Source organism: Nyctibius grandis, chromosome 2, assembly GCF_013368605.1.
Source record: "Nyctibius grandis isolate bNycGra1 chromosome 2, bNycGra1.pri, whole genome shotgun sequence".
Lineage (NCBI taxonomy): Eukaryota > Metazoa > Chordata > Aves > Nyctibiiformes > Nyctibiidae > Nyctibius > Nyctibius grandis.
Genome location: NC_090659.1, coordinates 103,397,848 through 103,466,409, shown reverse-complemented (window position 1 = coordinate 103,466,409; position 68,562 = coordinate 103,397,848). Strand labels below are relative to the sequence as shown.

Here is a 68,562-nt window from a genome sequence, read left to right as displayed (position 1 = left end):
TGGTTACTGGGATTATCACAGACAGTCTGGAGGCTTTACGTCCTTTTCATAGATTAAGAACCGTGAGGCCTAGAAGTCAGCATAGCCATCAGAACAAACAGGCATAAACTGGCTGTAAATGATTCCTGCCCAGACATGAAGTTGCATCATGACCAGAGCATGATGTTCCAGCACAACCGCCCAGAATAAGAACAGTCAAGGAAGAAGGAAGAGGAATGGGATCAAGTTAACTTAATATGCAAGTTTACTAAGATGTTATGAAAATAATTATATAGCATGGCTCTTTGTAACAGCAGTGGACAGGACTCGGTGAGCCCAGAGGAGCCCTTCAATCCAAATGTGATCCTGTGTCGACCTCCCTTCCCCCTCCTCGTCTCCCTTGAGCCCGTATATTGCTTTGATCTGCCCACTCTGATCCTCCACCACAAAGGTATTCACACAAATTTACTCTCAGAGGAGGATATGACAGTCTCTCTTGAAATGTCCACTGTATATATTTCCCAAACCCTTTCAGGACTGTTTGCTCCTTTGAATAAACGGCTTGGGGTTTGTTTTTCCGGTAATCTTTTACAACTTAAAAAGTCCTTCTGAAGAAGAAACCACACAAGTTTCCACAGTTCATTTGCATTTTATTTGTTCCAGCCTAAATTTAATTCTTTAAAATATTTGCCCGTTTTTTTATTTTTTTTTTTAACCTGGAAGGTCACTCTGTATCCAATTCACAATCTTCCTTTACAAAAATGGAGTTCATAATTTCTTCTGAAACTCAAAATAGAGAGTTTGCCTGATGGTATTAACTTAATTTGTTTCCTTTCTCTTTAGTTTTAGTTCAATATGTTAAATAACAATATGTTAAATAACCTGTACAACACTGTGGTGGCATGTGCTTCAATAACTTTGTGCAAATAAACTTGTATCGGCTATCTGCTGCAACATTCTTTACTTAATAAGTATAGGGCTGCCACTGTTTGAATTCATTGACAGTTTCTGTCACAAGCATTTCCTAACAATGCTATATAAACTGAATAGGAAATCTCATTGCAAAACAGAGTTCTAGCAGCACCCTTGCAGCATCTTTCAACAATAAATCTCAGCATTGGAACATGATTTAAGCTGTTAGTATAACACATATAACAAAAAAGTAATTCATGTCAGAAAACAGGTAGCTGTAGAGACTAGGAATTAAGAGATGCAATACAAAGAGCAAAAAAAGTGAAGCCCATTGTGTGGAAAACCTGCAGTAAGGAAGTATGAATAAAATCATCCATGGAAAATGTATAATCATAGTTTCCAGAAAAATGAACAAAAGTAAAATTCATAATACATTATTTTCTCCATAGAAACAATTAGTTAACTGCCAACACCCTCTACAATATAATAGCATTGAATTTCATGAAAGCTTTTCCTGAAGAAACACTGTAATAGTTCTCCTGCACAAAAACAACCTTGCTGTTTTGCTCCAGCCTTGACTCGGTGAAGTACACTCCGTGGGATCATTGCACCCATGTGGAACCCTCTGAAATGCAAGCAAGCTCTCTACAAGTGTCAGGGTCCGTATACAAGCTGCTTACTGTAAGCTACGACTTCTGTTTACCTACATGCGAGCAGTTTTCTATCAGAAATGAGTCATCAGATGCAAACCTAAGCCCAAGCTTGGCCAAAATTCAGGAGGCTCTAGACCCAATTCTGATTTTGCTGGCTAAACCTAGGCAGGCTGGCTCACATCCTGAGGAGTTCAACGCATAATTGCCTTTGAAGATCTGAGCCTTAGCTATTTCTAAGCCAGCCATCACCATGCCTTCTGTGTGACTAATGACAGCATTCTTAAGCAGTACATTGTGGTTAGATCAGAAAGTTTATCACGCTTTTGTTTTTAAAATGACAGAAAAAGTACATGGAGAAAATTTTCTGTTGGAGTTTCTTATGGTGAAAATAAACATTATTTTTAGTGATACATATCTTTTTGCTGAAAATGTCAGTTTTCTGTGTGAAATGCCAACTTTTCAGTTTGGTGATTACTGGCTCATTTATTGTCCTCTGCTGTAAGAGGAAATTAAGGTGACTTCTGATTATCTTGCTGCTTAGTGGATATGGTTATGAGTCAGAGCAGTCCCAAGCTCCTCTCTTGCTGCTAAGCATTTTGGCAAGCTCTTGGGTGATTTTTTTTTTTCCTGCACAGTATCAGGAATGGGAAGTAATGCTCTATTCAATTCTTTCAGCTGTGACTACTATTAATTATTTTCAAGGTTTCCCTTAGGAAGACACTCTCACAGGAAACGTGCTCTTAGTCTCACCTATATGTGTAGAGGGGCTATGCTTCTGGGAGGCAAATCACTCTGGGCTAAGGGGGAAGATAAAAATGTGGGGTTTTTTCTGCAAATTCTCATGAGGGACTTGGTTTCAGTGCCAAAAAAAGGTTTATGGAGCAGTGAGATCCTGACTACATGAACACTGGATAGGTTAAACATTGGACTCAGGCTGAAGGATTAGTTTAAGAATTATATGGTCACAAGGAGGTAAGCGTTTACTGAAAATAGCTATTTAGCCATTAATAGGGAAATACTCCTACTGGCATTCCCCCAGGTACTGCCCAGGTAGCTTCAGCTGTTGCATATACATTGCTTTTTATCTTTCGATCCTGTTTTTTCATAATTCTCATAGCATTGCGAGTGAAGAAGAAAAAAATACTCAAAATAAGGCACAAGCACCTAGCTCCCAGCTAGACCCATCAGAGGCAGCTGGCGAGCGTTGGGGAGGAAGGCAGGCTCCGGGTGCTTGGCTGGTGAGCAGCCCCTAGTGACCAGCTCTCCCGTTATAGCCTCCTGCTTTTCTCACTCCACAAAAGGAGCACGGAGAAGAAAAGCCCAGGTTTCTCAGAGTCTGAACAAGGGATTACTACCAATAAAGAAAGAGTACAGATGCGAATCCGAGCTTTACAAAAGCACTGACACGGTACAAGATATGTCATCCCTTCAAAACAACGAGGACCTCTTTTTAATCCAAGTACATAACCTATGTAACCTGATTAAAAACCAACTGGCATCCCTTGTTTGATCTACTAAAACAGGAACTGAAGACACTTCTACAGATATACTATCTTTTCACTTAAAATTAACGAATTACTTATAAATGAAATAATGAAAGAAGGGTCTCCCACAGCATCCTCGCAGCTAAACTGAGGAAGTGTGGTCTGGATGATCGGGTAGTGAGGTGGATTGTGAACTGGCTGAAGGAAAGAAGCCAGAGAGTGGTGATCAATGGGACAGAGTCCAGTTGGAGGTCTGTGTCTAGCGGAGTCCCTCAAGGGTCGGTACTGGGACCAGTTCTATTCAATATATTCATTAATGACTTGGATGAGGGATTAGAGTGCACTGTCAGCAAGTTCGCTGATGACACAAAACTGGGAGGAGTGGCTGACACAACGGAAGGCTGCGCAGCCATTCAGAGAGACCTGGACAGGCTGGAGAGTTGAGCGGGGAGAAATTTAATGAAATATAACAAGGGCAAGTGTAGAGTCCTGCATCTGGGCAAGAACAACCCCATGTACCAGTACAAGTTGGGGGCAGACCTGTTGGAGAGCAGCGGAGGGGAAAGGGACCTGGGGGTCCTAGTGGACAACAGGATGACCATGAGCCAGCAGTGTGCCCTTGTGGCCAAGAAGGCCAATGGCATCCTGGGCTGTATTAGAAGGGGTGTGGTCAGCAGGTCGAGAGAGGTTCTCCTCCCCCTCTACTCTGCCTTGGTGAGGCCGCATCTGGAGTATTGTGTCCAGTTCTGGGCCCCTCAGTTCAAGAAGGACAGGGAACTGCTAGAGAGAGTCCAGCGCAGAGCCACGAAGATGATTAAGGGAGTGGAACATCTCCCTTATGAGGAGAGGCTGAGGGAGCTGGGTCTCTTTAGCTTGGAGAAGAGGAGACTGAGGGATGACCTCATTAATGTTTATAAATATGTAAAGGGCAAGTGTCATGAGGATGGAGCCAGGCTCTTCTCAGTGACATCCCTTGACAGGACAAGGGGCAATGGGTGCAAGCTGCAACACAGGAGGTTCCACATAAATATGAGGAAAAACTTCTTTACGGTGAGGGTGACCGAACACTGGAACAGGCTGCCCAGAGAGGTTGTGGAGTCTCCTTCTCTGGAGACATTCAAAACCCACCTGGACACGTTCCTGTGTGATATGGTCTAGGCAATCCTGCCCCGGCAGGGGGATTGGACTAGATGATCTTTCGAGGTCCCTTCCAATCCCTAACATTCTGTGATTCTGTGATTCTGTGAAGGGATTGTTAGTATTATTTCCCCACTGGATGCTACAGCATGTTAGTAAAGTTTACATTTCACAGAACGATTACAATGTACTTTTTTTTTGGTCATCTGTTGGACTGCTTGCTGCAGTTGAATGATGAGGACGGGCAAGTTCTGACTCAAGAAAATCCTGCAAGCTGTAGAATTTGCTGGTAAACAAATAGGAAAAAATCATCTGCTTTGGCAATATGTGGGATTCTTTTTTCTTTTTTTTCTTCTCCCTGCAACAGTAACTTTTTTTCTAAATACTTTCACCAGCTTCAGGAAAGGGTGGGTTAGAGTCAGGGGTTTCCTGAGCCTTTTCAGAACATGGCTTTAACGTAGCCGTGTGTTCAGAAGAGCCCCTAGAGAGTCTTGTTTTGGAACACTCTGACGCCTACACATTATTATCTTTGCTACGTTTTGCAGTTTTGTGTGAAATTTATTTTTAATCTTTAACAAAACATGCTCATGTTTATCTTAAATTCAGAAAAGGTTTAATAATTTAAAACAAAATAACTTTTAAAATAATTAGATTTACAATGAATGTCAAAACATAAAAGTATAAAGCGAGTTAACAAGAAAGGACTTCTTAAAGATCAAAGAAAATGTGTTTATTTGATTTGATTAAAAACAAATAAAAAGTACTTTCACTTTAACAGGTTATAAGTGGCTGTTGACAGAAACCAGTGAAAGAGTTTCCCAGTCCCACGGATAAAGGTTTTCTTCTGATAGAGGTTCACGTACTCAGAACAGATTGCCCACTGATATGTCAAAGGAATTATATTTTGGTAAGTGACAAAGCTGCATCAATATTAAAAAACGTAGGTAGAAAGGCAAGTTTTCTTGGACAACAAACTCCTTCGGCTATTATTAAGTAGGACTGATGGTGTAAATCGATGGGCATTTCTATATCTTCCATCCTTCCATGCATAAAAAAGCTCTGGAAATGGGAGAAGCAAAAAGTACCATTTAACTTAGTGGAAAGGCAGGATATATTAGATCAAAAACTGCTTTAACATAGCAGCAGAGTTCCCAGAAGAGAGCTGGCTTCCACAGAACTCCTCTTCCATGGGCAGAGGAGGCTGGGATGTGGCAGCCTTTGCCTCGCCAGCCATGTTATGCCTCTGTCACGACAAGTTTCCAGTCCCCCGGGGAAGTATCTCACTGAGGCTTCAATGGGAAATTTACAGACCTCTCATGAAAAGATGCCATGCTGGGGTCCAGGCAAGAAAAAGCTAAGTAATGGACACAGGAATTTGCTTTAAGTCAGGCTGCCTAAAATTTTGTTTAATGAGGTTTTATGTTTGTTAATAACAATATAACTGCTAAAAGAGGATTTCAAACAGTATGTTGTTTTTTTTTAAAGAGTAAACACTTTCCTCATTTCAAAAAAATAAAAGCACCCATGGTCTAAAGATTGCTTGAAACATCAGTGAAGTCCCTCAGCTAAACCTAAGAGACCAGATTTGACATTCCAAAAATACTGAGGTAAAAATGGTCCAGAAAATATTTAAAGCATTCATACATTACGACCTTCTCTACACAAAATGATGAAAAAATCATTCTTAAAAAAATAATAATTCGCAGGTTATCTTTAAAAGCAATATGTGAAATTCACCATCCTAACTTTACAGAAGTAATCATTTTAGAGGAGCAGTAGTTATTTTCACACTAATTTTAGAGTGTCCACATACGCTAAAGAGCATGTCCACATACTCTTAAAAGAGTGTCCACATACAAGAATGGCCTCTTTAGCAACCACAGTCACTGCATCCCACTTTCCACCGGCCTGGAAGATGCCTTCAGACAGACTATCCAGACCTGCACGCCAGCAATGCTCCCCAGCAGGCAGGGTTCAGCACACAGGGCCCTGCGTGCTGGGGCTGCCGCGTCTGGGGCAGTGTGCGCACACTGGTGAGCCCAGTGCTGGGGCTTGAAATCATCTGCACACAGAGGGCAGCCATACCTACTGCTTCTGACTGGTTGAAGCACTCTTCGCTCACCACATGCCCTCATTTCTGAGGTTTGGTCAGCCTGACATTTGCTCATGTAACTCCTATTAACTTGCAGCGGTGCCACAGAGAGGAATGAGATACTACTCCAATCATCCGCTGTTGAGATGCTCACTGTAAGATCATTAAAACAAAGCTCATTGTGAAAGAAATCAAGCCTTGCTCCAATTCAAAATACTTGGTAATTTGATGAGAAAATGTGTGTGTGATTTGTGTTTATGTCTGGAAGTTTTCCCTAGTGTGAAAGCCTGTCTTTAAAGGAAAACCAGATCTTTCTCGCAATGTATGTTCTTTTATGTTATGCAGCCTAGACTGTGGATTGCAGTGATGTCAAAAATGTACATGGAGTGATTGCATCCTGTCTGCATCCTGAAAGAATTACTTTGAAAGTTAGATGTTTCATCTGTACAGTCATATCCTGATCAACAAACTCAGTCAATAAATAAATACATTTAGTGACAAACCTACCTTTTTCTGCAAGCTGCAGTTAAACAGGAACTTGATTTGTTTTTTGTATTCACATCTATTCTATAATAATGAATCCAGCACCACAATACCCGAGTACCCATTATAAGATCAGAGAAACCTTTGTGGTACCCGTTTTCCTAAAATGATTTAAAAAACCCAGTCCTCCATTCTCATTCTTTTGAAGTCTTTGCTTTAAGCCTAAGACTTTAATACAAAGGGCCAGAACTTTGGTTGAGAGTGGTTTTTTTTAAAGTGGTGAACTGATTTTGCCCAAGAAAGAGGAAAACAGAGTATAAAGTGCATGAATTTTTCCGTAGTTTTTTCCAAAGCTGAGTGTGCCACTAAGACATGTATAAAATCTCTATTTAAATATTGCTTTTTGTGCAAGATGTGGTGTTTAATTGTCATGTATGAAATTTGTAGCACCAGGGCAATTTAAGACAAAATCTTAAAGGGTTGAATGAGCTACAGGTGTCAGAAGAAATAGGAAAATCGATACGCCAGGCGCACATCTGGAGCTATGCATCGAAATCTGTGGAAAACTTTCTCATGATTGTCGGAGAGTCGTTCAAAGTTCTTTAAGTGCAAGCTAATGTTAATTCTGTTGCCATACTACTATTGTGGTTATTAATACGTGCCTACTAACACAGCAGCTTTTATCCACCATTCTCGAAACTCATTTCCAAAGATTAACCTTCTGCAGGCCCATCCCTGCTGGTCACAGACAGAAGATCAGGGCCCCGAGGGCTGTCCGAGATCCCTGGTAGAGCAGCGCACCCTGACACCTCTTGCTCGCATAGTGCTGCCCAGGGAGGCTCCATGGCTGGCCCAGTGCCCGAGGCCGTGTTTACCTCAGGAAGCATCGCTACCTCAGGCTGTCAGTGCTGTGACACTGTTGGGGTCATCCGAGGTCTCTGATTTTGCTGCCTGTGGCCCACTTGGGAGAGGATGTGTTTAACCAAAAAAAGCACCCGACACCACAACATGGCTGCCCCGGCCTGCTGCGGGAAGCCATTGGTCAGGTCCAGCTCCTGCTTGGGGCCATGGTGATACCAAAAGCTCAACATGAGCCGGCAAAGTGCACTTGCAGCCCAGAAGGTCAGACGTATCCTGGGCTGCATCAAAAGCAGTGTGGCCAGCAGATCGAGGGAGGTGATTCTGCCCCTCTACTCTGCTCTCGTGAGACACCACCTGGAGTACTGCATCCAGCTCCGGGGCCCCCAACATAAGAAGGACATGGAGCTGCTGGAGCAAGTCCAGAGGAGGGCCGCGAAGATGATCAGAGGGCCGGAACACCTCTCATGTGCAGACGGGGGGAGAGAGTTGGGGCTGTTCAGGCTGGAGAAGAGAAGGCTCCTGAGAGACCTCATAGCAGCCTTCTAGTACCTGAAGGGGACCTACAGGAAAGCGGGAGAGGGGCTTTTTACAAGGGCATGTAGTAACAGGACGAGTGGGATGGTTTTAAACTGAAAGAGGGTAGATTTAGATGAGATATTAGGAAGAAATTCTTTACAGTGAGGGTGGTGAGACACTGGCACAGGTTGCCCGGAGAAGTTGTGGCTGCCCTCTTCCTGGCAGTGTTCAAGGCCAGGTTGGATGGGGCTTTGAGCAACCTGGTCTAGTGGAAGGTGTCCCTGCCTGTGGCAGGGGGGTTGGAACTAGCCTTAAGGTCCCTTCCAACCAAATTATTCTATGATTCTGTGATTCTAAAACAGCTGGGTTTTGCCGGCATGTGGGAACAGCGCGGTCAGTGTACGAGCCACAGCCCTGGAAGCGGGCAAGTCATGGCCAAGGAGGGCACAGGGCCGCAGAGGTAGCCCTGGCCCCTCACTCCACCTCAGGGGAGGGCTCCCGCCACCCGCCACCAGCCCCTCGGGGCAGCCGCGGCCCCGCCCCCTGCGCGGCCCCGCCCCTCCCCGCGCGTCCCGTCCCGGCGGGGGGGCAGCCGCGGTTCCTCCTTCCTTGCGTCTGACGCAGCACGCCGGGGGCGGGGCGGAAGTGAGGAGGCGGAGGAGGCGGAAGTGGCTGCGCGTGCGGGGCCAAGATGGTGAGTGCGGGCTGGCGGCGGCGCCGGGTTTGGGTCGTCTTTGTGCTGAAGCTGAGCGGAGCGGGGCGGGCCGGGCCGGAGTGCGTGTGCTTGTCTACCCCGTCTCCCGCTCAGCCGTTGGGGTCCCCGGGGGTGGTGGCCGTTGGGCGGGGGGCGCTGGGGCCGTGCTGAGTCATGGGGGTCCGGCGCAGTCATGGCGGGCGTTCGTGCTGCCAGGTCGGGGGCCTTCACCGGGTCGGAGGCGTCCCTCGTCCCTCCCTGCGCGGGCCGGTCTGCGCTCGGCAGCCTCAGGGGCGGGAAGGCGCGGAGGGTGCGTGGCTGCGGTGAAAGCCCTTCTCCGGGGAGCGGGGTGGGACGGGGAGGCCGGGAGCCCCGGTAATCCCCAGCCTCCCGGAGCCCGGGCAGCTCTCGCGGGGGGAGGCCGTGCCTCGGTCCTCTGTGGTGGATGGCGGTGGTGTGACTGCCTAAGACGGTCTGGGCACTGGCGTGACTCGAGGGTGTTATTTTTTGGGAGTGTTTCATGGTTTTCTCCTTACGTTTGATTTTGATCTTGCCTCTTGTCACATCTTCCAGGTAATGTGTCTCTCTAATGCTTTCACCCACAGCAATCTCAGGTCTGGTCAGTGTTGAGTATGTTCATTGGTAGATGCTTTATATGCATGTGATAACAAGTATTTTAGTTTTCTAATAGCTGTTAGGTTATTGACAGTTAACATGTTAGTACAAAAGACCTTAACTATAAGCATGAATTTTCTGTTGGATCTGACAGTGCTGCTGGAGGAAACTCCTGCACTGAACAGCTCATCCCTGTCACCTTCCAGAGTTTATTGCTGTCACCATCCAGAGTTTATTATACATTGGCCTATTGGTGGAGCAATTTGTATGAACAATCCTAAAATCACTTCAATAAAATTGGGCAGGTTAGCATGATATTAGTGGTCTGGGATAAGATGACTTGACTTAGTAAGTCTGTGGGGGTGTGTTGTTCTGGTCTTCTGCTATAAGTTACTGTTTTTTCTTTGGTCTTTCAGACCATATGAGACTACTTGAATACACCTTGTCCTCTTTACAGCAGCCTTAAACCATGGATAAAATCAATTTGATCTTACTTGATTATGTCTGTATCGAAATGAACGAAGGAATGCTCACACATGTTCCTTTCTGTCCTGCCAGCTGAGCGTGACCTGCCTTCCCATCTGTAGCTCAGGATGGGAATGAACACGGTGTAATTGCCAGTTTAACTCTTTCAGACATATAAAAAAAAGTATTATCAGTACCTTTAACTGTTACCAGACTCTCTGAAAGAATTCTAATTTAGTGTGGGGTTTGTGTATTGGTGTTTGTTTGTTTTTTTTCCAAAGAGACTTTAAAGTCTAGGGCTTGGGTATGAGTAGTTTGAGGAGACTTTGAGCACTTTGTTTAATTTTCCTGGCCTAATGGCCCATACAAAAGGGGTCTGGTTCTGTTAAAGTAATCCTCACTTTTTTTGTTCCAGAATTCCAGAGGTGCTTCTTCTCTGCTGAAGGATAGTATCCCAATTACTGAATTTTCAGCTTCAGGACCATTTGAAGGTCATGATCTTTTGCGTAGAGGGTATGCTTTACTCTTTCTTGTTTGAATTGTGCCATAGCTGATGTTCAACTTCAGATATAGGAAGAAAGCGTGTATTAAATGTTGACTTTTTAAAGAAGGTTCTTGGCAGATGTATCTCAAAAGCCGTAGTCTAAAGCGCAAGTGTTTAGTCAGATTGTCTTTCAAGCTTTAATTTACTGTGAAAATTTTCACTTCAAGAAGTAGGTAATATTCATATAATTTTACCTGTTTGATACACCTTTTTATACAAGTTCTGGCAAAGTATTAGTAGTTATGAAAGATATGCTAGTTGTAATATATATGTATATAAGCATGCCATAGCACCATGGGAAATGGTTAATTTCAGCATTGGTACAAAAAGTAAAGTTAATATAGTAAAAATAGCGTCTTTGTTTTTTGACATTTTACATTAGTGCAAAACTATATGTATGTCTTGGATAATGCATCTAAAATCAGTTCATGGAGTTTAAAATGGGGGTAATAAAACTATGAGAGGGGGGAAAAAAGGTACGTACAATATTCAGTTCCAAAAGCTTGGAGACTTCTAAAATCAGATACCGTGTACCTTGAACATAATTAAACCTCTGGCATTTTCATTTGTTAATATTTCTGAAGGGGGTCAAGGAATAAAAGCTGTTATTTTGTTTTGTCAAACGTAAAGAAAAAAGGATACCTGAAATTCAAACTTTTTTTCTGGTAGTGCTGTTGTTAGAAGTCTTATTTGCTCTTTCACCATTAAGCATTTTTTTTTTCTGTAGTTCAAAGTGTGCTAATCGAGTGTCTCTCTAGGTTGATGTTTTTATCTGAGATTAGTTTTGGAATGCAACTTTAAAAGCAATGTCCTGATTAGTTTTTTGAAGTTCATTTTTTTTCCTTGTATTTCTAGCTTTACAAGTGTGAAAAGTGAATTGTTGCCCAGCCACCCGCTGGAGTTGTCAGAAAAAAATGTAAGTATAACATCAAATGTAGCCATCTTCACTCTTAACTAATTACAAAGTTTAAATTAACAATGTGGTTTGTTACCTGGACTGCTTTGTGAGGTAACAAGTAATGAGCAGGGTCTTGCCTTTAATAGAATAAGGATGTTCAACAATAGTAACATTTTGTTTATACAAATAACATTGTTGGCAAATCTGTTTAATGTTAACCTCCCATTTGTGACTTTCTCCACTTCAAGTATCTAAGCAGGCTTCCAGGTAGGGATTTACTTTGTAAGGTTTAGTCATCTAAAAGTTATTAAGCTAGTTGTGTATGCAGCATCTGTAGTTAGAACCTGTCATTTCTGGCAGGCTGATCTTCCCATTTTGTCTGTAGGTTTAGCATATGTCTTCATTTTCAGGCTTTCAGTCTGTGAACACATAAATATTTTTCATTGAATTACTTGATCCCATCTAGAAATTTTACACATACAGATTGTTGTAAATGTATGCAATCTTGTCCGGCTTAGTAATCGCTTGTGGACCACTTAAGAGTTGTCTGTGGACCGTAGGTTGAAGGTAAAGGGAGACTAGACTGACAGCCTTGGCTAAGTAGCTGGTTGAACTGAATCTCCTCTCTGGTGCCTGTTTTGTCAGCACAGAAGATTTGATGTAATAAAATGTCCTGAAGCAAAGGCAGTACTTGGATAGAACGTTCCAAATTGCAAAGCTAATCAGCATGACGAGGGCTGAATGTAATGTCTAATATATCCTAATTCTAACAAGTGGTAGTGCTGTCTTGAGCTAGTGTTGCCTTGAGTCAAAAGGATAATGTTAATGTGACACCAACTTCACAAGCTTATTTATAAATACTGTAAATATTTCAGAGCTATTTGTCGATTGATTTTTTTTTTTTTTTTACAACTGATTGCTGTAACTTAGTTTTTAACTCTGTTCTTGCTGTATAAAACCTTCATAATTAAAAGATTACATGCTAGAGAGAAAAAAATGCACAGAAATAATTAAAACAGACAATCTGATCCCCTAATAAGTATGTGAAACTTTTAAATTGTTTTTTTCTGCATGTTGTTTGGTTAGTTTTTCTGTAAGTTTGTGGCCAATGTATCTAAGAATTATTTTCATGTACATTTGCATGGGAAAAGACTTATCTTAGCCTGAGGAAGTTACGGTTATTTTTACTGCCGTAAATGGTAGGTTATTCAGGTAGCACTAGTAGAAACCAAATCTTTCTGCTATCAGGTAAGGACCTCTGCCTTTGTAAAGTAAAAGAAATGGAAAAATAATGTGACCAGAATTGTAAGTTTGGGATGAAGCATATAAATAGCATTTTCTGCTAACTTTTGAAGAGCATTCAATATAGGTTGTTATGAAGAAAATGCATGTTATGCCTTTGATTTGTGTTTTCATATTGGTTTTTGAGATCCCTTCGCATAAATGGGATGATATTCTTGTACTAGTAGGCTTTTCTCATGATGACTGAGTACAGGTTTTAAAATAAGAAATTAGTATTTTTTGTTTTACTTTAGAATGTTGTATTGTGTCAACATTACAGGCATGTAGTCACTACTGTAGAAGACAAATTTGAGACTGAATTACTCAAGCTTAAGTTTAACATTAAGCATAAGTTACTTTTGTGTACTTCAGTATTCATGAGCCAGCACTTTTTCATTGCAAGAACCCTCTACTAAATAGATTTTCTTTGTCTTACTGGATCAGTTGTACAGCAGTTGGTAAAATTATGAGCTTTTTTTTACTTTTCAGAGTCATACAGAGTATATGTGCTGTTCTATCTTCCTACTTGATCAGAAAAGAAGTATTTCAAGTGTTCTCAAGTAGAGTCTTTGATGGCTAACAATAACATCAATTGTGGCTTTCAAGTTTATGTTCTTACCTTGAACCAGACTTAGCTTCCAATTCATGTTGACAATATTGTAGTAAAGTAGTGCAAAACTACACCACTTGGTGGTGTTACATGTCCTGATTGTCAAAAATAACAAAATAAAATTGCTACTATTGGTTTGTAATAAAATCCAGCACAAAGCAGTTTCACTTTCATAAAACACATATTACTGCCTCACTGTCTTTTGTGTACATTTGAGACAGATGACAGAATCACTGAATTTTTACATAAAATTTAATAAGCATGTTCATTTAAGTAGGGTGTCACAAATCTCTTCTGTGGCTGTACTTGAGAGTAACTTTTTCTAAAATAAAAATCAATGTTGTTTGTGATAGTTCCAGTTAACTCAAGATAAAACAAACTTTGCCACGCTGAGAAATATTCAAGGAATCCACGCACCTTTAAAGCTGCAGATGGAATTCAGAGCAGTGAAACAGGTAGGTGTTTTTATCCAACTGGTATAACTTAAACCACTTCAGTTTTTTTTTTATTGCAGAACATGCTTTCAGAGACACATCTTTCTCTGTTGAAATACCTTATGTTTCCAAAAGAAATTCTTTCACTGGACTGCTTTTATTAAAACCGACCAGCCAAACACTTCAATTAATAGTTTCCAGAACAGTCAGTATGTTAAAGCCTGTCAGTTGCTGTTCTTTCATTGGTTACTTGGTGAAGTGGTAGCCTGTACACCAATGCACGCAGCATGGGGAATAAACAGGAGGAGTTAGAAATCCGTGTTCGGTCGGGGGGCTATGATTTAGTGGCAATCACAGAGACTTGGTGGGACACCTCGCATGACTGGAATGTGGTCATGGATGGCTATGTCCTGTTCAAGAAAGACAGGCCACTAAGGAGAGGTGGTGGAGTTGCTCTTTATGTGAGTGAGCAGCTAGAATGTATTGAGTTCTGTCCAGGGGCGGATCAGGAGCGAGTTGAGAGTTTGTGGGTGCGAATTAAGGGGCAGGCTGGCAGGGGTGATACTGTTGTGGGTGTCTATTACAGGCCACCGGATCAGGATGAGGAGGGTGATGAGGCCTTCTACAGGCAGCTGAGAGCAGTCTCACAGTTACAGGGTCTGGTTGTCGTGGGGGATTTCAACTACCCTGATATTTCCTGGGAGGCCTACTCAGCCAGCCATCGTCAGTCCAGGAGGTTCCTCCAGTGCATTGATGATAACTTTCTGATGCAAATGGTGGACGAGCCAACTAGGAGAGGGGCGCTGCTGGATCTTATCCTCACTAACAAGGAGGGTCTGGTTGAAGAGGTGAAGGTTGAGGGCAGCCTTGGTTGTAGTGACCATGAGATGGTAGAGTTCAGGATCTCATGTGACAGGACGTGAATAGCTAGCAGAATCACAACCCTGGACTTCAGGAGGGCCAACCTTGGCCTTTTCAAGCAATTGCTAGGGGAAATCCCATGGGACAGGGTACTAGAAGGTAAGGGGGCCCAAGATAGTTGGTTAGCATTCAAGGACTGCTTCTTCCGAGCTCAAGATCAGAGCATCCCAACAGGTAGGAAGTCAAGGAAGGGTACCAGGAGACCTGCATGGTTGAACAGGGAACTGCTGGGCAAACTCAAGTGGAAGAAGAGGGTGTACAGATCGTGGAAGGAGGGGCTGGCCACTTGGGAGGAATATAAGTCTGTTATCAGAGGATGTAGGGAGGCAACTAGGAAAGCTAAGGCCTCCTTGGAATTAAACCTTGCAAGAGAGGTCAAGGGCAACAGAAAGGGCTTCTTCAAATACATTGCAGGTAAAGCCAACACTAGAGGCAATGTAGGCCCACTGATGAATGAGGTGGGGGCCCTGGAGCCAGAGGATAAAAAGAAGGCGGAGTTACTGAATGCCTTCTTTGCCTCTGTCTATACTGCTGGAGGCTGTCCTGAGGAGCCCCAGACCCCTGCGGCCCCAGAAGAAGTCAGGATAGAGGAGGAATCTGTCTTGGTAGATGAGGGCTGGGTCAGGGACCAATTAAGCAATCTGGACATCCATAAATCCATGGGCCCTGATGGGATGCACCCGTGGGTGCTGAGGGAGCTGGCGGAAGTCATTGCTAGGCCACTCTCCATCATCTTTACTAAGTCGTGGGCAACGGGAGAGGTGCCTGAGGACTGGAGGAAAGCGAATGTCACTCCAGTCTTCAAAAAGGGCAAGAAGGAGGACCCGGGTAACTATAGACCGGTCAGCCTCACCTCCATCCCCGGAAAGGTGATGGAACAACTTGTCCTTGGTGCTGTCTCTAGGCACATCAAGGATAGGGGGATCATTAGGGGCACTCAGCATGGCTTCACCAAGGGAAAGTCATGCTTAACCAACTCGATAGCCTTTTATGAGGACATAACCCGGTGGATAGATGATGGTAAAGCTGTGGATGTGGTCTATCTCGATTTCAGTAAAGCGTTTGACACGGTCTCCCACAGCATCCTCGCAGCTAAACTGGGGAAGTGTGGTCTGGATGATCGGGTAGTGAGGTGGATTGTGAACTGGCTGAAGGAAAGAAGCCAGAGAGTGGTGGTCAATGGGACAGAGTCCAGTTGGAGGCCTGTGTCTAGCGGAGTCCCTCGAGGGTCGGTACTGGGACCAGTACTATTCAATATATTTATTAATGACTTGGATGAGGGAATAGAGTGCACTGTCAGCAAGTTCGCTGATGACACCAAACTGGGAGGAGTGGCTGACACACCGGAAGGCTGCGCAGCCATTCAGAGAGACCTGGACAGGCTGGAGAGTTGAGCGGGGAGAAATTTAATGAAATATAACAAGGGCAAGTGTAGAGTCCTGCATCTGGGCAAGAACAACCCCATGTACCAGTACAAGTTGGGGGCAGACCTGTTGGAGAGCAGCGGAGGGGAAAGGGACCTGGGGGTCCTAGTGGACAACAGGATGACCATGAGCCAGCAGTGTGCCCTTGTGGCCAAGAAGGCCAATGGCATCCTGGGCTGTATTAGAAGGGGTGTGGTTAGCAGGTCGAGAGAGGTTCTCCTCCCCCTCTACTCTGCCCTGGTGAGGCCGCATCTGGAATAGTGTGTCCAGTTCTGGGCCCCTCAGTTCAAGAAGGACAGGGAACTGCTAGAGAGAGTCCAGCGCAGAGCCACGAAGATGATTAAGGGAGTGGAACATCTCCCTTATGAGGAGAGGTTGAGGGAGCTGGGTCTCTTTAGCTTGGAGAAGAGGAGACTGAGGGATGACCTCATTAATGTTTATAAATATGTAAAGGGCAAGTGTCATGAGGATGGAGCCAGGCTCTTCTCAGTGACATCCCTTGACAGGACAAGGGGCAATGGCTGCAAGCTGGAACACAGGAGGTTCCGCTTAAATATGAGGAAAAACTTCTTTACGGTGAGGGTGACCGAACACTGGAACAGGCTGCCCAGAGAGGTTGTGGAGTCTCCTTCTCTGGAGACATTCAAAACCCGCCTGGACGCGTTCCTGTGTGATATGGTCTAGGCAATCCTGCTCCGGCAGGGGGATTGGACTAGATGATCTTTCGAGGTCCCTTCCAATCCCTAACATTCTGTGATTCTGTGATTCTGTGCTCTAGGTTTTCTGTGGACTAGCTTCCTGTAAGCCTTCAGAGAAAAGCAGGAGGAATTGAGTATTAATTCCTAAAATTAATACTCTTCTCTGTAGAATGTATGACCTTCATGGGAAGCTATCTCTGCATCTGTAGGGCAAAGAGACATAGGGATCTGAAGCAGGTAGTTGTTTGGGAGTGGGTATAGAGGTAACATGAAACCTGAAACAAAGAATTGCTATGTGCTTATTATTGTCCCGTAGCCCTTCTTGTAAGATCAGGGGATGTCTACAGGGAGCTAAGTTCAAAGGTTTTAACTCGTAGTTGGGAAGCTGAGTCTGTCTCCTTTTCCCTCTTATCTCCTAGGATGGAGAGTAACTGGAGGGAGGCTGACTTTGTCCCTTAGGAAACATAGAAAGCTCATTGGTCCTAACAAACTTTTTTTGGCTTGTTGAAGGTTGTTGTGCTATTAAGAGTTGTTTTTCGAAGTGACTTGGAGAATTTTATACTCCCTTCCAGTGGATCAGGTCCTACTGAACCACAGTGAGCTGCATTAAACTTGGCAGAAATTATGGGTCCTTAAGATGTGAAGGTCAGACAGGATGTATGAAAACAACCCTTGATCTCAGCTGTGCTGTCTTATGAGGAAAAATCTTTTTCCTAAGTGATGTTAGCATATGGCAGAAAATGAGGCAGGTGAGGATATCCTCCTACTGTGTCCCCACAGGTATTCTTGGGGAATGGGTGGGGGAAATACAGTAATTAGAAGGTTTTTCACTCCCAGCTTCATGTTAGATATCCAAGTTATCTTGGTGATGGAACAGATCATCCTGAGTGCCATTACACGGCACATGCAGGACAATCGGGGCATCGGGGCCAGCCAACATGGATTCATGAAAGGCAGGTCCTGCTCGACCAGCCTGGTCTCCTTCTATGACCAAGTGACCCGCTTAGTAGATGAGGGCAGGGCTGTGGATGTAGTCTTATCTAGACTTCAGTAAGGCATTCGACACTGTCTCCCACAGCATCCTCCTAGACAAACTGGCTGCCCGGGGCTTGGATGGGTGGACTCTTCGATGGGTTAAAAACTGTCTGGATGGCCGAGCCCAGAGAGTGGTGGTGAATGGGGCAAAGTCCACCTGGCAGCCGGTCACTAGTGGTGTTCCCCAGGGCTCAGTTCTGGGGCCGGTGCTGTTCAATATCTTTCTAGATGATCTAGACGTAGGGATTGAGTGCATCCTCAGCAAATTTGCAGATGACACCAAGCTGGGTGGGAGTGTCGATCTGCTGGAGGGTAGGAAGGCCCTACAGAGGGATCTGGACAGGTTAGATAGATGGGCTGAGACCAACAGCATGAGGTTCAACAAGAACAAGTGCCGGGTCTTACACTTTGGCCACAACAACCCCATGCAGCGCTACAGGCTGGGGGAAGAGTGGTTAGAAAGCGGCCCGGAGGAAAGAGACCTGGGGGTGCTGATCGACAGCCGGCTAAACATGAGCCAGCAGTGTGCCCAGGTGGCCAAGAAGGCCAATGGCATCCTGGCCTCTATTAGGAATGGTGTAGCCAGCCGGTCTAGGGAAGTGATCGTCCCTCTCTACTTGGCACTGGTGAGGCCGCATCTTGAGTACTGTGTTCAGTTCTGGGCCCCGCACTTCAAGAAAGATGTTGAGGTGTTGGAGCGAGTCCAGAGGAGGGCGACCAAGCTGGTGAAGGGTCTGGAGGGTCTGACCTATGAGGAACGGCTGAGGGAGCTGGGGTTGTTTAGCCTGGAGAAGAGGAGGCTCCGAGGTGACCTTATTGCAGTCTACAACTACCTGAAGGGAGGTTGTAGTGAAGTGGGAGTCGGCCTCTTCTCCTGGGCAACTAGCGATAGGACAAGAGGACACAGCCTCAAGCTTCGCCAGGGGAGGTTCAGGTTGGACATTAGGAAGAATTTCTTCTCAGAAAGGGTCATTAGACATTGGAACGGGCTGCCCAGGGAGGTGATGGAGTCGCCATCTCTGGATGTGTTTAAGAAAAGACTGGCCATGGCACTTAGTGCCATGGTCTAGTCGACAGGGTGGTATTAGGTCAAAGGTTGGACTCAATGATCCCAGAGGTCTCTTCCAACCTGGTTGATTCTGTGATTCTGTTTAATTTCACTTCTCTAAAATATTTACTGGAATAGCATATGTGAACTTCTGACAATTGGACCAGTAGTGATTATGGAAATCTTTGACATGTTTTGTGTGTAAAGAGATAGCTACATGGTAATTTTATGGTTGTAAAATATATTCATAGTATAACTGAGGTATCACTACTAGTAGTGAATGCAATTGTAAGTACAGACATGCTATTTTCAGAATATTTAGGATCTGAATTCTCTGTGTACTGCTTAAATTTTTTTGTAATGCTGTGGGTGAAGGGTACAGAAGTGAGTGTTGAAAGTAACTGGGAGTGGACTTGAAGCTTAAGAATTGGTGGGAATCAGAGAAATAATTATGATTTAGATTAATTGCAAGGATGATTATGTTTAGATGTGAAAATCAATATAGCTCTTTCACTTACATTCCTGACTTGTGTCAGAGATGTAGGAAACTTAGAATGTGGGTTCCAAACACTGCAGTGTGTGTCAGTTGCCCAGTACTGACCTCAGAGTGTCTGTGTGTTTGTTGTAGTGAGTCTCCCCAGCTTTATGTGGGAACAGAGGAGTTAAAAAACACCTACTTGTTTTTTTTAACTAGACTATTTGCTGCGGTAGCTGCACTGCAGTGAAAGCTACAAATCTAGTGAAAGGCTGTTCTTTTCAGAACAGAGATAAACAATAGCAGATGGTGGTATTAGGTAGGTTTTGCTATCTATGAATGCCAGCAGTTCTCTTATTTCATCGTTGTTGAAGGAAGCCATGACTTTGCCTGTCACTTTTCTCAGTCACTTCAGGCTGAGAAATCCAAATATAAACCCCCTCAATTTCAGACTTGAAGAAACTCAGACTCTTGTCTTTTTACAGGTCCAGCGTCTCCCATTTCTTCACAGCTCAAACATGGCGCTGGATATTCTGAGGGGAAATGATGAATGCATCAGTTTTGAGGATATCCTTAATGGTAAATACATTCTGTTTTGAATCTTACAGAAACATTTAAAGGTAGAATTTGGGAACTATGAAGTTCTTTGCCTTTATGGAATAAGACAATTAAATACACAAAATACAAATTAAAAATTGAATTCCTAAAGGCAAAGAAGCAGTGGGGGAAGGAAAAATAAATGTGGTTCAGTTGCTACTTGTGTGGAAATTACTCTGAAATATTGAGTAAGCCAGTACTTGCTTGTAGGCTGGGTTTCTAAAGGAGTAGAAGATGTGCACTTACATTGTATGTCTGTTTGCCCAGAAACTTTTGAACTACTCATGCAGATTTTGACAGGTTGAGGTTACAAAGATGTAAAGTTTTTATAGTACAAAATATATACAAAGTATATACAAATTATATTATTATATTATATATAATATATTATAATAATATATATAATATATTATAATAATATATATTATTATTTTGTATATACAAAGTATATACAAATTTATATACAAAGATGTAAAGTTCTATAATTAAAAAGAAAGAAAGGCTAGAGGAGAGGTAATGAACTAGTGAACCAGAGATGTGGCAGGGGGAAGTCTCCCTCAAATTAACTCAACAGTTTGCAGTTGTGTGGTGGGCTATTGACTGACAGTGAGTGTGTGTGTAATAGAATAAATCTGCAAAAATAGTTTTAGAAAAAAATTACTACTTTCTAGCTGGTAGTTAAGGACATGGAAGGAGGCAGAGGGTATTTTGAGGTGGGACTGGAGAATGGAAAGAGCCAGGGAGATAAGTAACTGGAAATAATGGGGGGGTAAGTGGGAATCTAGAGACACGAGGTAAATCTGGGATTATTTTCTGGGATGGATTTACAGGGAGCAAGGGAAGGAATCTTAGGTTATTGTGGTTTAGGGGGTAGAGCAATGTCAAACATAATCTATAGGAATTTGGTTATTTACCATTGCTTACAGCAAGCTGTTACGTATTTATAGAGTGCTAAGTACATCCATCTGAAGGGCAGGTACAACCTTCTTCTGGCCTTGATTTTTTTTTTTTTTTTTAATTTTATTTTTTGTATGGAAATGAAGTTCATACTGTCAGTATGGGTATCTCTTGTGTCCTCTGCATGTTCCTTGATAACCTTTGAGTACAGTGGCTAATGTCAACCATACCTTACAGAACAGAGGAAATCTCAGAGATGGAAACATAGAATCGTTTAGGTTGGAAAACACCCTTAAGATCATCAAATCCAACCGTTAACCCAGCACTGCCATGTCCACCACTAAACCATGTCCCTAAACGCCATGTCTACATGTCTTTTAAATACCTCCAGGGATGGTGACTCCACCACTTCCCTGGGCAGCCTGTTCCAATGTTTGATAACCCTTTCAGTGAAGAAATTTTTCCTGATATCCAATCTAAACCTCCCCTGGCACAACTTAAGGCCATTTCCTCTTGTCCTATCACCTGTTACTTGGGGGAAGAGACCAACACCCACCTCACTACAACCTCCTTTCAGGTAGTTGTAGAGTGTGATAAGGTTTCCCCTCAGCCTCCTTTTCTCCAGGCTAAACAAGCCCAGTTCCCTCAGCTGCTTCTCATGAGACTTGTGCTCCAGACCCTTTACCAGCTTCGTTGCTCTTCTTTGGACTCGCTCCAGCACCTCAATGTCTTTCTTGCAGTGAGGGGCCCAGAACTGAACACAGTATTCAAGATGTGGCCTCACCAGTGCCAAGTACAGGGGGACGATCACTTCCCTAGTCCTGCTGGCCACACTATTTCTAATACAAGCCCAGGATTCTTGGCCACCTGGGCACACTGCTGGCTCATATTCAGCTGGCTATTGACCAACACCCCCAGGTCCTTTTCCACCAGGCAGCTTTCCAGCCACTCTTCCCCAAGCCTGTAGCAGTGCATGGGGTTGTTGTGCCCCAAGTGCACGACGTGTCACTTGGCCTTGTTGAACCTCATACAGTTGGCCTCAGCCCATCGATCCAGCCTGTCGAGATCCCTCTGCAGAGCCTTCCTAACCTCAAGCAGATCCCACTCAACTTGGTGTGATCTGCGAACTTACTGAGGCTGCACTCGATCCCCTCGTCCAGATCATTGATAAAAGTATTAAAGAGAACTGGCCCCAACACTGAGCCCTGGGGAACACCACTTGTGACTGGCCACCAACTGGATTTAACTCCATTCATGACAACTCTTTGGGCCTGGCCATCCAGCCAGCTTTTTACCCAGCAAAGCGTATGCCTGTCCAAGCCATGAGCAGCCAGTTTCTCCAGGAGAATGCTGTGGGAGACTGTCAAAGGCTTTACTAAAGTCCAGGTAGACAACATCCACAGCCTTTCCCTCATCCAGTAAGCGGGTCACTTTGTCACAGAAGGAGATCAGGTTAGTCAAGCAGGACCTGCCTTTCATAAACCCATGCTGACTGGGCCTGATCGCCTGGTTGTCCTGTATGTGCTGCGTGATGATCTGCCCCATAACCTTCCCCAGCACCGAGGTCAGACTGACAGGCCTGTAGTTTCCCAGCCCTTCTTGTAGATGGGCATCACATTTGCTAATTTCCAGTCACCTGGGTCCTCCCCGGTTAGCCAGGACTGCTCGTAAATGATGGAAAGTGGCTTGGTGAGCACTTCTGCCAGCTCTCTCAGTACCATTGGATGGATCCTATCCGGACCTATAGACATGTGTATCTAAGTGGTGCAGCAGGTCGCTAACCATTTCCTCATGGATTATGGGGGCTTCATTCTGCTCCCCGTCACTGTCTTCCAGCTCACGAGGCTGGGTACCCAGAGAACAACTGGTCTTACTACTAAAGACTGAGGCGAAGGCGGCATTAAGCACCTCAGCTTTCTCCTCAGCGTTTGTCACTATGTTTCCCCCTGCATCCAATAAAGGATGGAGATACTCCTTGGCCCTCCTTTTGTTGCTAATGTGTTTATAGAAACATTTTTTATTGTTGTTTATACAGCAGTAGCCAGATTGAGTCCTAGTTGGGCTTTGGCCCTTCTAATTTTCTCCCTGCATAACCTCATGACATCTTTGTAGTCCTCCTGAGTTGCCTGCCCCTTCTTCCAGAGGTCATTCCTGAGTTCCAGCCAAAGGTATTTAAGGGCGTAGAATTTCTGTGAAACTAGGTGGTTAGGTGAGGAAGAGAAACCACGGGTATGTCCCAACTAACAGAAGGGCTGGAGTGTGAGCTCCTCTTGTGGAGAGAAGTTGCACTGGAAAGAGATGTGGGGCACCTGTGAGGAAAAGCTTCAGTCAGACTTGAATTTTCTTAAACACAAAACTCAGTCAGCCTTGAGATTCAGGCTATAGGAGACGGTGTTTATGTAGAACTGGTTGGTTTTACTTTAAGTGTGTGTGCATGCGGGGAATCCTTATGAAACACTGTTCCACTATAGATCTATTTGTTAGCTGATCATTGCTTTGGTTAGAGACTTAGGAGTTACAGATCTGTGTTGTGCAGGTCATGTTCATAGTTACTGTTGGTCTTTGTAGCTTGGTAAAAGCCTCATGCTGTTGACTTTTTTTTTTCCAGATCCTTCACAGAGTGAGGTTATGGGAGAACCACACATGATGATGGAATACAAGCTTGGTTTATTGTAACAAAATGTACTCCACGAAAATGTTTTGTGCGTGTCTTTATACTGCAGATCTAAATACATGATACTAATTGACACTCACAGTGTTAAGCAGTCCTACAGTTATCATTTGCCTTCCTTGATGAAAAGGCACATTAAATGTTTAAAGTCTATAAATTGTTCTGTGCTTGGTGTCAATTATATAAATGTCCTGTAACTAGGTAGTTTAAATAATGTCTTTTCATACACTGCTCAGGACAATAGCTTCTTAACTATGGAAATGCTATATATGTATACAAGAAATCCAAAAATACCCGTGCATTTTAAAACTGATTATTGTAGGTAAATGCATTTAATGGATGTTCTTGCAGAAGAACTTTTTAAGGGGGAAAATAAGGTATTTTCCATTGAGTAACTCTTTGTTCATGAAAATTCCATACACTTTTTAAACTATTGAATAAAAGTTTGCTATAAATGCTGTTGCGTTCCAAAATATATTTAATCATAACTCAAGAATCTCTTATCCACAATACAAACAGTGTTGTTCCTTTTTCTTGCAATATCTTTAAAGATCTTTAACTTCTGCACTGCCAGTGGAATCCTGCTACATACATTTTATCCCCCCTGTTGATAGTTGTTTGAGTGAGCCATTTTGTGTAGAATTGGAAGTATTGCTGTAAAGGGAGTTAAAAGTCCGGATTTTTTCGTCTGTGTCCCTGAGAAAGTATTCTGCTTTCTGAAAGTAGAAGCAATTTCTACTTGGAGTGTAAAGAAGTGTTTTAAAATCCATTTGGGAACACAATCCAAAAGAGCACTAGATCTAGGTATTTTAGTATTCAGAGGTTAAGAAAGAATGCAGTGCCTAATTATGACAGTACGTAATAAAGCTGCTGCAGTGAGAACATGAAGATACAGTGGTACTAGATGACAAATACAGAAATAATTTTTTGTCTGTTTGACAAAAGCAGATCTTCATTAAGGGAGAATGAGAGACATACTTAAATACACCTTCTAAAGGAGTGGGCAACTGAAAGGTTTTATTGTGTGTGTAAGTCGTGGGGGGGGTGTGTGTTATTAAATTCAGGGTTGTAACAACTATTTTCTGATGTCATACACGTGCATGTATCTTACATAAATCTTGGATGGCAGCTAATATGATGTGGCATATTAGAAGGAAAACTGGTTCAAGAGATGTCATCTCTTATCATATGTGGGGAGCTTGAAACTGTTTCTAAGACAGGAACTGTCTTTATTCAGCAGGTTTTAATGACTTGGTTGAACTGCTAAGTGTGCTCAGTGTTCTGTTGTAGATAATATTAGCAGAAATGTTGCTATAAACCTCTTTTCACAATCCCAAACATCTCCTGTGCTTTTCAGTGTGCTTAAAGCTGCCATGAATTCCCTACCCATGTGGGCAAAAGCCTCTAGCTTCCATACTGTAAATTTTACAGTGCTTTTATGTACATCTATTGCAAAACATTGCAGCAAATTAAAAACCTTGAGATGACACAGTATGAGACACTTTACTGGCGGTTTTATTTGGTTTTATATTTAAACTTTTTTCATTTAAGAAAATTTTCATTTTCATTTAAGAAAGTCTCTAAAATTGTCTTTCACTTGAGAGTTGCAGATATTAGAGGCTTGTGCTATGAAACACAAGCTATTTGATTTGTATTTTTTGCCTTAGTGAGGTTAAACATAGGACCAATAATTGACTGTGCAAGTGAAGACCTACTTACTATTTTGTTTTCCATAGCTGTCCTGGTCGTTCTGTGAGCTCATATACTTTATTAAATATCAGAATTGGCTGCTATTTTACAATTGACAAGTTTCTTGGAAGTTTTATGTAAAGCAAAAGTAACCTGTTGTTATAAAGCAAGCCTGGGGTTCAGTAGGCTCAGGCCAGAAAGGCTGAGGGATTACCTTGCTAGGTCTGGGACAAATTAAGGTACAGGCGTGGACTTCTAGCAGGATTTTTCAGGTCTGCCTTCCTACCAATACTGTTGCAGAAAACAGGGAGTCATCCCATAGTTGTACCCAGTTACTGGCACCTTATAGCTCCCTGCCTCAGTGTATCTGAGGCAAAGATAACAAAAAAAGCTTTTACAAATACATCAACAGCAAAAGGAGGGTCAAGGAGAGCCTCCACCACTTGCTGAATGAGAAGGGTAGTGTAGTGTCTGGGGATGAGGAAAAGGCAGAGGTGCTCAATGCCTTCTTTGCCTCGGTCTTTAATGTCAAGACCGGTTGTCCTCAGGAGACTCGGCCCCCAGAGCCTGAAGTTAGGGACAGGGGGCTGTGTGAACCTCCTGTAATCCAGAAGGAGACGGTTAGTGACCTGCTGTGCCAGTTGGACACCCACAAGGCTATGGGCCCGGATGGGATTCACCCCAGAGTAATGAAGGAACTGGCAAATGAACTTGCCAAACCACTCTCTATTATCTACCGGAAGTCCTGGTTAACTGGAGAAGTTCCAGCTGACTGGAAATTAGCAAATGTAATGCCCATCTACAAGAAGGGTGGGAAGGACGATCCAGGGAACTATAGGCCTGTCAGCCTGACCTCGGTGCCAGGCAAGGTGATGGAACAGATCATCCTGAGTGCCATTACACGGCACATGCAGGACAATCGGGGCATCGGGGCCAGCCAACATGGATTCATGAAAGGCAGGTCCTGCTCGACCAACCTGGTCTCCTTCTATGACCAAGTGACCTGCTTAGTAGATGAGGGCAGGGCTGTGGATGTAGTCTATGTAGACTTCAGTAAGGCATTCGACACTGTCTCCCACAGCATCCTCCTAGACAAACTGGCTGCCCGGGGCTTGGATGGGTGGACTCTTAAATGGGTTAAAAACTGTCTGGATGGCTGAGCCCAGAGAGTGGTGGTGAATGGGGCAAAGTCCAACTGGCGGCCGGTCACTAGCAGTGTTCCCCAGGGCTCAGTTCTGGGGCCGGTGCTGTTCAATATCTTTCTAGATGATCTAGACGTAGGGATTGAGTGCACCCTCAGCAAATTTGCAGATGACACCAAGCTGGGTGGGAGTGTCGATCTGCTGGAGGGTAGGAAGGCCCTACAGAGGGATCTGGACAGGTTAGATAGATGGGCTGAGACCAACGGCATGAGGTTCAACAAGAACAAGTGCCGGGTCTTACACTTTGGCCACAACAACCCCATGCAGCGCTACAGGCTGGGGGAAGAGTGGTCAGAAAGCGGCCCGGTGGAAAGAGACCTGGGGGTGCTGATCGACAGCCAGCTAAACATGAGCCAGCAGTGTGCCCAGGTGGCCAAGAAGGCCAATGGCATCCTGGCCTCTATTAGGAATGGTGTAGCCAGCCGGTCTAGGGAAGTGATCATCCCTCTCTACTTGGCACTGGTGAGGCCGCATCTTGGGTACTGTGTTCAGTTCTGGGCCCCGCACTTCAAGAAAGATGTTGAGGTGTTGGAGCGAGTCCAGAGGAGGGCGACCAAGCTGGTGAAGGGTCTGGAGGGTCTGTCCTACGAGGAATGGCTGAGGGAGCTGGGGTTGTTTAGCCTGGAGAAGAGGAGGCTCCGAGGTGACCTTATTGCAGTCTACAACTACCTGAAGGGAGGTTGTAGTGAAGTGGGAGTTGGCCTCTTCTCCCGGGCAACTAGCGATAGGACAAGAGGACACAGCCTCAAGCTTCGCCAGGGGAGGTTCAGGTTGGACATTAGGAAGAATTTCTTCTCAGAAAGGGTCATTAGACATTGGAACGGGCTGCCCAGGGAGGTGGTGGAGTCACCATCTCTGGATGTGTTTAAGAAAAGACTGGCCATGGCACTTAGTGCCATGGTCTAGTTGACAGGGTGGTGTCAGGGCAACGGTTGGACTCGATGATCCCTGAGGTCTCTTCCAACCTGTTTGATTCTGTGATTCTGTGATCTAGCCAGTTAGCCTTTTCTTATGTTGGTTGAAAGAAGGATGCTATTGTATCTGAGCAAAACTACATTAAGATACGTAGTTTAGTAGAGTTTCTCATGAGTGCAGGAAAGAGCGGACACAGGTTAGGAGGCTGGACATAATTTCTAGGTGGCTTTGTTCCATGATTAGTATACTTTATAATAATCTTGGGTGAGATCAAGCCATATTCAGAGCAAGGAAATTGCATTGTTCATTATGTCTGTAAGGAAGCTGATCTTAGGGGTTAGCCAGGCTGGAAAGCAAATGGTATGTGAAGAGGCCTGTGCAAGAATTTATGCTATTAATAAAGTAATGGGGCTCAAACAGGACTGAGGGAAGTAGCTTTTGAGATGAAAAGGAAGGGTTACACTTGTGCAGTGTTGCAGTGTCTTGAGCTGGGGACTGGGCTTCCTGGCGCAGCCCCGTCTCCCTATTTTGTACAAGCCTCAAACCCAGAGGCATGCCAAGTGAGGTGTGCTGGAAAGTGTAGCTGGGACAGACCCTGCCTTGGTCTCGCCTTGGCCCAACCTGGGCAAGGGGAGAAAGGCGCCTGCAGATCTACGGCTCTGCAAGGTGCAACACAAGCCCCCACCCTGACTTCTTGTGGACAGCAGTGCCATCCCCGCTCTGCAATTCCCCACCTTCTCTTGGTGCTGATGTTCAGGGCAGCATCCTTTCCTCTCCCCAAGTGCATCTTCCTGCATTGCTGTTTGTTATGACCACAAAAAAGAGATGATATCATAGTGCTGCTGCTTCTGTTCACGTAAACATTCCTCCACCAGTCACTCCATTGGCCATTTGTCAAAAAACAAAGCAAGAACTACAAATACAACGTAACAGTTTAAAAAAACCAAACTTTATTATTAATAAAATAATTTTGCATTATGTACAAATAGTGCAATTATTATAAACTTGGAAGATTTTAATTATCTGAAGCACATTAGTACCTGGTTTCCTCAGCTTGCACTGCGCTAGGCACTTCAGAAACACAGTTCACATCCCTCATGTGTTCTGACCTAAACTTACAGCCAGTTCTAAATGCTGCATCTACCAGAAATACTTCGCAAACAGCAAGTACTTGGTACAGCAAAATCAAACCATAACAAAGCCATTCCTGAAGCGTACGTGCTTTTTCTCATTTGGACCGACACAACGCTCCTGTGGAACAGGCTTGCTTTGTTGCACCTTCTGAGTGCTAGTGGAGGTGTGAATTGAAGAGCAAGTGAAGGCACATACCCCTTCTTGATTTGCTTTACTTTTTCCAGGCAGTTTTGTGTGAAACAGTTAATTTCATAAAGCCTTACATAACTGCATAATGAAGAGGCAAGGAAGACAATGTAATCTTTGTGCTGAAATCCTTTACATCAGTGTTTTCTTAATCTCTCTAAAAGTACTCATTATGTTTTGGACCCACCGATTATTGTAAAGCTCAGCTTGCTTCTCCCAACAAATTGGCAGCAACTTGGGTACCTTAAGGGAGGAGAGTTAAGCAGTTCCATTTACTGGCCAGTAAATCAGCTAGAAAAAGCTAACGATCTTTAATTGCCAACATCAGAAGTGTAAGAGCTGGCTGTAGTTATTAGCAGTGTAAATATGCGTTCCCCCTGTCCTGGATAAATTGCACTGTTTTCACCGGCGACGGTCCCCTGGATAGTGTAAACTCTCCTTTACCTTATTTGAACCCTCTTTGAAACTTCTCAGTGATCACAATATGTAGCTTGGAAACAATACTGTCATTCAAACAAAAAGGATCTACAATAGTATCATAATGTGGTACTAATTTTTTTGGTGGAGTACCACTGAGAAGCTCTGAGGAGTACTCTGTTCACGTGATGGATATTAATGGCTGTAAGCAGATCATTAATTATACAGCACGTGCTCTGTCCATCTTCATTTTTATCCTACGTGGTATGCACGTGAAGTGAGTTCCCACATTGTAGTTGCTTCCCTAGAGTTTTCCTCTGTGAATGTCAACCACTTTATGTTATCTTGATTTCTCTACCTGATCTGTTTTGGGGGAAGAGAGTCACATACAACCCACCTGTACTTTCAGGGATCCCAACAGTATTAGCTGTCCAACTGTCTCTGAAAAAAACACATGGGAGTCATCCCTAACATGGTGTTATATTTACACTTCTGTGCTGTGCATTCCAGAAGCTAATACTCTGGATAATTTCTGCTTACAGATCTCAAGCAAGAAGGTGAACAGTCAATGCAGAAACTGATTTCTAGGTTTGGCAGTCTCACCAGTTTGCACTGTGGCACCGGGCAAGTCACTTGTCCTCTCTGTTGCTTTCTCTCTCTGTGCAACGGGGAGGATAATACCTATTATGGAAGGAGGTTCTTAATAGCATTTGTAAAGTGCTTTGAAGATGAGAAATGCTGTTCAAGTGCTCATAAATTATGCTGCATTCATTGCAAGGTGATTAGATGCCTGATTCAAATTTGTTCACCTCATTTCAGGGTTGTTAAAAAAATAATCAGATATACTGAAAAGAAATGCTATTACAGCCTTTCACTAGAAGAAACACAAGTACAGCCAACTTAACTAGAAAACAAGAAATATCTATGGGACAAAAACCAGAGGTGTCTGTATGCAGTCCCTAATATATGGAAAACGATAAAAATAAATGTGCAATATGGGCTCTGCAAAATGTAGGCATGGCCTAACTTCACACCCTGCAAGGTGGAAATTTTCTAAGTATGATGGTTCTGTGTGAAAATTCATTCTAAGAACCAAGTCACAGGCAAGATCCACACATCATACATTAAACTTGCACAAACACTCTGCTAATTGCAGAGCAGTAAGTCTTCTTACAGCAGGTGCAAGTACTGCCTCCAGTTTGGTTGCTTTCTGAAACAAGTACCTTTTAGTTTAGTAATTTTAGACAGGTTTGAGGGCTTCACCATTAAGACAGGGCTTTTAAGATGCACACAGCGGACGCCATCCTCAGCTGGCATGAGCTCCACTGGCTTCAGCAGAATTGCCAGCACCCTCTGAGTTGATAACCTTATCTCTGTCACCCCACTTAGAATGATACAAGATGTATCACAACCCACATTCTCAAACTTGAGAGAAGGTAAGTGGAAAGAGAGTATCATCCTACCTTATTTTTTTCTTCATGCTGAAAGCAGCATTAAAAATCTCCATTGCCAGCCTATTTGCATAGTTAAGTATATGAGCCAGCTGTATTCAAGTGCTAAAAAGAGACTGGATAAAGAGTGCTACCAAGTTAGTGCTCATAGCTGCAGGGCCACTTTGAGATTGCATCTGCAACTGTTGTGTTATCTCTGTGATCTCTGTATGACATAATGGTCTCTGCCACTGCATGTCAGATTAGAAAACTCAGGTAGGTTAATCCTCTGTTCAACTATCAACGCTCTCTATGCTGGACACTTCTTCAGGTACAAGCAGAGCCAAGTCCTCCCCATTCCAGCTTGTGCACAGAAGCCAGCTGTAAGACACAGATAAGACATATCTTTAGCTGAGATAGTTAAGTATAGCAAGCTGATTCAGCACCAACAAACACACTCCATAGCCCTGTTACAGCCATCCTCTGTGGCACAAAGCTGTTGACATATCTTGGTAAACAAAAGCAATGACAGTACTTGCCCTTATTACACAAGTTAGACAATATCATTACTGCTGTCTTTGATAAGTACTAAACTACTCGGCCTGATCTATTACAGACTGGAACAACTACCCTTTCTGCTCTTAAATAGTAACACTGCATGAGACTCTTAAAAGAAAGGTTTTGGAGAAAGGTTATTCAAAGGGTGGGACATCTGAGACACTAATGATAGCAGGAAAAGAAAAATAACTTCCATAAATTTACGGTGATGATGGACTACAGTCCTGATTGCAGGATGGACTAATTGATGGTATATACCTGTTGCCTTTTGCACAGAACAGAGTGCTTTCTTAACAGAAACTCTCCACCATACAGCACTGAACTAAACTGAAACTAATATTTAGTAAAACAGAAGTATTTACTGAGCCTTTGTTAACATAAATGAATTCCTCACTTTTTTATTACTTTACTGAAAAGTATTCTCCACACTCAGCACAAGACCCCTTTGCTTCAATTCCCTCAGGTTTGAGACCCATCATTACCTCAATCTTAAGTTACCATTAGTACAGCTTCTCTGAATAGACCGTGTAAAACACTGTAGTCAGGCAGGCACAGACTTGAAATTACGTGAAATGTTATAAACCTACAGCATTATCACTGCCTATTTAAAACTTAAAATGCAGTTGATCTAGAGCTAAAAGGTGACTGAGGTGAAGTCTAAACATCAGGAAAAAAGATAGAAGTCTCCAGCAAGAGTACCACCCTCTTAAGAAAAACAGCTTTTTTCCCCCTGAATATATTTAATGAAAAGTGATCCTTGTGTCATTTAGATCTATGTTCCAGCATCCTAAAAAGACATAATTTATACTGGAAATCATGTAAAGTGAACTTCATTTTTGTGAATACTCACAAATAATGACCTTTCACTGTCAGTATTACTAGATGGCCACTAGATATGATTAGATGCAAATGCTATAGAGGCATATTTTTTAAACATGTCTAGAGGTTTATTCACATAGGGCTTAAAGTTAGTGCCGATCTTTTATAGATTTTGGTGGCACTGGGTCACAAGGTACCCATCACCAACGACCGGGACAGGTAACTTTCCATTAAACTCACTGGGTTCATGTTTACAACCCTCATTAGCATCTAGAAGAGCTCAGACTGCAAAACTAAGCTCATGCCTTTCAAGTGATCTGTTACTTTTGTTCTTTGTCAAAGGCTTTCCTCAGGGACACATGTAAAGGTCTCAAACCAAGGGAAGGCACGCACATGCAGTCAAGGATATGGTGCATCCCACTAGTAGTACCTTCAGAGCAGATTCCAGGTTGGTGGAATTAGGTGACAAGTTCACAGCATGGAGCTGAAGGGAGGTAGCTGTATCAGGGCCAGACAGGGCTGATGATGGAAAAACTCCATCGAGGTGTAGGGGAGTAGGTGGTGAAGAGAGGAAAAACAGGAAACTACAGCTACCAGCAGCTGCGGAGCCAGTCCTCTCACAGACTGGTCACAAGCCTCACTGAGAGAAAGCATCCCCCATAGCCTGGGCTCCCTCTCTCCTATCCGATCCCCCCAGGGGAGATGCTGCCATGTCCCCTCATTTCATCTCTGCCCAACTCCCAGCAGCCCTCTGCACCTTCCATAGGCTTGCTAGATATAAGCAGTTTCTGAACTGGGTGGAAGCTGGAGGGAAGGCTACACATGAAATAAGCCCAGCACACTAGAAAACACTGAAGTTTGAGAACTACTGCACTAAACCATTCTGCTTCAACTCATGTCAAAACAGAAATTACTGGTAAAGCAGTCAGAAGCACCCTCCTGATCTGTACTTACCACAGGACAGCCAGTGGAATGAGACAAAGGCCTGCCGAAAAGAGGAAGCTAAAGCCTGAAAACCATGCAACAGTAGCTGCATAGAGAACGTTAAAAACTGAAAGTGCAATAGTGCCGGTCACAACTTCTAAACAGGCAATACAAGCAAACACAGCACCTGCCAAAAACAAATGGATGGATTACAAACAAACCAAGATAAAACCAAAACCATCTTAAAGTACTAAAGTTTTTAAACTTGTTTTGAAAGATCTATCTACAATATTTTAGCAAGTATGTGAGTAATAAGCACCTGAGTATCGCAAGTCTTTGCTATTAAAGTGTCTTCCATGGGGACTCCTACAAAAGAAATGTTTTTTAAATTAAAAAAGCCACAACATTTTGATCATGGAAACTATTTTTCTGTGCTACTATGCTATCATCACCATACCTACTTTCTTGAATCTGCTTAACACATGAAGTTCAAACTGTTCATCCTCACTAACCATGTTCTGCACATCTCCATCCTTTACCCCATCCAATTCTTCTCTCGATTCTCACTCTACCCTTTTATTTTAATTCCTCCCTAATCTTCACCGTTGTATGTGGAAAAGGCTCTGATCCAACAAAGACTGCTTCTTCAGCACATAACCAGCTCCTCCTCATTTTTGAAAGGTAAGAAGCAACCTTTTTTGCACTGAACTATCCACTGCAGTGGCAGTCTATCCCATCAGTGTCTTGTTGAACACATTTTCCCAAGCTGCATTCATATTCATGGGACCATAAACAAAATCACAACAGGTAAGCAGAAAAGGATGACAAGAAGTAACCTGATTCCTGCATCAAACTACTCAAGTAGCCAAAGCCCTGAATAATGCCAAGAAACTGCAGAAACAGAGGAGTATGTTAGCATAGTTAAGTACAAAGAGATCTTTGTTTTAGTGTATAAAGATATGTCTTTTAAAAACTAAACCCAAGCAACTCAGGAGAATGCTTCTAGAAAGTATATGCCCCCGAAAAGCAAAATATGGGATACTAGAGCCACATTTTGAGGACTGACATGCTCTTTTTCTGTGTTCCATAAGGAAAAAGGAATATGTCTTTTGGGACACGTTTAAGTAGCCACAGGCACCTGTGAAGCTGGATACATAGCTCAGGTTCCAAATTGTTTTCAAGTGCTTTGAAGGTTGACCACCTACTGCTTACCCTTCTAAATTATTCAGTGTGACACCGACTAAATAACAAATATACCTTTCTCTGCATGTCAAAATCTTGTGAATGTAGAAGCATTTGTGAAATCATATCTGTATAAATCTTGAGCATTCCCCTGCTTCAAGTTCCCCATGGTCTTTATTTTTAGAGCAATATCTCCTTTGAAGGCTGAAACTTGCAGTAGTTTTTAAACACAATGTTGTATATATTAAATTCTGAATCAAAAGCCATTAATACCATGACATAGCGTCATATTATATGGAACTTGAAAGAAAAGCAGTGTTAAAAATACCAACACATATCTGTTTGTGTGAAGGTAATCTTGGTGCATCTCTGTTCTGAAATACCGTACTATTCTGTTGTTTAAAAACAAATTCTACTCACCCTGTTCACCAGGGAGAACCACTTTTGACATCATGGATCGGAGAACAGGAATAGGCATAAAGCAGAGCAAAGATGGCACTCTTACTGTAAAGCAATGAATCAGTCATGAGACAATGAAGTAATAAAAATCCAGGATTTTACAAATACATTGCAAATGAATTAGTCATATACTTTTGAATGCTCAGATCCCCAAACAGTAAAAGGCAATAGAAAAGTCAAACTGGAAGTGCACTGAGACACAACTATCTGAGCATGGAGAAATTAATAAATCCAATATATATCTGTATGGCACTAAAACTAAATCATAAGCAAGTAATTCCATTCTCTCTCCACACACTTCATCTTTTAATTAAATCCTAAATCAGTCTGACCCAACCTTGTATATTTTACCTCTCTATGACCCTTTCAACAGCTATGTCCAATATCTACCAACTGCACTCACTACAGATAACATAGCAGTATTTTCATATATATTTTTGACAATGGAACAACTGATTCTGAACTCACCTAAAAACATGAGCAGGGTAGTTTTGGCAAAGGCAGCCATGATCATTCCTCCAATGTAAGAAAATATCCCAATAAAGACAATATAAATGTCTTTGAGACATTTAGAAAATAAGTAAACTCCTAAAAAACTAGTCAGAGAGACAGAAGTGAACGCAGCTGCTCCATATCCAATGTATACTTCATTCCAGCAGAGTGGCTCATCCAGTTCATAGAGTGTAAAAAGCGAACTCCCACCAACCATAGTAAACAGGTAAGTCATAAATGTAAAAAGTAACACAGTGATTAAAACTCTCTTTTTATAAGGGGCAGTTTTGAAAAGCATGTACACTCCAGAGAATGTCTCTCTTAGAAGTTCTTTACAAGATACTGGTACCTGGTGTTCAGATACACCTACTGTATCTTCCAGAAAAAATATAATATAGATAATATTAATGACATGAAGCAGAGATGCTGTCACAAATGTCCATGTAAAGCCTATTCCTCTTAGAAAGTAGCCAGATGACAGTCCTGCCAATCCAGATACAACTCCAAAAATCAAATCCACCACAGCTATTCGCGTTGTCTTCTGCTTCTCATCGTGACACACATCTGCTATAAAAGCGAAGCCTCCTCCAAGGAAAGTTGCCATACTCCCAAACAGTCCAGTAATAAATGCAACCGCAAATAGGACAGAGAGTGACAAGGAAAAATATGATATTACCGTGAGGCAAATATTAGCAATCAAAGCTCCCACTGATGGTAAAACTAAAGACCTTTTGCGTCCCTGGCGATCCCCATTAGCTACAATGACAAAGGCAACTATAAGGCTGGGAACTGCCCCAGTTAAGTCCAACTGCATATTAAAAACAGAGGCTTTTTCTTGAACTTTCTGCAAAGAGAAAACAAAAATAATTGTAAAAACTATAATACATTGTAAAAAAATATTAAAAAATATAATCTATAATAATATTACACTTATTAGCATGCAATATAATGTATAGCACAGTACATGTTTATAGATTATAAATTATATTATTATAACACATGATATATACAATTTTATAAGATTATATGACATAATAATATACTATGCTATAATAAAATACAGTACATTACTGTATGTTTATAAGAATGCATTATATTACAGTAATCACTAATACAAAGGAATTGCATATTCAAAGACTCCCCCTTTTGTAATTTTACCTTCAATATTCCTCAAACATCCCTTGTTACATTTTAAGCCAAACTTATTTCTTAAAATACAGTCTTACTACTACCCTTGACAGAAAAGTTTCAAAGGAGACAAGAGAACAATTCTTTTGAACGTGCATTTGCAAGAGCTGGTGCTTATACCATAAGTATCTCCTTCAGTACAGGGTATGGCAAAAGGACACTGGGCCTATTTTAATCTCCCAGAAATCAGTAGTAAAACAGTCTTTGATTGAGGAACACACCCCATGCTCCCTATTCACAGGGGAGAATTTTTCATCCCAAAGAATCTTACTGAGAGGGTTACAAGAAACAATTCACTGACCGGCACATTGTGCAAGTGAACAGGTTAGAATTTGCTCTGACATCCCAATGTACAATGTTAATAATAATAATAATAATAACAAAAACGTGAAACAGCATTAAAAATTATACCGACTCACAGATATGTGAATTAACTAATTTTTAAAACACTGGGAAGCTCTGAGTTCAGAAACTGTCCGAAGCAGTGACGTCTCTATAGACAGGCTACAGCAGGTATTCACATAGGGAACAGCAGCTAACGCTATGACAATAAACTGTAAACATCTATTATGTGAAAAATTTCTGAGTCGTTTTTAACAGAAGTACAAAAATGAAATGTAGCTGAAAACAACCAGTTAACATAACATGAATGGCTGTAGAAAAAAGAACTAAAAAAAAAAAAGCCAATTTTAAAAAGACAGACTATCTTGTTCTGAAGCCAGCTGCTAAATGACGCTCAGCAAGCTAATTCAGATCTTGGTTTTAATATACCGATGCAGGCTAGACAGGCAGCAGCCACAACAGCCCTTTCGAAGAGAACCACCTGATGAGACAGAACAGCAGCAGGGTAAAAGGACGTCACTTCATTTGCACAAACCCTTTATACTCTAAAAGGGAAACTTTCAGATGCAGAGAGTAAAGTCTCTCTGAAAGTCTTCCTCAAGTCTTCCGAGGTATCACGCTGACTTGGGCAGGGGTTGCACTCTTCAATCAGTAGCAGGTACAGCCATGTAAGTCTTACCAAGCCATTCTCAGCCTGTATTTAAGCCATCTATGTTCCACGTTTCAGGTGTTTCCTCTGTAGCTAACATAATACACACTGAGTAGCATTCAAAAGCTGAAAAAAACCCCTAGAATTTCCAGGAATGTACTTTGGGCAATTTGAAAAGCTGCTGAATGCTTTATAAATTTGTATTTGTATTTACAGGCAAACACCACGAGTTTCTAGTTCAATCTCTTTGTTTACAAGATACCAGGTTTTATTGTAAGAGGAAAATTCAACTGATCCTGAGGCCCTCAAGGAAAGCCCTCAAGATCCTCAGCACTCTGGAGTCTTTTACTCTCTTCCCTGACGGTGTCTGACTAGCTTAGGATACACGATGTACTGTCCACTGGCCAGCACTGTCGTCACCCTGGAAGGGTCAAAACCATGAAGACTGAACAAACCAAGATGGAAAATAATATTCTGATCTTTAACTCCTCCCCTGCTAACAAATAGAACTTTATGTAGTTACAAGCATTGCTTCTTTACTAGGATCATCAGGTTCTAAGACATGAGTAAGAAAAGAAATGCTAATACATTAGAAATTAAACTACATGTTATTATATATCATCTCAACCCACATTAACTATACAATACAAATATTATTGCCGAACCATGATGGAGTGGAGGAATAAAACAACAAAGACTTAGGTTTCATTGTTTTGGAAGTAGGTGTGCAACACAAAGAACGTGGCTACACATCCAGATACCACAAATGACCATATAACTTTGCTGACATAAAAGACTTGCTGTCTACCAACGAGAAGACTAAAAGCACAGAAAAACTCCACTTAGAGTGTAAAGCACTCAGCTGCCCACTTCATGTTTTTATAAAGTTAATGGAAAGGAATACAGAAAAATATAGGTCAAACCCGCAGCTGCTTTAAAATCAAGTAACTCTACTATAACCAATGGAACTACATACATTTGAAGAGAAAGGTCTAGTTTTATAATCTGCAAATTCACTCTGAAAAAATGCTCATGAGGGACAGAAATAGTTCTTAAAACCACAGATTTCAAAATTAAAAGAATGAAAATGAAAAAGCAATTCACTTATATAAGGACTAAATTAACAGAGAATTGCAATGCCTGAGGCTGAACAACGTACGGACATGATGAACTGACAGGCTCATATAATTTAAAAATATTACTGAGTAGCAAAGGAAAATGCATGGATTGGATAACAAATAAACTGTATGATAAATAATGTTTAATGATTAATAATATACCTCTTTCTGAGCTAAAAAAAAGGATTATCCAAGCCAGTGACTGGAATGCTTCAGCTTGTATTCAAATTACCTTTTGACTCATTTTATTATGAAATGACTGATTTCCTTCAAACTGTAAGAAATAATTAATATAAATGCTGCAAAGACTATCCATTTTGAACTATATTCTACTTTTTTGCAGGCTCCAAGTGATTTTTGTCTTCAATTTCCTTTTACATTTTGCTTTGAAATAGGTGAGATTAGTAAAAAGCTTCTCCATTCTCAGAACGGAAGGACTTCCACTAAATTAAGTATTAAGGAAGGTGTTCTTCTAAAAGTCAATGCCAAACAGGGCCTGTTGGGAACACTCCTGACTACAGCATCTGTAAACATAAGTCAGTTAGGATGCTCTTGGAAAATCCAGAACTCCTACCTTACATATTCTCAGCAAAGGGCTTGGAACTGCGTTACTGGATCTGCTCTTTTCCCCATACACAGGATTATTGCTCAGCACAGAGACTGAGTTCCACTGAAATTAACAGGTGTTTTGAGCATTTTACATTTTTATACTACAGTAACAAGTGTGGTATCAGAAATGCAGACAAGACATCCAGACAAGAGCATAACTGTTCAAAAGCTCACGCCCTGCTGGCAATCATTGAAATGGAAGGAATGGAAATTTGGCAGGAAAGGGAAACAAAGAAGTTCTATTGGCCATTATTCAAGTACCGTCTTGAAGAATTCATGTTCTCAAATATCAAGTTAATTATACTCTCTATTCTTTATGCCAAAAAAACCTGTAATGTGTGAATTCACCACATGAATCAGAGATGCTGTCTAAACTTCAGTTGAAATTAAGCACTCTGCTTCAGTGTTTTGCAAAAAAGAAATATGAAGTCTTACATCCTGAACCATAGGTGATCGCAATTTGAAAATCAGGTTGAATTTGGGGGGTTTCTAGCAAATGCAAACTGCAGAAATGTTTGTGAAATGTAGGTTTCTTGATGGGCTCTGCGACTAGAACTGTATGCACCACGTATGGTTTTCGTACAGTTGCTCCTTCCATTGACACATGCCACCGTATGACAAAATGCCCACGCAGCACCAAACAGGGAGCTCATACTAAAGGAAACACTTCAGGGGAGTAACAACATACAAGCATTACTCAGACAATACTTGGTTATTATCTCCAAATTAATTTCAATGGATGGCATACATTACCTTCCTCAGCTGATGGGTCAGCCCATAAGGCATGCTGGACTACAATTCTATCGACCTTTTTACTTTCACATTCTTTCCACTAAGACCGGCTTCTGTTACATGAGGAAGAACCTACTCCATGCTAAAAATCCCAAATGATTTTTTTCATCATCTTCAATGGAAGCATGTACCATTAAAAAATTCTTTTATATATGACAAATGAAGTAGATAAGCTCAGGTGTTCAGTCTTGTGCATACGCAGCATATCAGAGATTCAAATATGGGCTGTGAGCAAATATTTTCAAGTGCCACCTTTTCAGCAGCATAGGGGAATACCAGCTGACTGTTTCCATAACTCCATCTTCTGTGTAATTTACAGTCCAAGTCATCTACTTCTCTGACCCTAAAGTGGTTTCATGTTCCAACTAAACTGCCAGTTGTTGTTGCCAAGGTTGGTTCTTTTATATCTCTTCTGGAAATGTGCTCCCTCTGCCATCCCTGTGTTAGACACAGCAATCACGTGGCCACAGAGTGTGTCAGAGCAGTGTACTGCTTCAGAAAAAAACAACACTCAAAAAGCAACAAGCTCAAAAAAAGAGATGAGCTTTCTGTTGAATCAGTGCCCCGATCAAATCCAACTGTAACCTGTAACTGCAGAATTGCGATATACAACACATGGGGGGCAGCAAAGGGGGGAGAAGGGAAAAGAAAATGGAGTATGATCATTTCTTCTGCTGGCAGCCCATAGTTAGCTCTGCTTGAGCATAGCATTAAAACTGCACTGGAAGTGCAATGGAAGAGATTCCAACCAACAACTAGCTATCCAGCATGCTGAACTATGAAAAACGTAATTGACCATGGGATGCTGTCATCTTGACGTCTTTGTATTTCAAACAAGGCAGACTAGCACTCTAAATGGTAAATCACCAATTATTTTTGATTGTGCAAAGAACAGTTAAATTTTTTTTCACATTTTAAAATTACAAAATTTTTATTTTAATCTCCCCCGTTCTTCATTCTTGTAATTCCTCTGAAATAAATGTATTCTAAACTAGATCTTATTCCTGAAAATTACAGGACATTTGCTAAACTTTACACAGTTACAAAGACCCCTAGAAGTCACAGAGATAACTGATGGCTCATAAACACATGCACAACCGTTACTGGAAGGAGGAGCCCTCAGTGGTACCCGCTGTAATGTCGGGCCAGTGCCGATTTGGGCCAAATCTTCTCGGATAATTTTCAGCTCTCATTAAAATATGAATTTACCCCAGCATCTCCCTAGAGACAATTCTTTGACTTTAAAGCACTACAACTACCTACAGCGCAACACTGGAGCAATGAGATGGTAAAGTGACAGCAGTTCACAAAAATACTGCTTTTCTATATATAAAAGGTTAAGTAAGGTTATATAAAAGGACGTTACGTTTTTACAAGGGCAAGTAGTGACAGGACGAGGGGGAATGGTTTTAAACTGAAAGAGGGTAGATTTAGATTAGATATTAGGAAGAAATTGACTGAGGGGGTAGTGAGACACTGGCACAGGTTGCCCAGAGAAGCTGTGGATGCCCCCTCCCTGGCAGTGTTTAAGGCCAGATTGGATGGGACTTTGAGCAACCTGGTCTAGTGGAAAGGTGTCCCTAACTGTAGCAGGGGGGTGGAACTAGACGGTCTTTAAGGTTCCTTCGAACCCAAACCACTGCATGATTCTATGATATGTTGAGATGGCACCTAAGGGCTGCAAGTTTATTTACAATTGTATTTTTTTCCCCCCTCTTACCTTCTGCTTGATGTAAGTCGGGCTACTTTTATTCTGTTCACAGTAAGTGGCATTGCTATCGCTCACGAAAGTGGAGTTGTACTCGTCCTCCCAGAGCCGCCGGTAGATGAACTGCTGCGCCAGCGGGCTGGTCAGCGACGACGCGAACATGTAGATGAAAATGACGGGCTCCACGCACAGGACCCTCCTCATCGCCGCGCTTGGCGTTTAACCCTGCGCACCGCGAAACAAAACGCAATTCCTCATCGACGTGAAATGAAAACACCCGACCTGCCGCCGCGCTCCGCCCCGCCTGCTGACAGCCCCGACGGGCCCGGGAGATCCCATCAACGAGCCCCCCGCCCCCGCCCTCCGAGCGCACCTGACCCGCCGGTGCTGGCCGTGCTGCCGCCCGCTCTCCGCCGCCCCGCACCGGCCCCCGGCGGAGGTCACGCAGGGCCGCCGCTGCGTGACACCGAGAGGCGGGACGAGGGCGACAGCCGCGTCCCTCAGCGGAGGAGTGTCCCCCGCCGGTCCGGCACCACCCCCCACCCCCACCCCGCCGCGGCCACACAGAGGACGAAGCCGGGCGCCGCCATCTCGCCCCGGTGCCGGCGGCGGCTGGTCGGTGTCCGTCAGCCCCGCGCGGCCTAGCGGCCGGGGCGCTGCGGAACGAGCCTGGGCGGGCCGAGGAGGGAACCCCCGGCCCGGGGGCGCTCGGCGGTACCAGGGGAGGTTCGCCTCACCCCCCCCCGCCCCGGTGTTTGTACCCATGCCAGGGGACGCGTGGGGTTGCTGCTAGAAATGGTGTCAAATCAGCAGTTCCGCGATCCCACCCCCGAGCAGCAGCGTGCCGGGCGTTGCTGTCGCTCCGTGTTTACTGGGCCAGAGTTTGTTTGAGCCGGTTACGCAACGAGGATGTTTCTTACCCGCGGTGGCTCCGGCCTTGTTTGACTCCATAGCAGTGATCCCGGTGCAGGTCCCGCTGCTGGGTGGTCAGCTTCACCCGTAGGGTCAAGGGGCTGGCATGGCCCCGCTCTGGCCGAGGAGGAAGCTGTGGGTCGTTTCTTGTCTGTGCAGCTGTGTTTTCCACTCTCAGCTAACATGATTTATTTTTTATGTATATATATAGAGAGAGGTTTTATTACAGCTGCTCCCCTTCCACACACTGTCTTGGCTTGTCAGGGTGTGTAAAAGAAACATTTGTTAGCCACCAGCTGGTCTCCAGTTAGTACATCTCATTCTCGCATAGTCTGACATCACTAGTGCTGTGCGTCAGGGGAAAGGCACGGTGGACGGTCTCTCTGTTGGCACAGCTGCTGTGGCACACGCTTCGGCTTGGCAAGGAAGGTCATGCTGGTGCAGATCCACAGTTGTGCCGTTTAGGTAAGACCTCTGCCCACCTTGATGTATACAATGGAGGGAGCACACCCTGGCATTGGAGCTGTAAAACTTCAGGATGTGTTTTGTTCTACAAGCTACAGAAGGCTTGTGTGCTCACTGGTGATGGCTTCTTGTTGGGTCACAGATACTGGTTTCTCTCTGCTTTGAGGTGGGGTGCTCTGGGACAGACACCACAGTACTGCTGCTCTCTTCTTTCTGTTTGGTGAACTGTTAATTTAAGACACTGAGTAATGATTCTGGCCTCCTCACAGGTGTGGTACAACAAGGAGAGGTGATATAGTTGGAGAGTCTCAAAGGACCTCCTTTCAGTCTTAAATATCATTTTTCAATTACAAATATTGCAAAAAGTATATCAAAACTTCAAAGGTTCCCTGATGTATTTTTTTCTCTTAAAACAAGAAGTGCAGTTTAATAACTTCATGAATATTCAGTTCCTTCAGAAACTGATTTGAAGCCAGATCAACTGTAACATGGGTCATATGATCTCAAATAAAACTTTAATTTGTTTCACTGGCATGTGACATGTCAGTCCCAAATTTAGGGACAACACTGGCCGGTCATGTGTCTCTTAGCACAGGATCAACCCAATGTACAAGCTCAGTGACCTTGATCATTTTCTTCAGATGGTGAGCTTGTTTGGTCTGGCATACAGGCCTGCTCACAGAGACACACAGACAGACGGACAGTGATTCAAAAAAAGTGTGACTCTGGCCTGAGATCAACTGCAGAGAGTATTGTCCTCCTCGACCTATCCAGGTCCAAAGTCTGATTCATTCTGTGACAGTATTTTGTTTGTCACAAGGTAAAGCAAAAACGATCATGTGAGGGTTACACGCAAATGGGCTGTGAGACAAGAGGGGCTGTTCAGGTCACTCAGCAGTTGACATTTTTTTGGATGTGGTGAAGAAGGGACTTTAAGCCTGTGAGAACTTTCTGTTGTTCCACAGAGGGATATTGTCCAGACCCCCATTATGTTTCTTGCTAGGTCCAACTGTGCTGAAGAGCGTGTTGCTCATGAACACAAGTGTCTGAGTACAGCCCAGATTGCTGGGCAAAACTTGTTTCAGCTAGCAGTCCCTTCAGGACAGCCTTCCCAGTGCCAAAGAGCGGAGCTCTGGCTCTGCACTCTGGAGAGGTCCTCTGCTTCTGTCCTTCCTGTCTCCAGTGTTTAAGTTTGGGCTTGGGTTTGCAGATCCAAGTGGCTCCAGCAGTGTTGTGGCCTCACCAATGCTGAAGGCAAGGCTGCAGCGTGAGCTGGGCACCTCTAAGCTCCCGATTGTCTTTGCCCAGCAGCTTGCCTATGAGTATCTTCTAGTGCTGACAGGTAACATGTACCCCCCATGCAGGTGCACTGGAACAGACTTGGCCCTCCCTTGTTCCCAGTCCCCCCCTGCAAAGGGAACTAAAAGCAATAAATGTGATTGAACTTTTAAGATCAGGCTTAGCCAGGTGATGCTTATCCTTCAAAGTTGAGCATTTCCAAATGACAGAATACATTGCAAACTAACTTCCTCTCTCCCCTATTGCCAATATTTGCATTGGCCCAAATTTGAGTGACATGCTGGTGAACAGACTTGACAAAGGTCACAGGCATGTGGTGGCTGCAGCTTTGCAGTTTGTGTTGTTTGTTTACTGACATCCTCAATGTGTCAAGAATTGAAGGAGCGCATGTATTCATTGTGGAGATTGGGGTTTCTGGAAGCACTTGCTAGGCTTTCCGTCAAAAAAAAATCTTAAAAAACAAGCAGATTACTGATCTTTGAAGGTGGTATGTTATTTGTGTGTCAGGGCATGGAAAAAAGGAGACATGTAATGAAGTTCAAAGTGCAGAACATTAGGAGACTTCTGAGAGATCCCACCAGCACTAGTCAAAGGGCAAAGACATTATGTTACCTTCAGCAATAGAAGTCTTCAAACAAAGCTTCCTGCACTTCAAGGAATTGTGCGTGATTTATGTGGCAAGATCTTGGCATTCAATAGTTGCTACGATTGCATTCTCAGACAACTTTGGTGCTGAAAAAAAAAGCAGTTTTTAATTTTATGAATATATATATAAATCATTAATACTATAAACATTTTTTTCTAGCAAATTCTTTTGATGAAGATGAAGTTGGAGGCATTTTGGATATCTGGATTTCTTTTATCACATTGCTGAAAAAATTAGTAGTGCTTTAATAAATAGTATTGCTCTGTAAAATGCGATTTTAATTGCCTTCTAAGAAGTTAATTACTTTTTGAAATTGAGGTGACTTTAATTTTCAATGTTAACAATCTAATGAGATCATGGAGAACCTTCGCCCTCTACAAATCATTTGTGGATTACAGAGTGATGGTAAGAAGTACCGTATCTTCTTATATTCAACTCATGTTTTCAAGGCTATCATGATAACAATGGTTAACAGAAATCTAAAAAAGAAACCTAAAGAGGGAAGAGAGAAGCACACTTTCTGCAGAGAGCCGATTTTATACAAAATGTGGTTCTGCAGAAACCTTGCATACCCTACGTCTTGCCCACGAGCATGGCAAACGGAGATACATGAAGGAAGTTCTCCAAATAATATCGCGGGGGAAAGGAGAAGAGAATAAGCTGCATAATTCTGCAGAGGCATGCCTGGGTTTAGATGTAACTGTTTTGTTTTCATTATAACTGAGTTGATTGCTGAAGCTTGAGTGCAAGCTCTGACAACAAACAGTAGTAATGATTTAAATGTGAGATGGAAAGAAAACACGATTAAGGAAAATTTGTGCAACAAATCCAACCACACAGTTCTGAAGAGACAAGGAGAGACCATCATGCAACCCAGAGAAGACCGGTGCAGGTTTCATATCACTACTTTTCATTCAGTGCAGATCGTCACTGATCTTCAGGGCCTAAAATGGCATCTCTGACCTTTGACTATCTACACAGCTAAAGGCATCTGCCCCAGCAAGTGGTCGCTGACCTGCAGCCCAAGTAGTGCAGAGAGGCTCACACCTTCACCCCTCTCTCCTCTGACTGGCCCCATCTGCACTGTGTAGCATTTTGTTCTGAGTCTCCTCATGCCCCATGGGGTAACTGAAAGCCACAGATAAATAATAATATTTTTGCATTTTGCAGTCCAGAATATCTGAAATAACGTGACTGAGTTCATCAGGTGTGGAAGAAGGTGCTTGAAAGGTAATACGTGTGGGGAAGGACATCCCACTGACCCCGTGTCGTTGAAAATGAGGTGCTGTTCTGACCCCCTCAGCCACAGCATGTGCCCTACCACTGACTGTCGTCTCCATGCCATATGGTAGTTACTACTGTTTTTCAGTGCTGTGTTGAAAATTTGTGCTTGTTTGTGTCCTCAGACACATGTAAGGCATCAGGACATATTTATTTTCTCTGAATTAGATAATATTGACACAACTGACGTTCCTTCTGGCCTCTCGTCACGCACACCAGATGACAGCAGCCATTTCCAAATGGTGTGGTTTATTCAGTGTTTTTTGCCTTTCAATTACTCCCCTCCCATACTTATGTATTTGCAAGTCCGCAGTGCTCATTTCTGATTATTTCAGATCTCAGATTTAGATATTTCTATTCAAAGCCCTTCACCGTGGTGGCTTTTCTGTTTAGATGACTCAGTGGAGGAGAATTCTGCAGCTCTCTTCAGGTTGGGTTCAGGTGCAGCGTGTGTGGACAGCTGGTTGCTGTTTTCGTCCAGTCCAAAACAAAACTACAAGGAGCTGTTAGACCTGCCATGGCTGGCTTTCAGGCTTCTCGAGGATTTGAAGTTTATTTTATGCAGCTGCTTGGTTCTGTTTGGGAGGGAGCGTTGTTTTTTTCTTCTTCCTGTTTTGTTTTCAATGGCATTTATATATTAGACATATGATGGTGCTTCACTGTAAATAGATGATGTAAGTTGTCTGACAGTATTGCTTAACACGGAATTTCTAATACGCTGTTTTACAGCTCCAATTTAGCACCTTATTCTTACTTTGCAAAACTGCTTTGAAAAATAGCTAATGGTAATGCTGTCCTGCCTGCCGCCCTCAGCCCTCTCCCCGTGAAGCTGTTTATTGGGTGGGAACTATCAGCAGCAGGCTGGAGATATTCCTGGTTACTGTGACTCAGCAACGTGCTTCTCTCTTTGGCCTATGTACCACTTTACCTATTTGCAGAAGTGGACAAAGGCATCCTTCTGCATAGAAGAATCTTTTAATCTGAAACAGTGTATTTCTTTCCTTTTTTTTTTTTTTTTTTAAATTTAATGTAAACAGTTCCTTAAAATGAGGAACTGAAAGTAAGCAGCTGAGGCAGGGCTGGAGTGGCTGCATCTGAGTCACATGCTGTTCTGTTGCAGGAGGATGTTAAATTTTATCTGCTCTTAACATTTTGCTAAAGCAAAGTGCTTTTCAGTTTGCTAAAGAAAAGTGCTTTTCACCCCTAGTAAAGTTGGTGGGACTGGCTGGCTGCATTCCCTTTGCAGAGATAAGGACTTATCACCTGCCATCACCCTCAAGAGAGGCAGCAGTGTTTTGGGGAGCTTCGCCAAGACCAGTAAGCAGAATGCAGTGTATTCAGGATACAAGTACTTAAGCCAAGTACCATCAGGAGGACTTCCTGGTGGTGGCAGATGATGAGTTGTTCTGGTCTTTCAAAGCCAGTGGGAGATTTGCTGCTGTTCTTCCAGGGGACCATGCATCAGGCCTGAGGCTGAGCAGCCCTGCAAGGACTTGGAGACAAGTGACAAAGGCTCCATCACTTGGAGGAGTTTGAATTAGGGTGAGTGAGACCATACCTGTACCCCAGGCAGGGCACAGCTGATCTCATGTGCTCTTTCTAGTTTTGTATTCTCAGGTGAAAAACCAACTGGTTTCACAAGGGGAACGTGTGAAGGGTTTCAGTGGAAGCAGGACTCTACCCTGCTTTCCTTTGGTTTAGGTGCTAATGGCATTTTTCCTTACCGATTGACCACCAGAACTGTTCTTGGCATTCAAAGCAGCAGGGGATGCAATTGTCAGTCCTTATTCCTATCCATCAGAAAACACTGAAATACAACATTCCTGGCATGTTCCAAACATATGTCTGGGTCTATTCAGATGGATCTGCAAAGTGGTGTTCAGTGTGCCTTGTTACTTCCTCCACTGAAATATCTCCTTCCTCAGCATGGTTCTGCTGTTGTTTTATGCACATGAACATCACTGGGTATTTATCCCAGTTATACTCTTTTTGTTTTAAAATGGTTGCAGGGATGGTAAGTTTCCTGACGGTCTCCTAGGTATCATGGAACACCAGCAGGAAATTCCCTGGTATTCTTCAAATTACCACAATGCCTCTAACAAATTTATCCTGCACTGTTTTCAGACAAGTTCCTTGCAAGATTTCTTATACAGGAAGATGGGTTGATATTGTTGAAAATAACATGGCACTTGGATCCAGCTTTAGGCATCATAATAAGTGAATTTCTTTTTAAAATAGTACTGAATGCTACTTATTGCTCCCACAGGGAAAGTAAATAATAGAGCAGCTCCATTCCTTTGGAAATTGGGCCGCTTACAAATGGGAGGTACTCAGTTTACCCAGTTTAATCATAAGTGTGAAACCTCAGTTTAAGCAGCTAATAAACAGGTCCTTCGGGGACCTGTTAAACCCTACGACCTAACCATGACAAATGCAGTTCCTGGTTCAGAAAGTTCTTGAACTGCTGATTCCTGGAAGCAGGTAAGGTATACTGAGAACAGTCGGCACATGTGCTTGTTCTTCATCCTTTTTCCTAAGCATCTGTTATTTGCCACTGTCAGAGAGGGGAATTTGAACTAGATGGGCTTTTATGTACTCAGTACGGCCATACTTGTTTTAGTAGGATTTCAGTGCTGACAGAATAGAGGTAATACTTTGAGAAGATATCACAAAAACTGGGAGCATAACATGGGATGCACGAGGCAAAGGCTGTATGAACTAATGAAGAGGAGAAGGCACTCAAATAAGGTTGCATGAAGATGCATACTTTGTATTATAACATGCATGGTCATTTACAAGCAGTCTTGCCCTGAATTGTTCAGCTGTCTGTCAGCCTGTCAGGCTGCTGTAGTATCTAACTAGTCTCAGTTGGACTGTGCAGTGCGCTCCTTCCCTCTCATGCAGCCCAAACTTTGTGTGAGAATTTCTTTCTTGATTACAGGCGCGTGCCTGGCATGGCTCTGAAATGGGAGAGGGTGACCAAGTAGGTCACAGTGTGGTAGCACACAGCTAAGGTGGGCAATAGCTCAGACGGGAAATTTTCCCTTTAAGGTACCTCACCTCCTGCTCAGTAAACCATCTTCTTGTTTCATACCCTCTGTTTTTATTTCATGCTAGGGGATATTTTATTTTCACCAACAAGATACATGCTCTCACCCATCTCCAGGGGGTGAAAAGTGTCGATCTGTTACTTTTCTAGGATGTTTCTCAGGAGTGCCAGTTGTCTCTGGAAAGGGCCAGAAGGCTTGTGCAGTTCAATGGTTTGGCTGTAAGCTTGCTAGAATAAACTGCCATAAAGGGCCACTGAGCCTCCTGTCCTTGATTGAGGCCAACAGCAGATGTAGGGAAGAATGGGGACATGGGACAAGTGTAACTGGTAACCTCTCTCAGCCTCTAGCAGTTTGCATCTGAGGAGTTTTATGAAACAGATGTAATTTTAGGCACAGTTGAAGATGGTTATCGTCTATGAATCTTAAAGCATCTCACAGGATGTGGCTTTCAAGCTGGGGTAGGATATGAATGAGAAATCTTCCATTATATACTAGGTTTTACATATAAACTTGGCACTGTTAAAATTGTTTGGGGGATTTGTTACAATAGGAGTCAATATTCTGAATGTGGACTAGAGCTGTATTCTTTTTTTTTTTTTCTTTTCCAGATGGCTAGCAAGAGGTTAGATGACAGTGCAGAGAATCTTGGAGAAATTTTTAGTTCTCCACAGGGTCCTGGGTGTGTTGGTTTTTTTTCTGTGAGAAAGTACAAGTATTTTCCAGATCGCTTTGCAAGTGAGTTTCTGAACCTGATCAGAACTTGCTGAGCATTAAGCTTACCTCGCTGTGGGCAGTAAGTTTTGCCCTTTGTCTGTTTTTAAAATGAGGCTTGTGGTGGGAAACTGAAAACCAGTTATCAACTGTTTTTGCAACACAGAGTTGATGGTGACAGTGTGCCTTACAGACACTGAACATCCTCTTCACAAATGAGTTGGCTGCTCCCCCTGACTGTGTTTTTAGGGCATGCCCATGGCCACTAAAACTGCTTAATGTGACAAAGAATTGCTAGAAAAACACTTAGGGGCTTGACTACAAAATTTATTTGGTAAACAGCAAAAAAATTTGTCCGACTCTTGAAGGTCTTTGTTACTTTTCTTTCCTTCCCAGTTGGCTCTTCTCTGCAGCTTACTTTCTCATTCTTGTTGACTGGGTCGTGATGGTTTTCTTCCTTGCTACTCCAAGCTCCCTGCTACCCCGTGCCTTCCTTTGGTGCATCTTCTGCCCAGCTTCTTACATCCCTTCTACTCTGACCACTTCTCTTTGGTGGGGGAAGCTCCTGTCCCCCTGGCATGCCTGCAGACTGGGAATACCTACTGGTTTTTCCGTGTCTTATTCCCCAGCACTGACACCTCAGAGAAGCAGCTGGGTTCCCTTACATAATTGTTTCCAGCTGTTTGCAGATATGTCAGGCAAATGAAGCCTGGAAGCACAAAAAGGAGCTGGAAACCAAAAAGCCGAGCAGTCACCAGCAGATCTAGCTGCTCTCCATGAAACCAGCCAGTGTCCTTAATTCACTTTTATTTTTCACCGGTTTCACTTTCTGCCTGTCCTGCTCCATCCACACACATTTCAACATGGGCAATCCAGTCTCTGTGTTGAAGTGGTTATACCTTCTCATACCTTTTCTTTTTAAACTTGAATAACCTCTGTTTATTCTATGTTGAGAAAAGCTCCTTTACAACAATGACATTTTGAGCCTGAACGTGTATGCATTCTCCAGGACAATACAGGAAAAGTGCCTCTTTCAAAACTGAAAATTTCTGTTATTTTTAAAACAGAAAGATGTTAGTGAAGATATTACTAAATGTCTTCAATGATTCAAAGAGAATAATGAAATCAGTTTACAATCTCATGTACTGTAGTCAAATGTAAACAATTTTCACCTCAGAAAAAGCCAGTCATGTGAGACAGCAGGTACTTGAAGTATCCTTTTTTCCCCTTTTCTCTTGTTTAAGACTTTCTGAGGACTGGAATATCACATCACTAGATACAGTACTGTTGTTTTATAAAAAAACCTGAAAATGCGTTAAGAGAGAAATGAAGACACACTCATTCAGAAATAGCACAGCTTGAAGTTTGTCTTTTCTGTTGCGTATTTCCTGACTGTGGCTTTTGCTTAGTCTTCAAAAGGTTGTATAAGAACTGCCAGGGAGCCCCCATTTTGTGCTCAGCTCTGCATTTCTTGAGGGCTTGGCACTCCTCTTGGGCTCCAGGAGAGCTCTGCCTATGCAGGAGGTACCAGCCTTGCTCACGTCTACAACGCATGTGTAAGCTCAGGTTAGTGTGAGAGTGACAGGGTGCTGTGTTTCTTTGGCCTGACTTTTTGGCATGTTGAGAAGATATCAACAATGAATATAATTATTTAAAAGATCTTTACTGATTTAGTGTGTGAATCAAGGAGAGATTAATTTATGATATCTCATCTCCACACTCAGCTATTTCTTTTTAATCTCTGATCAGGAGTAACACTTCTGACTTGTGCTGTTCTTGTCCTCAGGCCTTGGGTTAATAGAACAGGAAGTCCAATTTTAGCATGCCTCATCCCCCATCCAAACCACTGATGCTACTTTACACTTGTAAGATTTATCACAGATCAGATAGTGTCTGACCAAACCACTCCAATGCTTTGCCTACATGACAGCCACAGGCTGTCTTCCTTTGCCATGTAAAGCCAGTATGAAAATGTGATTCTAAGAAAACCCTATTTTGAGTTAACTTAAGTGTGACTATAATGCCTACAGCTAATCTGGATCAAGTTTGCCCTGTGATGTGATCTGGCAGTCCATAACTCAGGGATTAGCAGTGGCGGAGCCATGAAGCTGAGCTCAAGGTGACCCAGCCGGGACGTGCTGCCTCCCCTCTCCAGGACGCCTGGAGCAGCAATGCAGCCCACAGCAATGAGCTGTTGCCATTACGATTCCCTGTCCACAGGTTGTGAGGAACCAAAACCACTGTCAGCTGCGCACGGAGAGGCACCTCTACTGCTTTCCTGTGTGAATTAGACCCGCAGCTTTTGGTGGCTCTGCTAAGATGAGCCAGGTCTCAGGTTTCCCTACTCTTTGGCTATTTGCTTCTGCCATCACTTGTCCTTTACAATTGTTTTTCTGGCCACACAGTAAACTGAAGTGAGAATTTAGTTCAGTTAAATACTACTTTTTTTTTTCGTGGTGTGACAGCAAGCAACAAACTTGTGGTTAAAGATACTGGAACTGTTCATTAACTGTACCTTTGGTGGGTGTTACACCAGGGTCCTCTCTGGAAACTGCTCCTTATTGCTGTGAACAAATTCAGCTCACATTTGCAGGAGTTCTGACATGATTGCCCTTGCAACGATGTTTGCACTTGGTGTGGTGTAGACTAGATACCTCACTTCAGGATGGTTGAGGTGATGTGAGATTGACTTCATTCTCATGCTTGATCTGCAAGTGGGGTTTGTGCCCAGAAAGGCTCTGGGGAGAAAACAGTACATGCTTATTTATGAGGGTTACAATGAAGGTCCATCATGAAATCTTTGAAATATTTTTATTTACTGTGAGAAACAGAATATTCTGTTGCCATGTCACAGCCTCCCAAAGCTCATTGGGACGCAAAGATTGGCCAGAAGAGGCAGCTGACAAATATTAGCTATTCCATGGCAGGCAGATAAATGCACCATAAGGAAAATGGGGCATTTGGACCTGGTAGGTATAAATCACATTTGTTAATGCATGCCTTTTAGGCTGACACTATTAATTGCAGCTGTAATCAGCACATCAGTATTCTGCATTTTCTTAAGAAAATTTGGTACCAGTATTTTAACTAATTTGCACTACATTTGGTTCTTCATTCTTGGTAGGATTGGCATTATTTACCTGTCTTTGAAGAGCTGCTAAAATGAATATAGCCTCAAGCCTACTTTAATTGAGAGGAGCAAAATACATTTTTTTTTTAATAAGTAAGCATCCTGAAATTACTGATTAAAGACTGATTTAATTTTCCATCCTAGTGCAATTCTTCAGCCTAAGTAAGTCCAATGCAATTTCACAGTTCATTCATGCTGAGCTCAGCATAATATACTTTATACTTTTTTGGGAAATCACCTCAGACTCTTACAAACCCATTATACTAATTCCCTTTTTAATGAGCACAACTGAAGGAAATGGGTGTATTTACAGGGTCTAGGGAGCACTGCATGAAAGAGAGAATAATACTATTCTCAGCATTTCAAGAGTGGGTTTTGTTTCTAAGCTAGTAGAAAATTCAGCCCAATTTCAGAATCACGTACTGTGAAATCCCACAGTAAATGGTGGAAATTTATAACAAAAATTGAAAATTAAAGAATCACATTCTCTGCCATACAGGAAAGTGAAGTTCCAAAAAGTCTTGTTTGATCACATCCATTTCAGTGGCCAGATTTATTGAAAGAACCAGGTTTTATGAGGATGCGGGGAGGGTCAGAACACTGAAGACAACTCCAGCAAAGTGAAGGGGGCGTCTTGGAGATAGAGGTTCTTCTGCTTCTATTTCTTTCAAGCTCTTTGCTTTGTTACTGGTGGGGTATTCCAGTAGACACAAGCAAAGGCCACATGCATTTTGTTGATTCTTGTTTGACTGTAAGGCTGCAATGGGCTCTAACCACAGTGAAAATCTGTTCTTCCTTGGGAAAAACAGAAGGAAGGCACAGTCCCAGTGTCACCGCTTGCCATCCTTGGGGGCTAGACTAGTAGAACCCATGCAAGTGGGCAAAACCTCACAGTCCCAGGGAGACCTGCCCTCCCGGCATCTCTGCTCAGCAACATGGCAAGCACCGATCCTATTTGCTTGTATAGCTGAGTCCTGCCTGGCGGGGATCTAGGGAAGGAAATCCGATTTTGGTAAGAAGCAGCTCACCAGTGAAGTGTGGCCCAGAGCCAGGGAATAAACTGGAGCAGAAGAGGAGAAGGGATGGTAGTGCAGCAGCTCACCTGCTGCTCTGCCGTGATCCTGTATGATGAAGCAAGCTGAATTCAGATAGAAGATACTGCATGAAAATAAATGAATGAATGAATGAATGAATGAATGAATAAAATCCCAAGGTAGATGCACATGGATTGGGACAAGCAATGGGATATCTTGAAAATGGAGCTTGTGAAGTGTCACTTATACATTTCTTCTTTGAAGGATGAACACCTCTTCCCCCGGTCTGTTCCCAGACAGAGAAGGTAGCAGCTGGGAGGAGAGGTAGCACCAGCTGCCAGATCATGTTTGGAGAGGGAGCAGGGAGGAAATTTTCACCTCGCTTCTCCTCTCCTCTCTGAGAATGATGGGCTTTGATTAAACTTTATACCAATGCTATAAAATGATTCTTAAATTTTAATTGTTGCTGCCTTTTTTGGGACATAAAAGATTCACTCTGCTGAAAAACACTGGCTGTAAACTACCTCATTTACCTAAATATTATGTGAAGATTTCTTTCAGAAAAAAAATGCTGTAAAATATATTTTGCCTAATATTTGAGTGCCACTTCATATTTGGAATTAGGAGCTGAAAGCGAATATATGCCACTTACTAATAGTTTAGGGAGGGCAAGAGGGACATAAAGAGTCACTTGCTGTGGAAGTCAAATTTTTCTCTCCCCCATTAAAGCAGATATAAGAACAGTAAAGCAAAGAAAGCCATGTTGAAATAAGGGCATTTCACATAATGGCCACCACTTACCTTGTTAACGCAGGCATAGGGCATCAGGTACTGAGACAGGGTTACCACTCCTGCCCCTGCAGCAGCTACACCCCAGCTATCCCCTACCATCTCCAGGCAGCAACAGAAAACCCCACACCAACCCTCTACTGAATGATGAAAAATCACCAGGCTGTTGAACAGTAAGATTATTTTTGAGCAGCATATGGGAAAATGTTGTTAAAAGGCAATGAAAATTCTCTTCAAAGATTAATTTGCAATGGAAAAAAATGTGAGCAAGGTAGGATTTGTAGTTCTATTGGTCTTAGGCCAAAAAAGAGACTTTGTGATATTTCACGGCTGTTTGCAATAATACCTGTGCAACAACCGTATCATAGCTGCACGTAATGGAAGGAATGCAATGGATGCAGATTAGGACACGAGTATAGCTATTATTATACATTAATGTGTTCTGTAGTGATAAAGGAATTTAGGAAGACAAAGCGAGTGGCTGTTTGCTTGTTGATGATATATTATGCATTCCTCTTCAATAATGGACGTGGTGTATAAATACCTCAGCAGGATGATGTTGCAGGTGGAAAACAATTGCAGTTGCTTCAGAAAGGTGAAAAGTAATGGATGCTTTAACAACCCTTGGGAACACATCTGGTCAGTGCAGCTGCAGCATTGTCGTATTAATGGCTTCAGTTTCCTCATCGGTGACTCTTGTGGGATAGTATCAGTTAGACAGTCCTCTGTATTTTAAGAAGACACGAGAAAATAAGCTGTCATCCTCAGAGTGTTGTGACACTGCTGGCATTATCAAAGTAAGCCTATCTCAGTTGCTGAGTCCCACCAGCTAGACAACAAAACTGAAATCAAGGTAATAATTACTCCCCAAAGCCTTTTTTTTTTAACAAACACTGACAGTTCCTTCAGCTAGCAGAAACTGACAGACAAATCTTTATTTTCCGATTGTACTTTGAATTTCTCATTTTCTAAAATACTGACTATAGATTTTTTTCCCTGATGATGAAAATATGTACAGTGTTGAATGTGATCAAATTTGCTCCAACAATTTGCATAAAAGCAATAACAACACATAGCTTTCAGCCATGACTAAGCTGTACATTTCTGCACAATAAATCTTCCTCCCTCCCACCCTGTTTTTCATGCCGATGAACTTTCTTGAATGCCATGCAACGTCACACAACCTGTAAAATGGCTTTTAGGGAGCACTGGTTATTGTTTCAGCCATGCCCTATGTGGGACTCGGAAGGTGGTAGCTGGCAATATTTGATTTTGCAGCTGTCATAGTGACTGTTACTATTGTCTGGAGTCATCTGCAGGCAGCCTGATACTGGTTGCAAGTAGACAGCTCTGAGAATTTTTTGCCTTTTCATGCTTTGAAGCTTTGGTTCAGAAAACTCTGCTTTTATCCTTTTTTTTTCTTTCCTTAAAGCTATCGTCAGCTATCATGCTTTGGTTTGATGGGAAAGTGCAAAGGAATGCTCCAGCCTTATCTTCCTACAACTTGGGACTACTGTCCTAACAAGCTGGAAGTGATATATTCCCAGTAACATCTCATTGTGTCCTCTTCCTTCCGGCTTTCCTGATGCTCAGCCACCAAGGCAGTGGTACTGTGCAGGATTCTTCACTGGACTCTGCCTCTCTGCCCTGACCTTCAGAACTTCCCCTTTGGTAAATGCTACGAAGTGATGCCCAGCTGCTGAGCACCTTAAATGGGATGAGGTGGGTTGTGCCAAAATACCTATGTGCAGGAAGAAGAGTTTCTTCGCCTTCTGATGCACACATCTTTTGTTCTCTCTGTGCATCTTCTGGATCTAGCTGCAGCCTCTGCATTGGGGGTGATAGGAAAAGCAAGGAAACTACAAACTAGGCCACGCAGGGCACGTGAAACAGGGCACAAAGCCAGCATCATGGGTACAGTGACAATCATAGTACTATCAGCATCTAGTCATTGGGTATTAGTTGGCCATCCCTGCCCTACAACTCCCTGTGATTTACAGGAGCCACCAGCCTGTGTTCTTCTGTTGTAGGTGTCCCAGGGAACGTATTCAGCAGCTGTCTGGGTGCAGCAACACGTACTGCTCATTAATGCCCCTAACTATTTGCTTCCCAAAAAATTCCTGTCTGCTTTCAGAAGGAAAAACCTAGGTACAAATCAGAGCTGGCATCACTGGATCATCTGAGATATGCTGTCATCTTTGCCAAACTTCTGCTGTTTAACAGCGGGGAAAGCAGGTGGGTTAATACTTTATGTTTGAATTTTAATATTAAATTATATTTGTGTCTGCTATTTTGAGTTGTGGATGTCTGAAGTCAGATACATCTGAAAGTGACTGGTATGTATTTGACAGTTAGTGTCCATCAATGCTGGGAATCTAGAGGGTCTTAAAATTTTTAGTATAGACGTCAGAAGTTGCTTTAGATCACATCCTTTGTATTTCAGGATTTCCCTGGGAATAATATGAACGTGGTGATATTCTTCTGGTACAAGGAATATAGTGCAAGTTCAATGGGGCCAAATGCTGTTCTAGGTTAAGAACACAAAACTGCCACCAAAACTGATGGAGAATCACGCAAAAGGACGATTACCTTCAATTCTTGCCAATTGACAGGAGATTTTTAGCTGTCAAGTAATAAAGAGCAAAGCACAGTCTCATCATTCCATGATTTTATGATTTCCTCTATAATTGATAGAGAACAATTTTCCCTTCTTTACGATATCTGTTGTATAAGTAATTGTTTTATTTCTGCCTACCAAGTCACTTACTGTGGACCTTACCTTCTTGTATGGTGTGGATTGCAGCCGCAGTCTAAAAGTTTCCTTTTAAAGGAAACTATAATGACTCAATCTGCTTTTTTGGCTTTATATCATTTATAGGCAAAATGAATGGGATCAAACTACAGCTTGAATAATCATGGCATTTTTAGCTAAGGAAATGTTCTTGATGAAAACCCAGATTTTATTAGTGATACTACAATTAAATAAGCCATTATCAACTTCCTACAGATCTTCTAAGAGCAACTCTCTCTTTCATTCTGGAGCCCAAATTACGGAAGCAATCTTCATAAAGGCCACTTCCCCAGCTCTAGCGCCTGCTGTGATATGATTCATGCCTTTTGTCTTCTGCTTGGAATTTGGGGATGTTTATGAAGGACTGTTATAAATACTACATCTAATTCCTCTTTTCACAAGATGCTTTATTCACAAGGAAAAAAAAAAAGCAAATTGCATCACATATGTACGTCATATTATTTCCATTCCCATTGCCATCTGGCACTATTCTTGTTGCCTCCTTCGTATACATATTGGAAAGATGGGAGACCAGTGTCAGGCAGACACTCTGGAGCACATGTTTTAGTACTACAGCTGGTAAATGAACAATGCACAGGCACATTTGTTACAATGAATATGTGTAAATGTGTGTATGGAGGCTGGAGGTGGAATAATACATGCTCAGAAGCAGAAGGAGAAGTGATGCATAAGAATCTCACTTTCCACGCTGTGCATGATCTTACACAAAAATTGTGAAGGTGAACAGTATAAACGTCTCAGCTATTTTTATTCTGTTCAAACTTTCATTTTCAGTGTGGAAGTGGCAGTATCATCTATACTTGGAAAGTACCTGGCTGTTGATTTACCCTAAACAGTTGTCTAAAAACATGGGTCAGATCTTTTTTGGCACAGCGACTTCTTTGGGACAATAAACACTGTGGCATGTCAGTACACTGCTAATTACAATAGGATTGCTGAGGATTGCAAAGGCTGAGAAAAAATGATGATCACTGCAGACGCACTGCTTTCATCACACCTACTTAAGGTGAAGGGTGACAACAATGGTTGCATTCATATTCAAAGTCTATTTATGTGAACCATTATGCTAATGTGTGACAAAATTATTGCTTATGAAATTCAAATGGGCTTCCAGATCACAAAGCAACTGTGGTCGTGTGACAGGGGAAAGGGATGAATTTAGGAGCCAGGGATTTCACGTCTGCGCAAAACACTTCTTTGAAAAACTAGAGAAATAATCTGGCCGTGGATTCAAACACAGAGCTGATCCTTTTATAAGGTACATCTAGTTATAGGTTACACTAGTATAATCTCTTCTCTCTGTCCATCCTAGAGTCAATGTTACCCTGACTTCTAGCAGCTATGACAGAGCTGGACGTGCAGAAATGGTTGTCAGCAGACACATCCAGTGGTTCATGGTCTTAGCTTCTGCCTCCCCCGACTGGCCTGGGGCTCCCCAGCATTGACTTAGGATGGCAATTCAGCTGTACCAGGCAGCTATAGCCTAACAGCATGGAGGAGCGCATGCGGGTGGCCAGAGCCTGGCAGGAGGTATTTTGGAGACCCAATAACTATCTCAGCATCTCTGAGCTGAGCACAGCTCAGAATCGCTGTGGAGCATTCACTGGTCGGAAGAGCAGCATTTGCCTGCTCCTGAGGAGTGAAGCTTGTTTAAGCAAGAAAGGTGAAACTATAGCTCTAGAGCCTGCAGGTAAGCAAGCCCCAGCAAACAGCGCTATGGAAGGAGCATAAAACCAAAGCATTGTGTGGCGGTTTTTGTTGTGATTTTTTTATCCTCCAGCTGAATAAAGGATTAGATGGATTATTACACATCCTATTTTGTGGTCTGGCGTTAAGTCATTACCGTGATTTATTTCTGCAAAGGGTGATTTTTAATCAGCTGAGTACAAATTAACAAAACTGCAAGAAACAAAACAATAACTTTTGAATTATTCATATTTAATGAGTCAAAGGCTGGATTCTCGTCTTGGTAGCTCTGTTTTCTGCCCTGAAACCCTGAAGAAGAACAGGAAGTGCAAGCACGCCTGACTGTGTCTCTGGGGTTCCTCTATCTGATGTGTCAGTTCTGATACACAGGACAGATACTGCAGGAGAAACAAAGTCTGAATAATTCCAGGAAAACAAAATATAGCAAATGTGTCACAGTGAGCTGCATGACCCTGATGTCCTTAAAGCCCCATTTGGGATTATCAGCTATAAATCAAAAATTAGTGGAATTAGTCAGACTTCAGGAGGTGCTTCCGGAGAGTTCGTGGAGTTCAGCTCCTTCGTCTGCAGACTTCCCAGGTGAATAACGCCAGACTTTGGGTGCCACTCTGATAGTGGCTGTGTGGACATCTTGGGACAGGGTCCAGGGTCTGCTACCGCGGTGAATGAAACCCTGTCTGACAGCGCCTGGTGTTCACCTCTGATCATGAAGGGAGCGCTGACAGCTGATTTACAGCAGAGTCCCGCGTCTAGAGGGCTGGAGTTAGATTAATTAGTTTTCCAGCAGTAAAACAAACTTTCCGTTCATGAACACTGATGTGATTAGGAGCAGGAGCAATGAGATCTGTCTAATCCAGAGCAAACACCTTTCCATCCCTGAAGCTGCCTGGCAGTAACAGTTCCCCATGAACTGGATAACATAATCTCTATGCAAAAAACAATTCCTAACCTCTCTTTATTCTGCAGGAGTTACAAAGCTTGATACACACATTCTCCTTTTCAAATTGACTTTAAAGTATTAAAGCACATTGTTTCAAATAGGGTAGGAAAACTGAAAGCTCCCACTGGTAAAATAAAGATGGCTGAATATAGTCTCTTCCTCTGAGTTGCTTTTAAGGGCGATGCTTTCCTTTGATTTATGAAGGGAATACTGAGAGCAGCTTTCAATGTGGGTGATGAAGCACCACCTCCCACTGCTGTATCCTGCTCCTCTGGAGCCTTGACCACTGGTGCTTCAGTGGGAAGGGAATGGGACACAAAAGATGGATGCTGGGACCTGGCTCATTTTTTTCCTATACTGTTGGTTTAACATGTTCACATAGGTATATCTGGGTCGTTGTGCTGGGCATAAGTCTAAATGCTGCTGGTGATCTTCAGAGCATGAACTTAAACTGACATCTCCCCTTGTAGAGAGGGGATTTCAGGGAGAGAAGACATCCAAATTAAAAATCTCCCAGGGACAGTACAGGATGGTATTTCTTAATTTTTTCTAAGCAAAGGACCACTCCGTCTCCCGGGGGGAGCACATACATGGACCAGCCTCCACACTACTGACAACAGTTTTCAGATACAAACAAAAAACTATTAGGCCATGTATGGGATATTTGTTTTTCACCTTAAGTGTTTTGTATATTTCCATGCATAAGAATACATACGTACATTTTTAAATGTATCTTTGCCATCGTTTCACTGACCAAAGCCTGAGAGCAAACCAGAAGCTGAGAGGAAGGACGCTCCTGTACCAGCTAGAAAGGCTTTCCATGCCCTGCACAGTGGCTCATGGGGGGTTGCTTGTTTTTCCAAATTGGGGTCTTTCCTGGCCCCATGGCAGGCTATCTATCTAACTTGCTGTGGCAAGTACAGATGTGTAAACGCTTGCCTCCACTTCCCAGGACAGCCTTTCCCCACCTTGCCCAGATCTTCCCAGCAATGAGAAGACGCCCAATGTACTTTTGACTCCAGCGTTGGCCAGAGTCCATCTGAACAGGGATTTCTATTCTCCAGTATGGGTTTGATGGAACAGATTGGGAGATACCCCACTCACAGCTTTCTTCTGACCTACCTAGGTTGCAACAAGCAAATCCCAAAATGTTCTGCTAAGTTTCTTAAACTCTCACAGTTTTTGATATCTAAGGAGATCTTGCGTTTAAGATTGCTGATTCGGGAGTATTAATGTTAAGAACACCTTTTAGTGACCGTGTTACACCGTGTATCAGGCTCCTGTACTGTCGTCTCCAGGTTCTGCTGCAGCAGGGGACACGCTTCTGCTCCGCTCTCCCAAACCCATCCAGCCCATCCCTACGTGTTAATCACTCAAACAGGTTTAACTTGTTTTGTAAGATAACGATTATTTATTTTTTTTAAAAAGAAGCACATAGAGTTACTTTAACTATTTCCTACCTCTCCTATGACAAAAATCAGTGTTCTATAGTCAAGCAGCTGCGTATCAGCTGGCAGTCTTTTCTAGCTGAAAATTGCAGTGCTTTTACATGGTTTGGGTTGGAGTCTGATATTTCCATCCTGGAAGACCGTAAAATTTGAACATATGCCCCCTGACAACCTCCGTTTTTCTTTTGATTTCATAGGTGGGTTTCCAGTCACATGCAAGATTTAATCCCTTGTGTCTGGTCTTTCTTTCATGAGGCTGTCTGTTCCTTTGATCCAGTGGGATGCTATGTTTTTCCTGCCAGTCCACAGCGTAACACTCATGAATCAGTTTTGAAACTATCCAGTGTCATCCCAGAGAGAGGGTTCAATAACCAAACAGTTGGAAAAAATAAATTTATGTTTTGCATTATTTTTTCCAGCCTCTTCATAACACATCTATAGTAATTCTGCCTTTTTCTGCCTTCCCTTTGCCCTCCATAAGGGAAAGCAAAATGAAACATGCTGATTTATATTTTTTTTACAGATCTTGGAAGCACACAGCTCTAAGTTGTTGCTTTCTTCTGGGGCTGAGGTAGGTTGCATGCAGGAAGCTGAAAAGCTCCTTGGCATCTTGGAGTTGTAGGCTCGTGATTTCATCCTTGGGCTGCGTGCAAGTGGTGCAGGGAAGCAAGCAGAGGAAATCCTTCCTCCGGTCTCCTCGTACGTGTGGAGCAGCTCACAGCTGGGGTCCACGCCGGCGTGCCGGGAGCGCCGTGGCCAGCGTGCCTGCCCGCAGACACGGCCCCTGCTCTGCAGGGAGGGGTGCAGCCATCCCCGCTGCGCTGCAGGTCCTGCGCAGGCCGCTCCTTATCTGCAAGAAGAATAGACTTCTTGGAGGAGAGACTTTTGTTTCCTCCAGGCATTCAGGGGCTGGACCCATGCGTGTTTCACAGCACGGCACTTGCTCTGGCAAACGTGTGAGCCCGTGCATGGCTCCGCATGCTACGTGTGTTGATGAGACATTCACACACAGGGAGACATTATTCCTGAGCACCAAATAATACATGCTGGTAATACTGATCTAAGAAAGCAACCTGTGGAATATCCACCTGCAACAACATGCATCCCTCCTACTCGACTGCAAAAAGTTAGCATTGTTTTGCAGCAGCCTGCCCTGCAAGGCAGGAGGATGTAGCAAATCCAAAGGCTCCCACAGGGTTTGCATAAATGCTTGCAGTCAGAGTGAGCAGACAGGTAATAAACTGTCTCCATTTAGCCCACACCCAGGGCTAAACACTAATCTGTTGTTCTATCTTCCAAGACCCCTCTCCAGCCGAGAAAGGGAATCGGGAAAAAGGAGGGAGACTCATGGGTTGAAATTGAAACAGTTTTAATAAAATAAGAAACCAATATCAATACTAATACAAAATACACAAAGTTATACTCAGCTCATATAGTGATGGCAAGACCCCCCATCAACGGTGACTGTTGAGGAGAGAGGAGGAGAGAGCCATCCCCAGAAAACTTTCCAATTTATAGTGAACATAATGTTTATGGTATAGAATACACCTGTGGGCCAGCCTGGGTTAGATGCCCTGGCTTTTGTTCCTCATAGCTTAAGCACCTGGCTAACTCAAAACTGCTGATGGCCTTGATCATCGTGGAAACCCACATACCACAGCTGGCCACAAACTAAACCAAAGTGTAACAGAAAGTTGATTCTGTGATTCTATCCCAGTGAAATGAGGATACAACCAAAGTTACATATTTTGCATTTGTGCTTTTTCCTGTTCCAAAAATGGAAAAGTCTGTTCAAGGAGCCTTAGTGGTTGATTGTGTTTCATAAAGAGAAGGAAAAAATATCAGCGAGTGGTTGTTTGGTCAGAACCCATATGGAAAATGCAAATTGGGTGATAAAGACATGAAGAGGGAACAGCAGCTACCTCTGGCGTGCAAGATGCTGGAGGCACTTCCAGGCCCTGGCCATGGAGCAGCATGCTGCTAAGTTAGAAAGCCCATTGTCTTGAAACAGCAAAAGGCAAACTCAGTTCCATAGTAACTGCATTAGGTCTGATATGCTGGAACAGCAGAATTCATGATGAAAAAAGAAAAGCTGAGCATGGCTTGGGAACCTGAAACTGCTGCTCCAACTATGGGAATGAGATCAGAACAGATGCCATTAGAATAAGATGCAAGATGCTGTGTCACAGGATTGGGAAGGAGGTGATCCTTTGTGAGGCTTTTCCTCTCTAGGATGGGGAATAAAGAAGAAGGAATGATTTTTGTCATCCTCTGATTTTCATTAGTTTCATTTGACTTCTGATTGTCATTAGTTTAAGTTAGAGATGTATAACTATTGTACATCTCTGCTACATCATGATAAGGCAGATATAGGCAGCTGCAATAGTGTTGTAACTTAGTAATCTTCAATTATAGTTGTTATTTTAGTACAGTTCACAGTCATTCCCTGCAATACAGAAGTGGAAAGTTCAGTTCCCTCTCAGTTAGAGTAGGACTGGAAAAGGTTCAGAGCAGGATGTCAAAAGTGGTCAAAGGAATAAAATTGCTTCCCTACAAGAAATAAAAAGTACAGTTCTTCTAGCTGGAGAAGAGGTGATGGAAGAGAGATGAAGGCAGCCTCTGAGTGCCAGGGTGATCGAGAACAGGGAATGGTTTTCACCGTCTCTTCCAGTGCAAGCACGTGAAGGAAACCCACGGGTGAGAGATTTCAGGGCAATACAAAAGTGGATCTTCAAACACTATGTACAGGCTCTGTGGAACTCCTTGTCATGGGAGGTGGAGGGTGATAAAGGTCTCATAGTTTAAAGAGTCACCAGAGAAATCGGTGGAGGGCTGGTGAACACAAAGCCCATGTGATCCAGGTAGACCCTGCCCTGCAGGTTGTTACTGACTGGCAGGATGTTCTGGGCAGTTTCTCTACAGGCATTTCCTTGCCTTAAATGTTCCTCTAAGTACCTACTTCTGATTATTGTCAGAAAAGCATAAATGGCATTTGGTCCAGGCTGATAGGGTTTTCGTATTCTCGGAGACCTGGCATACAAGCAGTGACTATTTTTTAAAAAAGGCCAGAAATCTCCAGTGGATGCCTCTGTCCTGCCGCGTTTCCTATCTGTTGTTTCCACCTGGGTTGTGGCTCTGCTGAGCATCCTCACTGCGTACATGTCTGTTGTCACATGAACCCCAGTCCAACATGAAGTCTGCTGTCCGCAGGGGAAAATCCGGGTGGAAGTAAGCCCCTCCATACCTCCTGCCCCTCAGATACCAGGGTACTACATGGGTTTAAAGCATATTGCGCTGAATTATGCACCCTCAGGATCTGGTCCAGTATTTGTACTATTGCCATCAAGGGTGAAAATTGCTTCCTTACAACTTTCTTTTCAAGGCCACACCAGAATTTCCATTTGTTTAGTTCTCCAGCTTAGAGTGTCTCATGTTCCTATAGTTAACTATGTTTAAAATCAAAGAATCATAGAATCCTTCCTTCACCTGGGCAAAAGACTATGGTGAGGGTTAGGAAATGTCATCTTGCCAAAATGCTCACCTCCTGATTAGAACAGGCCACAAACTATAACGGAGCACGTATAGATTCATACTGAGATGCCTTTAAAGTAGTGTTTTGGTTCAGTTAGGAGAAAATTTCGGTGTTGCTCTACTGACCTGAAATTGTGTTAGGTGGCATCATAGCCGTGCAGGTCTTGATGTAGGCAAGAGGGAGAGGGAAAGCTTACCTTTTCATAGAATCATAGAATAATTTTGGTTGGAAAAGACCCTTAAGATCATCAAGTCCAACCGTTAACCCAGCACTGCCAAGTCCACCACTAAACCATGTCCCTAAGCACCACATCTACACGCCTTTTAAATAATACCTCCAGGAATGGTGACTCCACCACTTCCCTGGGCAGCCTATTCCAAAATGTATGTAGCCAGCTCACAGGTTTTGCCATAGTCAGTTGCTACATGGTTATTATACATAGAAATTCTGTATTATTCTACTGGGACCTTAACAGCTGTGTGTGTTTGATTTATTTATTTTGTGTTCTTTCATTTGCTTATCAGCTGTGTTTGGAGAAAACATTTTTTTCAAAATGTTTCATCCGTGGCTGTGGTAGGTTGAAGCCTGATCCTGCTCACGGTAGCAGGGGGAGGTGTGGGTTTGGGTGACACGTTTGCCAAGAGCCTGTGAAGCTTTCCTGTGTTTTTGTGCCTGTGTTGCCCTCTGCTGACTGGTGACAGCTTGGAAGATCCCGAAGGTCCCTGCAGAGCAGCTCAGGTGCCTGCAGGCATCTTGCAGCTCATACAGGCCGTATTTTTGACCTGGGATCTCAGCCGTGCTCTTCTTCTAGCCATGGTTAGCTGTGTAGCCATAGTTACGAATTCCCCAATAATTAAACAAATAGAAGAATAACCCCCTACATTAACGTTTTCAGTGTAGCTAACAGTTATTAAAGTTTTTATTCTAATTAGCAAGTTAAATTAAATTGATGAGGCTTTAAAACAGGCTTTTTGTCACCCGTGAACAGTGTCTAATGCCTCTTATCAGCTGGTTTAAGGAAAGTACAATATGACACACTGGACGGAGGGATGGTAGAATTTGACATTAGTTCACACAAGCGCTAGTTTTCAAGGACAGGAAAAGGAAATGGCAATTATTTGAAAATAGATGCAAGTCTGTGCAAAAGAGAGAAATCCAGCAGGAAATGTGAGGCCAGAGAGGATTATGCACTCAGGGCATGAACCACTCCAAGCTCATTGTCAGAATTGAAAGAAAACTCTATTACTTGGTAAAAATGTGCTCTCTCCTGCACTCCCTGAAAAAGCAGAGGCCCTGATCCTTTTCCAGGAGGTGACTGAGGAGTGACATTTATTAAAATGTTAACAGAGAGATTTGTGTCAGATGCAGAAAGACAAGCTTGCTCTTTGACATGGCAGGTTCCTATCTTAAACACAGTCCCTCACATAAAAATTGCCTTGAATAGCTCTACCAAGATTCCAGCAAACTCTTGTTAATCATGCTACCTCCTATTTGTTGTCAGCTTCGAGACCTGCAATTGAAAAGGCACAGCCTAAGCTGGAGGCAGTATTTACTCAATGAATGAAGAAACCAAAGCGAGATTGAATGATCCTGGTAGACAATGCAACAGCCAGTAGCAATACCACAGGCACAGATGCCCTACATCTGACTTGCAATTTCATCCTGGATTATAGTCTTTTTTAAATCATCCAGGCTCAGGACAGGCTGAGCTGAGTATGAAGATCAGTTTATCTAGAGAGGTAATGTCTCGGACATGCTACAAAACCCTCAAATCCCTGCAGAAACAACTATTAGCTCAGATAGTGCTATTCATTCTTTCAATTAAGTAAGGCTGTGCAGGAAAGTCCTGCATTTACAGATTTAAGCAGTTGGGTTTGCGCTCTCATTTAGTTATGAGATAGTTTTTTGCTAATAAGCACTGTATTTTGAAAACTAAAGGCAAGTGCAGCTGCACAGCCATTTGATAGGAGAGTTGCCCCTTTTTGTACATGCTATAAAATTCCATCTTAATAGCAATATTATCTTTTCATACGATTTCACCTTTTCATATATAATTTCATATCTGGTTTTGAAATGGAGAAACAAAGCTAAAAGTAGATCTGCACTGTTGCATGCAATGCTGAATGTTATATCATACTCTTGACAGGTAACAGCAGATGGATGCAAGGCAAGACTCGTATCTGTCCCTACTTACAGGCTCAGCAGTGTTACAGCTTTTTAAAGCATTGAGTTCTTTCTCCTTGAGCATCTGAAACATGTGGATGAGCCCACGTATAATGATACCTGCAAGACTGCAAAAAAATCAAACTTGGTTCAATTCTACAAGCTTTTAATAAAGAAAGGAGAGAGCTTCAAAGAACTGCTTTAACTTGTGATGACAGATGAAGAGATGTACTTTCAGAAATATGATCTAACTTCAGTGTCAGTTTAATTAAGGAAACTCATTTAAACACGACACAAAGATTCTTACTCTCCAGATGAATATTAACTCGTGGTAGATTTACTTGTTATTTGAAATGTGATTATCACTAATTGCCTGCACATATTGGAATGACTTCTGATAGTGTCAATAGTGTTTCTGGGGAGAGATATTATCAGTTGTCACTGATTAAGGACAAAGCAGATGTCACTGTAATTAGGAGCTATACATACTGCTCATTTTTAAGAACAGCAAGATGAGCACACTCAGGTTAGTTTGTTTACGTCAAATCTGATTTCTAGCTTGGAGACCAGTTACAGCATAAGAACCCCTGCCTGCCAGGTGACCTCTCATCTCCTGTCCCTGAGATTTTAAAAAATATTTTATATTTTTTCTTATTGGAAATGAAATTAACAGTATTCCTCCCAGCATACGGTTAATCCTTGGGAAGGAATTCCTGAACAATACATACAGCTTTTATACTGGAGTGTGCACTGTGGTATCTAACTGAATAATGCAAGGGGGTTGCAAGTAAATTTACATCAGATTAATACTGAATTTATTTTACCTCATCCTATGCTTTCCTCATAGTTTCTGGATTTTTCCATAACTTGGTTCTTCCCAGATTCTCTCATTTTTTTTCCCTTTTTTTCCCATACATGCTATATTCTCCCATGCTGCTCCTATAGCAGCACACTCTCCTAGTATGGTTCTCCTCCACCTTCTTTCTCCCCAGGAAGAGCTGCCACAAGTTCCACCAGGTGCCACCACCCTTTCTGGGCACCTGGGCATGGTCAGAGGGGAGTGGGCAGCAGCCTGAAATGGAGAAGTGGTTAGTGAGGACAGTGCCTGTGAAGAGCTGTGATAACATTTCTACCCACTCTTTTGGGTGTAAATGATGAGGCAGGACTCAGTGGGGCAAAGGATCAGGCCCACCTGGTGAGATGGAGTAAAGGAAACACAGGAAACTTGGGCTGAGGCTTGCTTACGTTTTCAGATGGAAGTTAATAAAACATTATTTGCCTTTTGAATCTCTTGGATTCCTAATTCCTTTTGGCCAATTTCAGCCAAGTTTGATAAGGAAGTAGAAATTTGATACATCTCAAGTACCTACCTGTGTCATAAAGGCAGTAGCCAAGTACCCAACGTG

At 42.9% G+C, this 68,562-nt stretch overlaps 2 protein-coding genes across 5 annotated transcripts; one reads left to right on the top strand and one right to left on the bottom strand.

Moving 5' to 3' along the window:
* Window positions 1-8,739: 8,739 nt before the first annotated feature.
* On the top strand, window positions 8,740-24,557 carry POMP (proteasome maturation protein). Of its 2 annotated transcripts, none has more exons than XM_068425102.1 (6): window positions 8,740-8,811; window positions 10,307-10,404; window positions 11,291-11,351; window positions 13,578-13,679; window positions 19,745-19,838; window positions 23,362-24,557. In XM_068425102.1, exons 1-6 carry the CDS (start codon window positions 8,809-8,811, stop codon window positions 23,427-23,429), a joined length of 426 nt encoding a protein of 141 aa, XP_068281203.1. In that variant the 5' UTR covers window positions 8,740-8,808; the 3' UTR covers window positions 23,430-24,557. The 2 variants fall into 2 exon arrangements, with proteins under 2 accessions (XP_068281203.1, XP_068281202.1); XM_068425101.1 differs by lacking the exon at window positions 8,740-8,811 and adding an exon at window positions 9,386-9,430.
* A 3,668-nt stretch (window positions 24,558-28,225) lies between these two features.
* SLC46A3 (solute carrier family 46 member 3) lies at window positions 28,226-42,327 on the bottom strand. Of its 3 annotated transcripts, none has more exons than XM_068421638.1 (6): window positions 42,158-42,327; window positions 41,250-41,462; window positions 34,808-35,675; window positions 34,301-34,384; window positions 32,729-32,885; window positions 28,226-30,778 (listed from the first exon to the last, which is right to left on the bottom strand). In XM_068421638.1, exons 2-6 carry the CDS (start codon window positions 41,439-41,441, stop codon window positions 30,691-30,693), a joined length of 1,389 nt encoding a protein of 462 aa, XP_068277739.1. In that variant the 5' UTR covers window positions 41,442-41,462; window positions 42,158-42,327; the 3' UTR covers window positions 28,226-30,690. The 3 variants fall into 3 exon arrangements, with proteins under 3 accessions (XP_068277739.1, XP_068277747.1, XP_068277753.1); XM_068421646.1 differs by lacking the exon at window positions 42,158-42,327 and adding an exon at window positions 41,611-41,717; XM_068421652.1 differs by lacking the exon at window positions 28,226-30,778 and having other exon boundaries at window positions 32,812-33,064.
* Window positions 42,328-68,562: the final 26,235 nt, after the last annotated feature.

Bases quoted from the DNA above. Each gene is read 5' to 3' on its own strand.
- POMP (XM_068425101.1), top strand. From the start codon at position 9,401: ATGCTTTCACCCACAGCAATCTCAGGTCTG. The intron at 10,405-11,290 runs GTATGCTTTACT...TTGTATTTCTAG, and splicing joins CATGATCTTTTGCGTAGAGG to CTTTACAAGTGTGAAAAGTG. The intron at 11,352-13,577 runs GTAAGTATAACA...TGTTTGTGATAG, and splicing joins TGGAGTTGTCAGAAAAAAAT to TTCCAGTTAACTCAAGATAA.
- SLC46A3 (XM_068421638.1), bottom strand. From the start codon at position 41,441: ATGAGGAGGGTCCTGTGCGTGGAGCCCGTCATTTTCATCTACATGTTC. The intron at 34,385-34,807 runs GTGAGTTCAGAA...ATTGCTTTACAG, and splicing joins TACCCTGCTCATGTTTTTAG to TAAGAGTGCCATCTTTGCTC. The intron at 32,886-34,300 runs GTGAGTAGAATT...TGTTTTTGGCAG, and splicing joins GGTTCTCCCTGGTGAACAGG to GTGCTGTGTTTGCTTGTATT.